This window comes from Triticum urartu, chromosome 2A (assembly GCF_056163025.1).
Source record: "Triticum urartu cultivar PI428250 chromosome 2A, HENAU_Tu73, whole genome shotgun sequence".
Taxonomy (NCBI): Eukaryota; Viridiplantae; Streptophyta; class Magnoliopsida; order Poales; family Poaceae; genus Triticum; species Triticum urartu.
In genome coordinates, this window is record NC_141874.1 from 145042101 (window position 1) to 145112637 (window position 70537).

The 70537-nt window shown below is 44.8% G+C and overlaps 6 protein-coding genes, 1 long non-coding RNA gene and 1 pseudogene across 8 annotated transcripts; 5 read left to right on the forward strand and 3 right to left on the reverse strand.

Moving 5' to 3' along the window:
• Positions 1–5601: 5601 nt before the first annotated feature.
• LOC125536416 (uncharacterized) lies at positions 5602–8423 on the reverse strand. Of its 2 annotated transcripts, XR_015615942.1 has the most exons (4): positions 7692–8423; positions 7513–7621; positions 6117–7182; positions 5602–6037 (listed from the first exon to the last, which is right to left on the reverse strand). It is a non-coding gene; the product is annotated as an uncharacterized LOC125536416 (long non-coding RNA). The 2 variants fall into 2 exon arrangements; XR_015615941.1 differs by having other exon boundaries at positions 5602–7182.
• Positions 8424–17923: 9500 nt separating this feature from the next.
• LOC125535443 (uncharacterized) lies at positions 17924–18418 on the forward strand. The gene has a single exon (XM_048698492.2). It carries the CDS (start codon positions 17924–17926, stop codon positions 18416–18418), a length of 495 nt encoding a protein of 164 aa, XP_048554449.2.
• A 1955-nt stretch (positions 18419–20373) lies between these two features.
• On the forward strand, positions 20374–22320 carry LOC147984315 (uncharacterized; annotated as a pseudogene).
• Positions 22321–22411: 91 nt separating this feature from the next.
• On the forward strand, positions 22412–23851 carry LOC147984316 (uncharacterized). The gene is made up of 3 exons (XM_087539736.1): positions 22412–23089; positions 23175–23258; positions 23343–23851. The coding sequence occupies exons 1-3, from the start codon at positions 22442–22444 to the stop codon at positions 23814–23816; spliced, it is 1206 nt and encodes a 401-aa protein (XP_087395862.1). The 5' UTR covers positions 22412–22441; the 3' UTR covers positions 23817–23851.
• A 10870-nt stretch (positions 23852–34721) lies between these two features.
• Positions 34722–37245, forward strand: LOC125536415 (Pentatricopeptide repeat (PPR) superfamily protein). The gene has a single exon (XM_048699632.2). It carries the CDS (start codon positions 35614–35616, stop codon positions 37171–37173), a length of 1560 nt encoding a protein of 519 aa, XP_048555589.1. The 5' UTR covers positions 34722–35613; the 3' UTR covers positions 37174–37245.
• Positions 37246–37573: 328 nt separating this feature from the next.
• LOC125536414 (disease resistance protein Pik-2) lies at positions 37574–42589 on the forward strand. The gene is made up of 2 exons (XM_048699631.2): positions 37574–39310; positions 39903–42589. Exons 1-2 carry the CDS (start codon positions 38895–38897, stop codon positions 42367–42369), a joined length of 2883 nt encoding a protein of 960 aa, XP_048555588.2. The 5' UTR covers positions 37574–38894; the 3' UTR covers positions 42370–42589.
• Positions 42590–47090: 4501 nt separating this feature from the next.
• On the reverse strand, positions 47091–51085 carry LOC125536412 (Tetratricopeptide repeat (TPR)-like superfamily protein). The gene is made up of 7 exons (XM_048699628.2): positions 50385–51085; positions 49537–49753; positions 48867–49346; positions 48125–48331; positions 47768–47908; positions 47511–47697; positions 47091–47402 (listed from the first exon to the last, which is right to left on the reverse strand). Exons 1-6 carry the CDS (start codon positions 51017–51019, stop codon positions 47515–47517), a joined length of 1863 nt encoding a protein of 620 aa, XP_048555585.1. The 5' UTR covers positions 51020–51085; the 3' UTR covers positions 47091–47402; positions 47511–47514.
• An 838-nt stretch (positions 51086–51923) lies between these two features.
• LOC125536413 (Cobalamin biosynthesis CobW-like protein) lies at positions 51924–55774 on the reverse strand. Its single transcript, XM_048699630.2, has 10 exons — positions 55531–55774; positions 54876–55093; positions 54215–54329; positions 53879–53968; positions 53549–53707; positions 53352–53471; positions 53055–53165; positions 52688–52769; positions 52518–52599; positions 51924–52287 (listed from the first exon to the last, which is right to left on the reverse strand). The coding sequence occupies exons 1-9, from the start codon at positions 55681–55683 to the stop codon at positions 52544–52546; spliced, it is 1104 nt and encodes a 367-aa protein (XP_048555587.1). The 5' UTR covers positions 55684–55774; the 3' UTR covers positions 51924–52287; positions 52518–52543.
• Positions 55775–70537: the final 14763 nt, after the last annotated feature.

The window sequence follows — 70537 nt, forward strand, 5'->3', positions numbered from 1 at the left end:
ACCAGTATCAAATACCCAGGTGCTACTGCGAGCTCTAGTAAGGTACACATCAATAACATGTATATCACATATACCTTTGTTCACCTTGCCATCCTTTTTATCCGCCAAATACTTGGGGCAGTTCCGCTTCCAGTGACCAGTCTGCTTGCAGTAGAAGTACTCAGTTTCAGGCTTAGGTCCAGACTTGGGTTTCTTCTCCTGAGCAGCAACTTGCTTGTTGTTCTTCTTGAAGTTCCCCTTCTTCTTCCCTTTGCCCTTTTTCTTGAAACTAGTGGTCTTGTTGACCATCAACACTTGATGCTCCTTCTTGATTTCTACCTCCGCAGCCTTTAGCATTGCGAAGAGCTCGGGAATTGTCTTATCCATCCCTTGCATATTATAGTTCATCATGAAGCTCTTGTAGCTTGGTGGAAGTGATTGGAGAATTCTGTCAATTACGCTATCATCCGGAAGATTAACTCCCAGTTGAATCAAGTGATTACAATACCCAGACATCTTGAGTATATGCTCACTGACAGAACTATTCTCCTCCATCTTGCAGCTATAGAATTTATTGGAGACTTCATATCTCTCAATCCGGGCATTCTGCTGGAATATTAACTTCAACTCCTGGAACATCTCATATGCCCCATGACGTTCAAAACGTCGTTGAAGTCCCGGTTCTAAGCCGTAAAGCATGGCACATTGAACTATCGAGTAGTCATCAGCTTTGCTCTGCCAGACATTCTTAACGTCGTCAGTTGCATCAGCAGCAGGCCTGGCACCCAGCGATGCTTCCAGGACATAACTCTTCTGTGCAGCAATGAGGATAATCCTCAAGTTACGGACCCAGTCCGTGTAATTGCTACCATCATCTTTCAATTTTGCTTTCTCAAGGAACGCATTAAAATTCAACGGAACAACAGCATGGGCCATCTATCTACAATCAACATAAACAAGCAAGATACTATCAGGGACTAAGTTCATGATAAATTTAAGTTCAATTAATCATATTATTTAAGAACTCCCACTTAGATAGACATCCCTCTAATCATCTAAGTGATCACGTGATCCAAATCAACTAAACCATAACCGATCATCACGTGAAATGGAGTAGTTTTCAATGGTGAACATCCCTATGTTGATCATATCTACTATATGATTCACGCTCGACCTTTCGGTCTCAGTGTTCCGAGGCCATATCTGCATATGCTAGGCTCGTCAAGTTTAACCTGAGTATTCTGCGTGTGCAAAACTGGCTTGCACCTGTTGTAGATGGATGTAGAGCTTATCACACCCGATCATCACGTGGTGTCTGGGCACGACGAACTTTGGCAACGGTGCATACTCAGGGAGAACACTTTTTATCTTGAAATTTAGTGAGAGATCATCTTATAATGCTACCGTCAATCAAAGCAAGATAAGATGCATAAAAGATAAACATCACATGCAATCAATATAAGTGATATGATATGGCCATCATCATCTTGTTCTTGTGATCTCCATCTCCGAAGCACCGTCATGATCACCATCGTCACCGGTGCGACACCTTGATCTCCATCGTAGCATCGTTGTCGTCTCGCCAATCTTATGCTTCTACGACTATCGCTATCGCTTAGTAAAGCATTACAGGGCGATTGCATTGCATACAATAAAGCGACAACCATATGGCTCCTGCCAGTTGCCGATAACTTGGTTACAAAACATGATCATCTCATACAATAAAATTTAGCATCATGCCTTGACCATATCACATCATAACATGCCCTGCAAAAACAAGTTAGACGTCCTCTACTTTGTTTGTTGCAAGTTTTACGTGGCTGCTACGGGCTTAAGCAAGAACCAATCTTACCTACGCATCAGAACCACAACGATAGTTTGTCAAGTTGGTGTTGTTTTAGCCTTCGCAAGGACCGGGCGTAGCCACACTCGGTTCAACTAAAGTTGGAGAAACTGACACCCACCAGCCACCTGTGTGCAAAGCACGGCGGTAGAACCAGTCTCGCGTAAGCGTATGCGTAATGTCGGTCCAGGCCGCTTCATCCAACAATACCGCCGAACCAAAGTATGACATGCTGGTAAGCAGTATGACTTATATCGCCCACAACTCACTTGTGTTCTACTCGTGCATATAACATCAAACCATAAAACCTAGGCTCGGATGCCACTGTTGGGGAACGTAGTAATTTCAAAAAAATTCCTACGCACACGCAAGATCATGGTGATGCATAGCAACGAGATGGGAGAGTGTTGTCTACATACCCTCGTAGACCGAAGCGGAAGCGTTGACGCAACATAGAGGAAGTAGTCGTACGTCTTCCCGGTCCAACCGATCCAAGCACCGTTACTCCGACACCTCCGAGTTCTTGGCACACGTTTAGCTCGATGATGCTCCCCGGGCTCCGATCCAGCAAAGCTTCGGGGAGGAGTTCCGTCAGCACGACGGCGTGGTGACAATCTTGATGTTCAACCGTCGCAGGGTTTCGCCTAAGCACCGCTACAATATGACCGAGGTGGAATATGGTGGAGGGGGCACCGCACACGGCTAAGGAACGATCACGAAGATCAACTTGTGTGTTCTAGGGTGCCCCCTGCCCCCATATATAAAGGAGCCAAGGGGAGGGGGCGGCCGGCCAAGGAGGGCGCGCCAAGGGGGAGTCCTACTCCCACCGGGAGTAGGACTCCCTTCTTTCCTAGTTGGAGAAGGAGAAGTGGGAAAGAGGAGGAAGAGGGAAAGGAAAGGGGGGCGCCGCCCCCCTCTCCTTGTCCTATTCGGACTAGGGAGGGGAGGGGCGCGCGGCCACCTCTTGCCTCCTTTCCTCTTCTCGCTTAGGGCCCATGTAGGCCCAATAACCCCCGGGGGGGTTCCGGTAACCCCCCGGTACTCCGGTAAAATCCCGATTTCACCCGGAACGATTCCGATATCCAAATATAGGCTTCCAATATATCGATCTTTATGTCTCGACCATTTCGAGACTCCTCGTCATGTCCATGATCACATCCGGGACTCCGAACAACCTTCAGTACATCAAAATACATAAACTCATAATGAAACTGTCATCGTAACATTAAGCATGCGGACCCTACGGTTCGAGAACAATGTAGACATGACCGAGACACGTCTCCGATCAATAACCAATAGCGGAACCTGGATGCTCATATTGGTTCCTACATATTCTACGAAGATCTTTATCGGTCAGACCGCATAACAACATAAGTTGTTCCCTTTGTCATCGGTATGTTACTTGCCCGAGATTTGATCGTTGGTATCTCAATACCTAGTTCAATCTCGTTACCAGCAAGTCTCTTTACTCGTTCCGTAATACATCATCTCACAACTAACTCATTAGTTGCAATGCTTGCAAGGCTTATGTGATGTGCATTACCGAGAGGGCCCAGAGATACCTCTCCGACAATCGGAGTGACAAATCCTAATCTCGAAATACGCCAACCCAACATGTACCTTTGGAGACACCTGTAGAGCACCTTTATAATCACCCAGTTACGTTGTGACGTTTGGTAGCACACAAAGTGTTCCTTCGGCAAACGGGAGTTGCATAATCTCATAGTCATAGGAACATGTATAAGTCATGAAGAAAGCAATAGCAACATACTAAACGATCGGGTGCTAAGCTAATGGAATGGGTCATGTCAATCAGATCATTCACCTAATGATGTGATCCCATTAATCAAATAACAACTCTTTGTCCATGGTTAGGAAACATAACCATCTTTGATTAACGAGCTAGTCAAGTAGAGGCATACTAGTGACACTCTGTTTGTCTATGTATTCACACATGTATTATGTTTCCGGTTAATACAATTCTAGCATGAATAATAAACATTTATCATGATATAAGGAAATAAATAATAACTTTATTATTGCCTCTAGGGTATATTTCCTTCACTTCGGGCATCTTGGGCACCTCCGGTACAATTGGGTGTGGTAGTTCGGGCATCTTTGGCACCTCTGGCGCGGTAGGGTGTGGCACCTCAGGTGTCTTTGGCACTTCGGGCATCTTCGGCACCTCTGATACAATTGGATGTGGCGGTTCGAGCATCTTCGGTACCTTCGGCATGGTAGGGTGTGGCACTTCAAGCGTCTTTGGCACCTCAGGAACAACGGTATGTGGGATTTCTAGCTTTGGTTGCTCCGGTGTGGTGGGTTGCAACGCCTCAGGCATCTTTGGCACCTCTGGCACGCCTGTGGGAAATTCAGGCTTTGGTAGCTCTGGAACGGTAGGGTGTGGCAGCTCTGGCATCTTTGGAATGATGGGGTGCGGCATTTTCTGGAACCTTGGGCACCTCGGACACAACTAGATGCGGCAATTCAGGCATCTTCAGCACCTCAGGCACGGTAGGACGCGGGAGGTGCTCCTCCTCTGGCCCCTTCTCTTCAAGGTACCGTGCGGCGCTGATCATGCCAGTGCATGAGAGCAGCAGCGCCACCACGAAGGCAAGCGTGGGCACGGTGGTCTTCTTAGAAGCCATGCTGAATTGTCTGCACTTGTGCTCGTGTATGTGTGTGTGTGTGAACTAGAACTAAGCTAGTTCTTTGTGTGAGATATCCATACGAGAGATGAGAAGGCTTGTATTTATAACACCTGCCCCAATAGTGAAATCAAGCTTCATGTTTATTTTTGTCAGTGGCAGCTCATCTGCATCTCGCGGTGGTTGCCCAGTCTGGTCGCCGCGTGTGATCCCCCGATCTGTGTCTGTGTGTGGTTTAATTAGTTGGGAATACTGAGACGTGGGTGACCTAATTGGTATCTATGCACAAGTATCATGAATACACGTGTCCATATAGCTGGGCAGCTGAAAAATATGGATTAAGATTGTTCAACAAAAAGGCGAGAGGCAGAGCAATTTTGGGAAACTATATTTATGAGACTGCAGGTTTGGTACGATGCATTTCAAAATTACTAAGCACTAGTAGAATTAGAATGTCCGTGCGTTACTACGGGCTACAATATATATATAGTTGAGTGACTAAACAACAATCGTCATGTAAACCTATATATATACTAGTACACATGCCCGTGCGTTGCACCGGGCGAAAAAGGGCAGAACCTGCCTCCGGTGCCATTATGCACCATTTTATATTCAATTGTAATAAACTTCAATGATAATGTTAAATGTTAAAATTTTCTTTTTTAAAATAGAAGGTAATGTTTACATAAGAATTGGAATATTTTTTTAAGAATAGTTAACATTTTTATGAAATGTGAACATATTTCTGAAAAAGATCATTTTTCGAACAGATGCTTTTCTTGCAAAGAGTCTTTTTTAGGGGTAATAATGTTTTGTTTTTTGAGGTGTAATAGCATTTTTCTGTATAATATTTTTTTTAATGTTTTGTTTTTTGAAAATATATTTTTCTGCAACTGTTTTTTGCACAACCCGCATCATGTGATATTTTTTAACAATGCGAAAAAATATTCTTAGTGGGATACTTAAGTGATGTGTTCGTAGTTGGACTGTAAGCCAGGGTTATGTGGGTGTCAGGTTTGACAAAGTAGTGTGTAAAAAAAAGTTTGGCAAAGTAGGGAGGTGATATATCCCAGTCTGGTATAACTGTCAGGAAAAATAAGAAACCAATGAAAAAAGAACTTAATATTAATAGACACATCAATATCAATAGATACATCAACCAGAGTTATGTATTCACATTTGCTATGATACATTTCCATAGAATTTACATATATACATGAATCAAAGGTCAACAAAAAAGAGGTGCAGCACTTAAAAATACAAGTGCTCGTCATTGTCGCCATGTGCTGCAACTAATAATAGTAAAAAAAACACCCCTGTGGTTCTCTAGGAAGTTGGAACAGCAACTTACTAATACCAATTCGGCAGCTACAGTGAGTTTATTCCTCTTGAAACATCCATGTGGTTGGCTCATGTTGCCCAGCCTTATTTTTAGAAAATGGTGCTATGTTCTGAAATTAGTACCACATTCGGAAATGACATCTTGTGGACTCTTGGAATACAATCCATTTCAAATCAAATTAATCCACAACAGCTTAGGCATTGAGTGACCAATAACAATATTTATCTGAACACAACAATGACAGTGGAACAGGTTCAGTTAAACAACTCTAAGAGATTTATTTTTCTGCAGGGAAACAACTCACCTTTCCAAGAAGCAACCATGTATTCCTTTCCTCCTTGAAGTCTTAGAACTGCAGCCTCCACTTTGGCTATCAAGAGCAGCAGCAGCAGCAGCGCGTCTCCAGGACTTTTTCCAGAAACTCGTCTCTAACATGATTTACATTTTCACTCATGCCCACACATAGATTGACATGCTCAACACTCGTTCTTGCTAATCTACAGTTTCTGGCAAACACGCGTTGAACCATTTTTCAGGACACTCGAAGAAAGCACCCAAATTTCCACGACTGAATCACAAATTCACAATCATCTAAGGAGCAGGTACATAAGTAAACCGATGCAATTTACAAAAACCATAATTAATCTTGGCTTGGCGCATCCTTTGCAGACTCGGTAGGACTGAAAATATCGTCCCTAGTCAATAATCTGAATAGTTGACTGCAAAACCTGTACAATCTGATGAGCATTGCAAATTTAAAGAGGTTCTAGAATAATTATTGAAGTGTTGAGAAGTGCCTAGTGCACATGAATAGAACCCCAATAGAACGCCAAAGGACCATCCCCAAAGCCAGAGAATCTCGTCTCCCGTCAATCCAAAGATTAGTCAAATAAGAGTTATTAACAGTTCTTCATGCACTCATGTAGTCATAAGTTCAGTTTTGGTTGCCTAATCTTAGAGCACACAACTGTCGGATGCAAGCTAAAACAAAGATGTGAAGAAAAAGACTGCTCCTTATAATGTCAGATTGTGTGATCCTTTTGCTTGCAAACTCAATCTATGGTGCTTCAGATAGACTGAGGATCTGAATCAAAGTTACAACAAGAGTGTTCTTTCCCATGTAAATAAGCGTTGGAGATTCTTTCCCTGTTCCTATCTAACTTTGGATGCAAGAATCTGAATGTGTCATTGTAGAACTGCAATAATTGACTGAATGCAAACTTACACTTGATTGAGCACTTGAATTGTTGTTTTTTTGCAGGCAACGCCCAAGTTGTTGTTGTCGCTGCAGCTCAAGATCCACGCCTTCCTGCTCTGGCTGTCCGTCGGCTTCCTGATGCATGTCCGCGTGCTGCTGATCAACTCCAAGACTGTAATCACATAATTAAGCAATGCACATCTCAACTTACCGGACAACATGAAGGATAAATATCAATATTTTAGCAGATAAATTTAAGACTTAGATGCTCTGAATTTCATCATTTGCGAGAAAAATGATATTGCAAGGCACATCATTTTATTGTACAATCAGCTCTCCAAAAGCACCTAAATTTCAGTGTACAATCAGAATTGCTAAGAACCATTTGCTACAGAACTTACGGTGTACCGAAAGATATTCATCAAGAGCTAGCTAAACCATTTCATATATGAAGCGAAAATCAAGAATTATTGGCATTAAGGTAAACCGTCAATGCACATACCCAAAAATTTGAAGCAGCCAATTTGACTACGTTGGTCTGATGATCCTTCCATTAGTCTTCGTAGGAGCCAATTTGTTAAAATGTAGTACAAGGCAATATAATTTGTTAACTGCAGCAGAAACGACCATTAGATTAGATTAGAAGATGATTCTGAAAACAATTTGGAGCCGGAACCAAACCTTGCTGAGCCCTCCACTGCCTCGCGTCCGCACATTCAAACGCATCATGCATGCAGCTCTCCTATGTCTGCTGAGTGTTGCCGGCGAGCTCCTGGGCGCCTCCAAGCGTGCGTGCTTGCTGGGGTGGAGAAGGGGAGCGAGGTTGGGTGATGTGGGCAACGATCGCTGGCTCGACTTGGTCTAAGGGCGAGCACGGGGCAGTCAGTGGGGGTGGCGACTCGGCGATGGGGTGGTCGGGCGGCCTCAGCGGCCGGGGCGGCGCCGCGCTGCAGCCCGTTGAAGTGACCACCACTCCCTTCTCTCTCCCTCTGGCCTCTCATCTCCTTCCCGTCCTCTCTTTTCTCTCCCACTCATCTCTCTCTTCTCTCGCCGGCGTGGGCCATGGCGCGTCCACCAGCCATTGTGCTCGAAGCTCCGGCCGTCTTCCTTCCAGATCCGCCGCTTGCGTGCAATTTCCCACCAGATCCGTCCAGATCCGACAGGTCCTCGCCGACTGCGCCATCGCAAGGCCGCCGTCAAGCTCGGCGTCGTGGGCGACGCCCCAGCCCTTCCCGCTCTCCCGCCTCTCCTCCATGCCTCTTCATTTTCTCCTCCTTCGTCTCCTCGCGTGGCTCCCGCCTCCCCCGCAGCTTGATCCGGCGCCGGAGCACAGTGTCGCCTCTCCGATTCGCCTCCCCTCCCCATGGCCGCCCCCTGCAAAAAAAGAAACATAAGGATCGCGCGTTGGATACTCTCAAAGGCAGGGGTGTTCCTGCAAATAAATGTTTTCTCATATACCCACTTAAAATAGGACTGCGGGTTAATTTCGCAGAAACTGAGGGACTTTTTTGCAAAAAGGCCGATGACGGACGTCCAGAATCAGTCGTTTCTTTATTATTAAAACTAATACCAGTAAAATGCCCGTGCGTCGCTACGGGCTACAATGCATATAAATAAATCAAATAAATAATTAAGGACGTCTTCACGGTCGAAGCTCATTTTCCCCTCGTACGTTCGGGCTTGTTCGGACATCAAATGGGCGCCGAATAGGCTCCCCAAAATTCAACTGTTTGGACAGTCCGAGCTCCCCAAATTAAGCCCATACGTGAGGGAGAAATGTGGTTGTCTGAACTATCCGTCGTGTTATCACCCACACACAGTCCCAATACAAAAACCCCACCCCATGACGCACCCTTCCGTTTTCCTGCGAAACCCTTCCCTTCCTGCTCGATTTCATGCCATAGTGGAACATTTCTACTGAAGTCTTCTCCTTTAAAACCGGATGACATCCACCTCACCTTGACCACGGCGCCTTGTCTCCTTGCACCATACTTCCTCACTGACCTAAAAGAGTGATAAGTATGTACATAAAACTCAAAGGAGTTGATAAAAAAAACTTAAATAAATGATGCTATCGGGCCGAAGCTCCGCGTCGGTCCCAGGTTGGTCGTTGGGTCTGACTTGATCCAATAGACCACGCGTCCTCCGCTGGTCCATGGGACATGGGACCCGCACACCGGTTATCCCCGTTCCTCCTTATCTTCTTCCTCGATGCAGATCCTCTTATATCCATTGTCTTTCTCATTATCATGGTTGAGGTCATCCCTTCAGCATCGATATCCTCAAATCCCCCATGACTCCCTCTCATGAATAGGCCGACGACCTCCCTCATCCTTTCTCTATCACTCGCTAATCCCATGGAGCCATCTCCTTTACCACGCCAGGGACCTCCCGCATGCATCTCTCGCAAATCCCCATGGCCCCCTCAGGTGGAGGACAGTCACCTGTGCTGCAAAAATCCATGGAAAAGTTGCGTCCGGCACCTTCGGAACCTGCGACCAGCACCCGCAGAAGCTGCAATGCGTGGAGGTGAGGTCCTGGCGAAACCGGTGAGATGTTGAAACCGATCGTCGACAAGATTCAACAGCTGTTAAGTTTTGCTGGAACATGTGCTCATGTTTGTTGTGTAGGTAGCCCACGTGACGTAGATGCTACAGCCGATGACGTTATTTGTTGGAACCATTGGCAAGTTTTGCTGGAACTGATGCTTGGCAGACCCCGCAACGTGAATGCTATAACCGGCAAAGCAATTTGCTAGAATCAGCGACAAAATTTGCTAGACAGGTAATTTGGGCAACTGCGACGACATGAGGGTCCTCGGCGAGCCGTCAGAGTCAAATGCCCCTCAGTGTGCCATGGTCAACATTTTTCTTCCTCGAACCAGCTCTGCGGCAGGAGCTGCACCCGGGGGTGATGGCAAGCTGCAACATGGTGACACCGTGCTACAAGCCAGGAGAGATCGACGGCGACCACCAGGGGCGGTTCAATGATGTCGACATGATGCTCCAAGGTAGCCGATGGTGTTGCAAGGGGAAAGAGCTATGGTGCGAGGTGTCGATTCCCGTCCCTCCACGAATCACCCATGGTGAGCTGCAATGAGCGAACCAGTGCTTCATGTAGGGGCGGAAGAAAAACTTAAATCGAATGGCTATTAGCGTCCAGATAAAACAGTAGTGCGTAAATCGGATGACCCAGCAACTGCAGCGCCGCGAATTTGGGCTAGTCGACCGACGCCTAGCTGCCACCAAACCTGAAGTTCGTAAATGTGTTGTCACATCTTGATTAAGCATTAACTAAGTTTCTGGTATAAAAAGGTGAAAGTTTGTTCATCATTTTAGCCAAATATAGTAGTATTTATATAGTATGGTAACCCATTTCTTGGGATCGATTGTAGTCAATGGCCCATCCTGCTGCTCTATGCCTCTACTGATGAAGCCTCAATAATACACTTGTTTCTCAAAGTTCTAGGGAGCAGAAGCATTTCCATGTTTGCTTCCCTTTAGTGAAGCTGAAGGTAATGGCCTGTCGTTCAATATTCAAACACCTGAAGTTTTTCATGCCCACAAATACCCGATGATATTCTTATTTTCATACAAAAGGATTTAAAATTTAAACCAAATTTACACCATTTTCTAATTGTTGTCACATTTGAGACAAACCAAACTAATACTGAAAACACATATGATATTATTCTTTTACACAACACATATGAAATTATGAACTGATTTAGACCATTTTTTATAAGCAAATGTAAAATAGAGCCATATGCTATCATATTCTTGAAAGAACACTTTCTGGAAATCAAAATGAAATGAAATAATCGTACATTAGTCTCCACGAGTCTCACATATATAGACCATCTCATATATCCCAATTTTGTGTCAAATAATGAGATCATCGTCAAGATACATCTTCCTGATTACAGTGCAAAGTAATGCTATATCACAAATGGTTGTAAATCAACAGTAATTATGTATAAGCATGCATGAGATCAATACTCAGGTTGTAGTAGAAATTAGTGATAAACCAATAAATAAAATATGTATACGCATGTAAGAAATTTAGAAGTGCATCTAAGCATAACATGTGCAGGTCACATACCAATAATATAGACATAGTTAGCGTCGGGGGAACCCACGAGATCTTTAACCAACAGAAAGAAAGCTACCCTCATCTTCTAGCCGGCTGTCATCCTATAACCAGCACTCCATCATGAATATCAATGCTTCCTTTCATATCCTTCCCAAACCTTACTCTTTCACATTTTATTGTAATGATTCCTCCGAACAAATATCTAACCACACATGCTTTTGCCAGTATTGCTCGCATCATGTTCTCCTGGAATCCATTTATGTAGGTCAAAATGTTCCATTACCAAAAAAACTGGACACTGAAGATTTGCAATACCAGTGTCATACTAATTACTGACATTCATGTGGGATTGGAAGAAAATTCAAATTGCCTTTATTTTTTAGACAAGGGTAATTCAAATTACCTAAATAGTCCCAGTAGACGCAGTGACCACAGTTCACGATGTAGCGTATATGTGTACTGGGCCTTTGGTGCACGACTGCGTCGGTTGGGGCCTCACATGCTGCCCAGCACAGTCCTGCACTAACGAACTTTTGATGTTTCCCTCCTCCAAGGTTGTGAACATGAGTCCAAGTTTTTTGTTCTTCGACCACCAATCAAGTTTAGAACTGGTCCAACAATTTCATGTTGAGATCTGAATAGAAAAAGACATGATGCCATATGAGAAATATCATGGCCACCAAAGTGTAGCGCTTATGAGTTCATGAAACCACTTTGGTGAAGGAAAAGAAGAAGAAGAATACTGCATATACATAAGAATAATGCTTATGAGTACATGAAGTAGCAAACATAATTCAAACAACTACAGTCATGCTTAGAATTAGGGAGCCAAGATGACTTCAAGAATAAAAGCAACCATTAACTCAACAGTGCTCACATTAGTGGTGTTGTCCTGCGTTATGGATGAGTTGCGGAAAGGGATAGGTGTTGCAAGCGTCAGCTAGAGGCGGACGTAAGTGAAGGGCACCATGGCAGCAAAACATGGGCTGAGAGGACGAGCGCATGTCACCGCCTCATCACTGATCTCAGGCATCCCTAATTTCTCCATTACACAACCAGGGATAAGTTATGTCAAATTACATATCACTTTGGCTGGGAGTTGATGTCACCATGGCTTGTCCAAATCAAGCGCTTAATTCTTTTGGATTGGAAAGACAACAAACTGAAGAATTAGTGCAGCATCACCCTGCAAATCAAACATGTTTCTTGTTTCTTCGTGCAACATCAGCTCTGCAAATCAAACATGTCAGCAGTAGATAATCTATCAGGATGGAGGCCCCTCGTCATTGGTGACATTGTCCCAGCCACAAAACTTCTCCAACAAAACAGCTCCATCTGACAGCAGCAATTGGGTTCACAAAACCAACATAAAAAATCAGTTCTGAATTGATAAACTAAATGATAGCTAAAATTTATACCGGGTCATAGGAGAATTCACACAGTTTGGCAAATATACAGGCTATAGTACATACACAAAATAACAGCTCTAGGCATAATAAACTTGCAACTTCTGTTGAACACCAAGAACAAGAAAGAAGCATACAATTGCATCCATTCACCATTGCATCAAGTTGTTCCCTTCAAACCTCCAAGAGTGATGGCGGCACCGGCATGACCACACCTGCACCAGTTCACCGAACCAATGAACCAAATCAATTGTTCACACTGTGTTATGATGAACAAATTCTAAGACATCACATCACTGTAGCAGTCCAAATAAATCGGTACATTAGCTTTGAACAAATACTGACATAGATCGAGTTTCTAGCTCAGGGTTGTACGTGCACAAGTCTTATTACTTATTGCCTCACGCAGCGGTCTGTATTGATCCCATTGATCGATTGACTGCTGCCATGAACTGCTGCTGATGAGTTTGATTTGGGCGACGGCTGGCCAGCAAGTCCCATGGAAGAGAGATATAAGGGAGAGACAAAGCTTATATGCATGAAATAGATTACTTCACATCGCGACGGTGGCGGACACCCGGCTGACGGCAAGTTGGTAAGGCAAATGAAAATTAAGGCGCTCTAGCCGGAACAGAGGAGTGGAGCGACCATTACCAGATGGAAGAAGATGCACACACAAGGGGAGAGGAAGAGCGGCATGGCAGAGTAACCCACCGACGGCCGTGCCTCCAGTCTGCCTCCCCCGCGCCCCTCAGTTCGTCTCCACCGCACTCGCTCGAGGGCGCGATCACGCAGCCGTGCCGCTGTCTTGCTTTGATGCCGCCGCACGTCATTCCTAGAGAGACCAAGATGGGAGAGATGAGCAGGCTCAGGTAGAGGGAAAAATCTGTACCTCACGCCCGTCTTCCACCATCATCCTAAGCCCGCCGCCGATGCTGCCCTGAGCGCCACTGTTTCATCTATCTAGACGCCACAGGAGAAAAACGTGATGGGAAGGGCTCATAGGGTTTGGCTGTCGTGGGTGAGAAGGATATGATCTGGGATTGATCGTCCGTGGCCATAAAAGGAAGATTAAAGTGTCTAAAAAAGGAAGATTACAAAAGCAGGAAGGTAGGGAATCGGTCTGCCAACAAAATTGATCGACCAGGTGGACTTCAAAGGGGAGAAAAAAACATGTGGGATCGATGGAAAGGGAGGTCGAACGAACGAACCAACGACGTACAGACTGCTACTTTAGGAATAGAGATTAGGGGAATATATATATATATATATATATATATATATATATATATATATATATATATATATGTATGTATATATAGGAGTAGGATTTCTACAAGTGCTTGCCACAGAACTAGTTAAGGGTTTTAATGGTGCAAAAGTTCTCAAAAATTCTGAAAAAAATACTGAACCAGCACACCTATAATATAACATGATCCAACCGAGGGATTAAAGAAATACGACTGTATGTGTTCTGGACAAAAAAAACAAATAGTTCAGTATATATTTATGTCGCGGTGAGCTGAAATGCTTATTATTTTTGGCTAGGACACATAAATGCATATTTTGACAATCCCTCCGTTGGATCATCTTATTACATTAGAGCGATGCTCCCATATTTATTTCATATTTTTTGATAACTTTTGAACCGTTAAAAGTTTAGGGACACTTAACTAGTTCTGTGGCAAGCTATGGTAGACACAGTTTTACCTATATATATATATATATATATATATATATTCATTTTTCCCGTCCTCCACTGACCCTTCCTCCCACTCTCTCCCTCTCTGCGACTCCCTCATAAAGATTATTTCCTAAATTTTGTTTAACTCAGCATTACCCTCTTTTTTGTTGCCCCTACCTCATCGAAGGGGGTCCGGTCCATCTGGCATCCAAACACGGTGGCGGATGGGAAACCGCTTCATTGGCGCGTTGAGATGGAGGTGAACGCATAGGCGTCGTTCGACGCAAGTATGGCTCGGCGTGCCCGTCATGCAAGACAGCATGCGCGAAGGCGGCCACGGCCCTCGCAGCAGACGTTGGCGAGGCGGAGTCGCACACTACGGTGCTGTGTATGGTGCACGGCCACCCCGGGTGCTGCAACCGGTTATGGTGGACGTAGCCGGCTCAATCCATCATCGATCCCACATCCACCGGAGACGTGCAGACGACAGGCTCTGACGAGGAAGAGTAACGCATGGGAGATGGCGGCAACTCGAGTCCTGTTAGCCGGTACGTGTCCCATGTCCTATTGAACCTCGCCAGCGACCGGAGCAACACTTTGAGGGGCGCAACCGGCCGCTAGACAAGGTTCCGGCGGAGATTAGGTTTGATGTTGCATGTAATATGGATTTGATGATTTGAATATGAAGTATCTGGTTGAGGAATCGATTGTTTGTGTGCTGGCCTGTAACTGTACGCAGACGCGTCCACTGGCGATTGGGGACCGGATCTTGGTACTTGCGTATTTTTAAGCAACCATATATTTCATTAGACAATCGATTTACAAAGATTACACATATGGTCACCATAGGAGACAAATATGCTTGTCAAGCAATTTTGCACAAAGAATTTCACAATAAGTAAAATTAATATTCCACCCTTGGAAAAACTTGTGCCTCGCCGAAACGTAGTCCACAAACATCCTCCGCCACCATCATGGCAACGCCAGAAAAAGAATAGCCGCCATACCAAGATCTGGGAGAGCACCATCGCATACAAAGATACTTTTCAAGCCGATGAAGCGGGTCGCCGCAAACTATGAAACCGAGTCTTTGTGGCATGTAGGCCAGGGATCTTCTCGGTGGTCACCAGATCTCGACGTCGTCAACTTCATCCAAAATAGTCGAAAAAGAGGAACGTCGCCGCCTAACGTCGTCCATGCACCCAACTGCAAGACAGTAAACACAACTATAGCAGCTGACACGAACGCCACCCGCGAGAGCGCCGGCAGCCGACCACCAGACACGAACCTCGCTGGACCCAAAGATCAGCGAGACGACCGAGCCACCTGCCCCCCGTTGCCACCAGTTGGAATGACGGCGAGATGGAGGAAGAGCAAAGGCAATTTATTCTGATGAGGTGCCGTCTCCTCCATGGAAGCAGCGCCCCAAGAAAACACTACGCCAACCCTAAACACAAGTCAGAGCCGAAGCACCAGGGTCCCCACCCCTCCCGTCGCCAAAGCGATGGATGGAGGAGGCAGGGACCGGCGGGCAGCGGATTGGAGGCCAGTGAAGTTGGGGGCAGAAGGATTGCCCGGGTCCTCTTTTCTCGGAGGGAAACAAGGTGGACTGGTACTTGCCGTTTGTAAATGCTCTGAAGCGAATATGAGAAAGGGAGCCATAGGTGGGACTGTTTTTTTTTCTTGTTTTTTGACATCAAATTTTAACATGGATGACGGGGAGGTGGGGTCGTTCGGTGGGAGGGAGGAGATCGACGAAGGTAACCTGGGGGTTTCCTTTTAATGTTAGAGATTTGCAAAATATAACATTTTATTTTTGTATTAGGAAAAACTGTAAATGTGATTCAATAGTAGAGTTAATAGTAATAGATAATAAATGATATATTGCATGGGATTAGCAATTTTTTAGTATTGAGGAATACTAAAAATCTTTTGGAACGTTATTTTAGTAATAGATTCAATAAATAATTTTATTTTGGAAGGTTATTGAGAAAAATCTTTTGTCTATGTTTTAGAAAAAGTGATAGCATATATATGGTGTGATTTTTGAATTTTTGATTACTAATATTTACATGATTTAATTGAATCAGCACCTACCATGAAAAAACAGAGTTGAGAGGTGAGGCAAAAATTAACCATGTAGCGTGCTCGGTTTTCGATAGGACTTGGTTTCCCTATTTGAATGTTACTGTTTATTTAAATGGAAGGTTATTGGGTGGATTAGGGGTGGACCCCCTGAAAATCAGGGGGTGGAGATATTAGGGCCTCCTTTGGTTCACATGATAGAAATGTTATAAAAATAGAAAAATCATAGAAAGTGAGATGACATGTATCTCAATTTCTATAAAGAAAGAGATGCCACTTGATGCATATAGGATATGAATTTTTCCATTGAGTTTTACAGTAGGAATTAGGTGGGTTGGAGTCTTGCATACACATCCCGTGCACACACATACCTTATGCATGTGGTGGGACCCGATCAGAGAAGCCTGTCGGGTGAGTGGTCAAGTTTTAATGAATTCGCTCGTTGGAGCGCGCGAGCTTGAAAGAGCTTTTCCGGGATTAGAGTCCTGCATGCACATCTTGTGCACACATATACCTTATTCACATGGTGGGACCTGATCAGAGAAGCTTGTCAGTTAAGCGGTCGAGCTTTGATGGATTCGCTCATTGAAGCGCACGGGCTTGAAAAAGCTTTTCCAGGATTAGAGTCCTGCATGCACATCCCGTGCACACACATACCATATTTATGCGGTGGGACCCGATCAGAGAAGCTTGTCGGTTGAGCGGTCGAACTTTGATGGATTCGCTCATTGGAGCGCGCATCTTGAAAGAGCTTTTCCGGGATTAGAGTCATGCATGCACATCCCGTGGACACGCATACCTTATTCACGTGGTGGGACCCGATTAGAGAAGCCTGTCGGTTGAGCGGTCGAGCTTTGATGAATTCGCTCGTTGAAGTGTGTGGGCTTGAAAGAGCTTTTCCGAGATTAAAGAGGGTGTTTGTTTTTAGGGACTTATTGGTTTAGGGACTTAAAAAAAGTCCTTATAAGTTCCATCTAAACCAAATAGGAGGGACTTATAGGGACTTATGAAATAAGACTATCAAGGAGGGACTTATAGGGACTTATAGTTGTAATATGGTCTTATAGAGACTTATAAGTCTCAGGAACCAAACAGATAGAGACTTTTTAAGGACTTGGAACTTATAAGTTAGGACTAAAAAAAGTCCTAGGACTTATGAATCAAACAGGGCCAAAGTCTTGCATGCACATCTCGTGCACACACATACCTTATTCACATGATGAGACCCGATCAGAGAAGCTTGTTAGTTAAGCGGTCAAATTTTGATGAATTCGCTCGTTGGAGCGTGCGGGTTTGAATGAGCTTTTCGAGGATTAGAAACACACAAGAAAAACATATACGATTACTTCCACACTTTCCGATTTATGATCAACAAATGGCAGTCATTAACGCGCGATCTAGTAACTGATTTCTCTCAATAAATACGAGATTTTATGTTGCGTCGTTAAAGACACTAAAGCGCTAGCCAGCTAGATCTGATTGATTTGGTAAAGACTGCAAAAGCAAAAAAAATTGATATATTTCTATTGATTTCATTCCATCTGTTCCTTACTTAATCCATTCTATTCGTTGCCTGCATGCATAAATACACGCCGCCGACTGGTGTGATACGATAGTCACGGTGAGGTGAGGACGACGACAGTCATATGTCGATGGATCCTCATGCTGTTCTACTTCTCACCCTCATCCTCCTCCTGGGTACCGGAGACGGCAGCCTCGCCGTCGGCACTCCGTCCGCGATCATCAGAACGACATGCGCGGCTGTCGGAGTGGGTTACGACTCCTGCGTGGGCGCGCTCTCGGCCGCCCCGGCCGCCGCGGCCGCCAAGGACGCGCGTGAGCTCGTCGTCGTCGCCACCAGCCTCATCGTGGCCAATGTCACGTCGACGGTGCTCGTCCTCGACGACCTTGTCAAGAACCTCGGGGAGTGCCTCCGCTCCTACAGGCACATGAACAAGAACCTAGAGGGCGCGCTCGGTGACCTAGCTGCTGGGCGCCTCAAAGCGGCGACCGACAAACTGCTGCATGCCTCCTTCGCGCCCAGCGACTACGACATCCTCTTGCTCGAGGGGAGAGCGGAGAAGAACCCGATGAGCGAGGAGAACAACGACGCCCGTTGGCTGTCCCGACTGGCGGAGTGAAATATATGGTTGGTCCATAAACTTAAATTAAAAGCACACTTTAGACCACAAACTCAAAATCTGCACAGATTAGGCCACAAACTAGATTATGAGCACACTTTAGACCAAAAAAACGTTTCGGAGGTCTGATCCTGCACACGTGGCTGCCACCTCGGCTATGACTAGACCGCTCTGCGAGTGTTATCTTTCCCAGGGTGTTAATTGCAAAATGGACGAAACTGAAATCCCGCGCCAATCACGGCTGGACCAAGCCCTTCCTTTCTCGTACTCTTCTCTGGACGGTTTCCGTGGAGCAGGACGATCGACGGCGACCTAAGGCGGCTCAACGCCGGCAAGCCGTGGATGGCTCGGCTGCGTGAGAAAACCGATCCTCCACCCTTATATGGTATGATCTTCCTCCTCTCCTCTTCTCTTTGCTTCTGTGTCCTCTTCCATGGAATAGGGCATATGTGATCATCGACAATTGGATCTTTTCTTTGTTGTTAATCATTTTCGATGGATTGATGCCAAATTTCTGTACTGAGGTCTAGTTTGTAAGCATGGCTGCCGTTTTGTTCCTATGTGTGGTGATATAAGGGGGAAAACCTGAACCTTTACACTCAGTTTAAACTGAATATATATGTGCAAAAAAACTGAACCCTTACACTTGTTCCTATGTGTGAAAATCTGCTCCGGACAGGTGGAAGAATAAATCGTATTCAGTACAAAAACTGAAGCTTTACACTTTGTTGTAACTGAATATATATATGGGAAAGAACTAAACCTTTACAAATTATTCCTATGTGTGAAATCTACACTATCTAGGTGAAAGAACAGATCATTTTCGGTGCTAAAACTGAACCTTTATACTCTGTTTTAACTGAAAAAATGAACATCTACTCATGTTCAGCGCAAAAACTGAACATATTCTCATATTTAGTGGAGAAACTGAATATATATGTGCCATATTCATTGCATGAACTGAATATAGGTGGTGATCTAAGGGGAATGATACGGCTCAAATAGCTTTGAGTCGATTTTATGGGGTGTCCCTGATCTTTCACCGGCGCATAGGGCTATCAGATTAGAATTGACCCGAAGCAGATGAATTAAAACAAACCAGATAAGATGTGTACGGGGCGGAAGTACTGGTATAGTTGCAGGAAGTAGTAGACGTGGTAGACGGATGGATTATGCTAATGATGATCAGCGGCGGCGGCGGCGTAATTAGCCAGATGGAGTTCACAAACTAGTAGTAGTAGATGAAAAAAAGAAAGGACTGGATCGCTCCTTGAAGAACAAGAACCGAACAAAGCTATGCCCTGGAGATCAAGTCGCCAAAACACATGCGATCACCGATCCAATTCATGGAACGCAGGAACACAGAGGGGCGCACATCATCAGATGCCTTTCTGAGTATTTTTCTTGACCAAAACTAAAACCTCCCTTTTACATGGCCATATGGCCTTTATTTATAGTCGCACGCAGGCAACCTGGGCTAAGCCCAAAACTCACGAGAACACAAAACGGACTTGACAAAACTAAATAAACTAGGACTCGGCTAGATTCAAACTAGTAGACTTTCCATGTAACTAGGAGACCTTCACGTGCATGGTTTCCTACTACCACCGCGAAGATGATTAATTCCAACGCGGGGGAGTCCGAAAGTTTGGCATGATATCTTGCTTTGGTGGTGTCACTGTTGATTGATATTTAACTGAACATTGTATCTTCTGTCGATTTGCACGCGGCACAGGTCCAAGTATACCTGCGCCTCTTCTCCACATGCCAGCTGCTTCTCCACGTTGTGCTGGTATGACATATTTTCTAGAACCGGACTCCCACACCTCCTTCTCAGGCGTGACCTTTTTCGACGATGCAATAATATTGGGTACATAACTAGGCATGATTACATCAGGGAAAAAACAGAACCTTGCACTCTGTTTGAACTGAATATATGTGCACAAAAGTAATGCATGTTTTTTGTTGAAGTGCAAAGATTGAACCTTTACTTTGTGTTAGTGTGCATTGTAGGTCTCAATGATCCAGTGTTCACTATTGAGGTTCATCATGGTGGATTTTTCTGTGGTTTGGGAAGCAACAAAACATATATTGATGATAAAATTGACTTCTTTGACTTTTGTGTTGTTGAGGAATGGTCAGTACTTTATATTGTGGATTTGTTGGAGAAATTGGGCTACCCCGACAGTACCAAGTACAAGGTGTACTGGTTGCTGCCTGGCCACACAATTGTTGATGGTTTTTTCTTTGTGTGCAATGATGATAACCTTCAGAAGCTCATTTCTTCAGTGCCCAGGGACAACAATATAGTTCTTTATTTGGATCAGATGTATTTGATTGACAATAGCATATGGGATGGTGTGTTGATAGAAGCAAATGCTTCAGAACAGCCTAGTATCATTGTGAATCAATGCAAGCCTACAGAGCAGTTTTCAGGGCAGCCAGAGGGAGATATCACTTGCCAGATGGATGAGAAGCTGGAGAGATTGCAGAAATTTAAGAGCTTGAAGGAAGATGGTAGTGACAGTGACAGGCTTGATTCAGATGCAGACTTTTTTGACAGTGACAATGATCCATTTGATGGAGATGATGATTTGTTTGCCGCCTTTGTGGATCAAGATGTGAAAGATTCAATGATCCCTGACAAAGGTAGACAACAAGTTCAAGACAATGAGGTGAAGGACAAGGATAAGAAGGATAAAAGGAAGATGGAAGATTCTGATGGTGAGCTTGAATTACCAGATTCTGAAGATGAGAACTTCAAGTTCAAGTTCAAGTCATTCACATCAGTGGACATGAAGGAACCCGAGTTTAAAGTTGGAATGTTCTTTTCAACTGTTGAGCAGTTGCGAGAAGTAATAGATGAATATAGCATAAAAAACAGAGTGCCTGTGAAGAAGATCAGAAATACTAGAACCAGGGTTGAGGTGATATGTGTTGAAGATTGTCCCTAGTGCTTGTATGTAAGTCATGACACCAGGTCCAAGAGTTTGCTTGTCAAAAGATATATCAATGAGCACACCTGCAGCAAAGAGTGGGCTATCAAGGCAATGACAGCTCCATATATTGCCAAAAAATATCTTGAAGATATCAGAGATAATGAGACGATTGATGCACAATCATTGGGGAAAAAAGTGCAGAAGGACTTCAACTTGGCTGCTGGAAGAATGAAACTATAAAGGGCAAAAAAGAAAGCAATGACTGTTATTAGAGGTGATGAGGAGAAGCAATACAATTTGCTTTGGGATTATGCTCAGGAGATAAGGAGATCAAACCCAGGGAGCAGTGTCTTCCTAAACTTGGATGTTCATGGTTTGTTCCAGACTATGTACTTCTCCCTTGATGCTTGTAAGAGGGGGTTCTTAGAGGGCTGTAGGCCTCTACTTTTCTTTGATGGTTGCCACTTGAAAACTAGGCATGGTGGTGTGCTGTTGACAGCAATAGGGATTGACCCTAATGATTGTGTTTTTCCAATTGCAATGGCTGTGGTGGATGGGGAGAACAAGAATAGCTGGAAGTGGTTCATGTACACTTTGAAGCGAGACTTGAACATCAGCAACACTGCGGCATATACCATCATGTCAGATAAGCAGAAAGGTTTGATACTTGCAGTAGAACAAGAATTTTCAGATTGTCCACATAGGTTTTGTGTAAGACATTTGTACCAAAACTTCAACACGATTCACAAGGGGGAAGTTCTCAAGGATCAACTTTGGGCTTGCGCTAGATCTAGCAACACAGAACAGTTGGAAAGAAACATGGAGAAACTCAAGTTGTTGAGTCCAGAAGCACATGCATGGCCTGATGGGCACCCACCAGACCAATGGTGTAGAGCCTTCTTTGATTGTTTCTGCAAGAGTGACACACTAATGAATAATCATTGTGAAGTGTTCAACAAGTAAGATACTAAACATATATGTGTTCATGTTCTTTGTGCCATTCATGTTCTTTATAGTGATCTTGTTCTTCATTACATGTGCACACAGATACATACTTGATGCTAGAGAGCTTCCTATCCTTAGTATGTGGGAGAAGATAAGGATGCAGCTTATGCACAGAATGGTTGAGTATGCAAGGATTTGTGAGAACAAATGGACTGGCAACATATGCCCCAAAATCATGGACAAACTGCAGAAGAATGTGAAATATGCAAACAATTGTTTTCCTCACAGATCTGGGCATGGAGTATACGAAGTCAAGAGCAAATCCTTCAGCTATGAGGTCAACATGCTGCAAAACAGTTGTGACTGCCGGAGATGGCAACTAACAGGCATTCCATGTTCTCATGCAGCTACTTGCATGAGAGAGGAGAGAATAAAGCCCGAAACACGGATAGCAGCTTGTTATACAAGGGACAAGTATATGAAAACTTATGGACACACTATCTGGCCAGTTAGGGACAAAAGTTTTTGGGAAAAGACAAATGGAAGGGAAGTGGGAGCACCATTGTATAAGAAGAAAGCCGGAAGGAAAGCAAATAAAAGGAGAGAGCACCCATCAGAGAAAGAACAAGGTACAAGGCTCAGCAAGCATAGTGTGAAGATGCACTGTAGCCATTGCAGAGACCCTAACCACAAGAGGCCAGGTTGCCCTATCCTACATCCAGAACTGAAACTTCAACCACAAAGAAGAAACAATGAAGAAGATATTGATGATCCTTCTATTTTAGAGGTTAAAAAGAGCAATCGTTTTTATTCCTTAGAGCTAAATGAATTGTTATATTTAATGCAGCTAATCTTTGCTTCATTATTTTCAGCATATTGTTCCTGAAGAGGGCATTCCTGAGTTAATTCCAACACAATGCAGTGAAACTCTAGTTGACGAACTGCTAGTAGAAGAAGTACATATAATCATTTGAACAAATTGTTTAATACTCTATTTCAGTTACTACTTCCCACTAATCCTTGCTTTATTATTTTTGCAGATCACTGAGTTGGAGAATTTTCACAGTCGAAGGAAAGGTCCACTGCCTAGCAATGCTTTCGTTGAAGAGCACATAAATAATATTCCTGCTCCAAGGGCAACAATAGCAACAAGGGGAGGGATGGCCATAGCAAGGGGAAGAGGAAAGGGGAGAGGAAGGGAAAGAGGAAGAGCAACTAGCTCTACTACAAGTACTTCTATACTTGATGATGTTGTGCCAACTACCAGAGGGAGAGCAAGAGCGAGAGGCACTACAAGGAGAGCAAGTACAAGCAGGGTCACAGGAAGTATTTCTGTAGTTAATGATGCTATAGGAGCAAGTGGTGCTGCTTCAAACATGGTAGATGATGTCCCAAGAGCAAGCACAAGAAGACCAAGAAGTGGAGGAAGAGGAGATGGTGCAGCCAGAGAGAGAGAGAGAGAAGTATCAAACACGGAAGATTGTACCACTTGCTCTTTGGGTCTCATTAGTTAATTTCCTGGTTTCTGTCATGCTTATGAAAATTGGAGATTTGGTTGTGATACTTTCTGGAACTATGAAGTTGTGATGTGAACTTGGAACCTTTCACTTTTTTTAGGGAATGGAACCTTTACTTTTGGAACTACGTAGCCGTGTCATATTTATTTCATCAAGCAAGCTTATGAGCATAATCATGTGCACTATGATGTTATATTTCACATGAATCTGCATGTTATTGTTGGAAATATGCCCTAGAGGCAATAATAAATTGGTTATTATTATATTTCCTTGTTCATGATAATCGTTTATTATCCATGCTATAATTGTATTGATAGGAAACTCAGATACATGTGTGGATACACTAGCTCGTTGATCAATAGATGGTTACAGTTTCCTAACCATGGACATTGGATGTCGTTGATAACGGGATCACATCATTAGGAGAATGATGTGATGGACAAGACCCAATCCTAAGCATAGCACTAGATCGTGTAGTTCGTATGCTAAAGCTTTTCCTATGTCAAGTATCATTTCCTTAGACCATGAGATTCTGCAACTCCCGGATACCGTAGGAGTGCTTTGGGTGTACCAAACGTCACAACGAACTGGGTGGCTATAAAGGTACACTACGGGTATCTCCGAAAGTGTCTGTTGGGTTGGCACGAATCGAGACTGGGATTTGTCACTCCGTGTGACGGAGAGGTATCTCTGGGCCCACTCGGTAGGACATCATCATAATGTGCACAATGTGATCAAGGAGTTGATCATGGGATGATGTGTTATGGAACGAGTAAAGAGACTTGCCGGTAACGAGATTGAACAAGGTATCGGGATACCGACGATCGAATCTCGGGCAAGTATCGTACCACTAGACAAAGGGAATTGTATACGGGATTGATTAAGTCCTTGACATCGTGGTTCATCCGATGAGATCATCGTGGAACATGTGGGAGCCAACATGGGTATCCAGATCCCGCTGTTGTTTATTGACCGGAGAACGTCTCGGTCATGTCTGCATGTCTCCCGAACCCGTAGGGTCTACACACTTAAGGTTCGATGACGCTAGGGTTATAAAGGAAGTTTGTATATGGTTACCGAATGTTGTTCGGAGTCCCGGATGAGATCCCGGACGTCACGACGAGTTCCGGAATGGTCCGGAGGTAAAGATTTATATATGGGAAGTCCTGTTTTGGTCACCGGAAAGGTTTCGGGGTTTATCGGTAATGTACCGGGACCACCGGGAGGGTCCCGGGGGTCCACCAAGTGGGGCCACCAACCCCGGAGGCTTGTATGGGCTAAGTGTGGGAGGGGACCAGCCCCAGGTGGGCTGGTGCACCCCCCCCCCCACAAGGGCCCAAGGCGCCTAAGAGGTGGAAAGGGGGCAAACCCTAAAGGGGTATGGGCCTTAGGGCCCATCCTGGTGCACCTCCCTCTCCCCCTCCCCTCTTGGCCGCCTCCCCTTTCCCATCTAGGGCTGCCGCCCCCCCTAGGGGTGGGAACCCTAGAGGGGGCGCACCCTCCTCCCTCTCCCCTATATATAGTGAGGCCTAGGGGCTGCCCATAACACGCGATTTGATCTCTCTCGTTGGTGCAGCCCTCCCTCTCTTTCTCCTCATATCCCGTGGTGCTTGGCGAAGCCCTGCAGGATTGCCACACTCCTCCACCACCACCACGCTGTTGTGCTGCTGCTGGATGGAGTCTTCCTCAACCTCTCCCTCTCTCCTTGCTGGATCAAGGCGTGGGAGACATCGTCGGGCTGTACGTGTGTTGAACGCGGAGGTGCCGTCCGTTCGGCACTAGGATCATCGGTGATTTGGATCACGACGAGTACGACTCCATCAAGCCCGTTCTCTTGAACGCTTCCGCTTAGCAATCTACAAGGGTATGTAGATGCACTCTCCTTCCCCTCGTTGCTGGTCTCTCCATAGATAGATCTTGGTGACACGTAGGAAAATTTTGAATTTATGCTACGTTCCCCAACAGTGGCATCATGAGCTAGGTCTATGCGTAGTTACTATGCACGAGTAGAACACAAAGTAGCTGTGGGCGTTGATTTTGTTCAATATGCTTGCCGTTACTAGTCTTATCTTGATTCGGCGGCATCGTGGGATGAAGCGGCCCGGACCAACCTTACACGTATGCTTACGTGAGACCGGTTCCACCGACTGACATGCACTAGTTGCATTAGGTGGCTGGCGGGTGTCTGTCTCTCCCACTTTAGTCGGATCGGATTCGATGAAAAGGGTCCTTATGAAGGGTAAATAGCAATTGGCATATCACGTTGTGGTTTTTGCGTAGGTAAGAAACGTTCTTGCTAGAAACCCATAGCAGCCACGTAAAACATGCAAACAACAATTAGAGGACGTCTAACTTGTTTTTGCAGGGTATGCTATGTGATGTGATATGGCCAAAGGATGTGATGAATGATATATGTGATGTATGAGATTGATCATGTTCTTGTAATAGGAATCACGACTTGCATGTCGATGAGTATGACAACCGGCAGGAGCCATAGGAGTTGTCTTTATTTATTTATGACCTGCGTGTCAACTTAAACGTCATGAAATTACTTTACTTTATTGCTAAAGCGTTAGCCATAGTAGTAGAAGTAATAGATGACGAGACAACTTCAAGAAGACACGATGATGGAGATCATGGTGTCATGCCGGTGACAAGATGATCATGGAGCCCCAAGATGGAGATCAAAGGAGCTATATGATATTGGCCATATCATGTCACTATTATTTGATTGCATGTGATGTTTATCATGTTTATGCATCTTGTTTACTTAGAACGACGGTAGTAAATAAGATGATCCCTCATAATAATTTCAAGAAAGTGTCCCCCCTAATTGTGCACCGTTGTGACAGTTCGTTGTTTCGAAGCACCACGTGATGATCGGGTGTTAGATTCTAACGTTCACATACAACGGGTGTAAGACAGATTTACACACGTGAAACACTTAGGTTGACTTGACGAGCCTAGCATGTGTACAGACATGGCCTCGGAACACAGAAGACCGAAAGGTCGAGCATGAGTCGTATGGTAGATACGATCAACATGAAGATGTTCACCGATGATGACTAGTCCGTCTCACGTGATGATCGGACACGGCCTAGTTGACTCGGATCATGTAATCACTTAGATGACTAGAGGGATGTCTATCTGAGTGGGAGTTCATAAGATGAACTTAATTATCCTGAACATAGTCAAAAGATCTTTGCAAATTATGTCGTAGCTCGCGCTTCAGTTCTACTGTTTAATTATGTTCCTAGAGAAAATTTAGTTGAAAGTTGATAGTAGCAATTATGCGGACTAGGTCCATAAACCGAGGATTGTCCTCATTGCTTCATAGAAGGCTTATGTCCTTAATGCACCGCTCAGTGTGCTGAACCTCGAACGTCGTCTGTGGATGTTGCGAACATCTGACATACACGTTTTGATAACTACGTGATAGTTCAGTTAAACGGTTTAGAGTTGAGGCACCGAAGACGGTTTTTTGAAACGTCGCGAAACATATGAGATGTTTCGAGGGCTGAAATTGGAATTTCAGGCTCGTGCCCACGTCAAGAGGTATAAGACCTCCGACGATTTTCTTAGCCTGCAAACTAAGGGAGAAAAGCTCAATTGTTGAGCTTGTGCTCAGATTGTCTGAGTACATCAATCATTTGAATCGAGTGGGAGTTGATCTTCCAGATGAGACAGTGATGTTTCTCCAAAGTCATTGCCACCAAGCTGCTAGAGCTTCGTGATGAACTATAATATATCAGGGACATATATGATGATCCTTGAGATATTCGCGATGTTTGACACCAAAGTAGAAATCAAGAAGGAGCATCAATTGTTGATGGTTGGTGAAACCACTAGTTTCAAGAAGGGCAAGGGCAAGAAGGGATACTTCATGAAACGGCAATTCAGCTGCTGCTCTGGTGAAGAAACCCAAGGTTGAACCCAAACCCGAGACTAAGTGCTTCTGTAATAAGGGGAACAGCCACTGGAGCAGAATTACCCTAGATACTTGGTAGATTAGAAGGCTGGCAAGGTCGATAGAAGTATATTGGATATACATTGTGTTGATGTGTACTTTACTAGTACTCCTAGTAGCACCAGGGTATTAGATACCGGTTCGGTTGCTAAGTGTTAGTAACTCGAAATAAAAGCTACGGAATAAACGGAGACTAGCTAAAGGTGAGCTGACAATATGTGTTGGAAGTGTTTCCAATGTTGATATGATCAAGCATCGCACGCTCCCTCTACCATCGAGATTGGTGTTAAACCTAAATAATGGTTATTAGGTGTTTGCGTTGAGCATAGACATGATTGGATTATGCCTATCGCAATACGGTTATTCATTTAAGGAGAATAATCGTTGCTCTGTTTATTTGAATAATACCTTCAATGGTCTTACGCCTAAAATGAATGGTTTATTGAATCTCAATCGTAGTGATACACATGTTCATGCCAAAAGATATAAGATAGTAATGATAGTACCACCTACTTGTGGCACTGCCACGTAAGTCATATCGGTATAAAACGCATGAAGAAGCTCCATGTTGATGGATCTTTGGGCTCACTCGTTTTTGAAAAGTTTGAGACATGCGAACCATGTCTATTGGTGTATATGCATGAAGAAACTCCATACAAATGGACCGTTTGAACTCACTTGGTCTTGAATCACTTGAGACATGCAAATCATACCACATGGGCAAGATGACTGAAATCCTCGGTTTCAGTAAAATGGAACTAGAAAGCAACTTGTTGGAAGTAATACATTTTGATGTGTGCAATCCAATGAGTGCTGAGGCATGTAGTGGATATCGTTATGTTCTTACTTCACAGATGATTTGAGTAGATGTTGAGTATATTTACTTGATGAATCACGAGTCTGAATTATTGAAAGGTTCAAGTAATTTCAGGGTGAAGTTGAAAGATCATCATGACAAGAGGATAAAATATCTATGATATGATCATAGAGATGAATATCTGAATTACGAGTTTGGCACACAATTAAGACATTGTGGAAATTGTTTCACGACTAATACCGCCTGGAACACCATAGTGTGATGGTGTGTCTGAACATCATAGTTGCACCCTATTGGATATGGTGCATACCATGATGTCTCTTATCGAATTACCACTATCGTCTATGGGTTAGGCATTAGAGACAACCGCATTCACTTTAATAGGGCACCACGTAACTCCGTTGAGATGACACCGTATGAACTATGGTTTAGAGAAACCTAAGCTGTCATTTCTTAGAAGTTTGGGGCTGCGACGCTTATGTGGAAAAGTTTCAGGCTGATAAGCTCGAACCTAAAGCGGATAAATGCATCTTCATAGGACACCCAAAACAGTTGGGTATACCTCCTGTCTCAGATCCGAAAACAATAAGGGATTGTTTCTAGAATCGGGTCCTTTCTCGAGGAAAAGTTTCTCTCGAAAGAATTGAGTGGGAGGATGGTGGAGACTTGATGAGGTTATTGAACCGTCTCTTCAACTAGTGTGTGGCAGGGCACAGGAAGTTGTTCCTGTGGCACCTACACCAATTGAAGTGGAAGCTTATGATAGTGATCATGAGACTTCAGATCAAGTCACTACCAAACCTCGTGGGATGACAAGGATGCGTACTACTTCAGACTGGTACGTAATCCTGTCTTGGAAGTCATGTTGCTAGACAACAATGAACCTACGAGCCATGGAGAAGCGATGGTGGGCCCGGATTACGATAAATGGCTCGAGGCCATAAAATCCGAGAGAGGATCCATATATGAAAACAAAGTGTAGACTTTGGCAGAACAGCTCGATGGTCGTAAGGCTATTGAGTGCAGATGGATTTTTAAAAGGAAGACGGACAATGATGGTAAATGTCACCATTAAGAAAGCTCGACTTGTAGTTAAGAAGTTTCCCGACAAGTTCAAGGAGTTGACTGCGGTGAGACTTTCTCACTCGTAGCGATGCTAAGAGTCTGTTGGAATTATATTAGCAATTACTGCATTATTTGTGAAATCTTGCAGATAGGATGTCAAAACATTGTTTTCTCGGCGATTTTCTTGAGGAAAGGTCGTATGTGATACAACCGGAAAGTTTTTGTCAATCCTGAAAGATGCTAATAAGTATGCAAAGCTCCAGCAATCCTTCTAAGGACTGGAGTAAGCATCTCGGAGTTGGAATATACGCTTTGATGAGATGATCAAAGATTTTGGGTGTATACAAAGTTTATGAGAAACTTGTATTTCCAAAGAAGTGAGTGGGAGCACTATAGAATTTCTGATAAATATATGTTGACATATTGTTGATCAGAAATGACGTAGAATTTCTGGAAAGCATATAGGGTTATTTGGAAAGTGTTTTTCAATGGAAAGCCTGGATTAAGCTACTTGAACATTGAGCATCAAGATCTATAAGGATAGATCAAAACGCTTAATAGTACTTTCAAATGAGCACATACCTTGACATGATCTTGAAGGTGTTCAAGATGGATCAGTCAAAGAAGGAGTTCGTGCCTGAGTTGTAAGGTATGAAGTTAAGACTTAAAGCTCGACCACGGCAGAAGAAAGAGGAAGGGCGAAGGTCGTCCCCTATGCTTTTATCATAGGCTCTCTACAATATGCTATGCTGTGTACCGCACCTGAAGTGTGCCTTGCCATGAGTCAGTCAAGGGGGTACAAGAGTGATCCAAGAATGGATCACAGGACAGCGGTCAAAGTTATCCTTAGTAACTAGTGGACTAAGGAATTTTTCTCGATTATGGAGGTGGTAAAAGAGTTCGTCGTAAAGGGTTACGTCGATGCAAGCTTAACACCTATCCGGATAGCTCTGAGTAGAGATACCAGATATGTATAATGGAGCAACAATTTAGAATAGCTCCAAGTATAACAGTTATTTGGAATGGCTCCAAATGTAGCGTAGTAGTCGCATCTACAAGATGACATAGAAATTTGCGAAGTACATACGGATCTGAATATTGCAGACCCGTTTACTAAAACCTCTCTCACAAGCAACATGATCAAACCCAGAACTCATTGAGTCTTAATCACATGATGATGTGAACTAGTTTAGTGACACTAGTAAACTCTTTGGATGTTGGTCACATGGCGATGTGACCTGTGAGTGTTAATCACATGACGATGTGAACTAGATTATTGACTCTAGTGCAAGTGGGAGACTGTTGGAAATATGCCCTAGAGGCAATAATAAATTGGTTATTATTATATTTCCTTGTTCATGATAATCGTTTATTATCCATGCTATAATTGTATTGATAGGAAACTCAGATACATGTGTGGATACATAGACAACACCATGTCCCTAGTAAGCCTCTAGTTGACTAGCTCGTTGATCAATAGATGGTTACGGTTTCCTGACCATGGACATTGGATGTCATTGATAACGGGATCACATCATTAGGAGAATGATGTGATGGACAAGACCCAATCCTAAGCATAGCACTAGATCGTGTAGTTCGTATGCTAAAGCTTTTCCTATGTCAAGTATCATTTCCTTAGACCATGAGATTCTGCAACTCCCGGATACCGTAGGAGTGCTTTGGGTGTACCAAACGTCACAACGTAACTGGGTGGCTATAAAGGTACACTACGGGTATCTCCGAAAGTGTCTGTTGGGTTGGCACGAATCGAGACTGGGATTTGTCACTCCGTGTGACGGAGAGGTATCTCTGGGCCCACTCGGTAGGACATCATCATAATGTGCACAATGTGATCAAGGAGTTGATCATGGGATGATGTGTTATGGAACGAGTAAAGAGACTTGCCGGTAACGAGATTGAACAAGGTATCGGGATACCGACGATCGAATCTCGGGCAAGTATCGTACCGCTAGACAAAGGGAATTGTATACGGGATTGATTAAGTCCTTGACATCGTGGTTCATCCGATGAGATCATCGTGGAACATGTGGGAGCCAACATGGGTATCCAGATCCCGCTGTTGTTTATTGACCGGAGAACATCTCGGTCATGTCTGCATGTCTCCCGAACCCATAGGGTCTACACACTTAAGGTTCGATGACGCTAGGGTTATAAAGGAAGTTTGTATATGTTACCGAATGTTGTTCGGAGTCCCGGATGAGATCCCGGACGTCACGACGAGTTCCGGAATGGTCCGTAGGTAAAGATTTATATATGGGAAGTCCTGTTTTGGTCACTGGAAAGGTTTCGGGGTTTATCGGTAATGTACCGGGACCACCGGGAGGGTCCCGGGGGTCCACCAAGTGGGGCCACCAACCCCGGAGGCTTGTATGGGCTAAGTGTGGGAGGGGACCAGCCCCAGGTGGGCTGGTGCACCCCCCCCCCCCCACAAGGGCCCAAGGCGCCTAAGAGGTGGAAAGGGGGCAAACCCTAAAGGGGTATGGGCCTTAGGGCCCATCCTGGTGCGCCTCCCTCTCCCCCTCCCCTCTTGGCCGCCTCCCCTTTCCCATCTAGGGCTGCCGCCCCCCCTAGGGGTGGGAACCCTAGAGGGGGCGCACCCTCCTCCCTCTCCCCTATATATAGTGAGGCCTAGGGGCTGCCCATAACACGCGATTTGATCTCTCTCGTTGGTGCAGTCCTCCCTCTCTTTCTCCTCATATCCCGTGGTGCTTGGCGAAGCCCTGCAGGATTGCCACACTCCACCACCACCACGCCGTTGTGCTGCTGCTGGATGGAGTCTTCCTCAACCTCTCCCTCTCTCCTTGCTGGATCAATGCGTGGGAGACATCGTCGGGCTGTACGTGTGTTGAACGCGGAGGTGCCGTCTGTTCGGCACTAGGATCATCGGTGATTTGGATCACGACGAGTACGACTCCATCAACCCCGTTCTCTTGAACGCTTCCGCTTAGCGATCTACAAGGGTATGTAGATGCACTCTCCTTCCCCTCGTTGCTGGTCTCTTCATAGATAGATCTTGGTGACACGTAGGAAAATTTTGAATTTATGCTACGTTCCCCAACAGTTATGTGCACTGCCATGTTTATTTCCTGAAGAATGAGGACTTTTTGAAGATTAGTTGTGATTTTCATCTCCTGAATATTGTATGACTGTGATTTTCATACCCCTAAAGATTGTACAACTGTTATTATCATTTCCTGAAACTAATATAGTTAAAGTGTACACCAATGCAGAATATAATTCAAATGAAATAGTCACTGTTGTCCAACTTTATCCTTCATTAATGTACCAGTTTACAGATACATCACACGGAGGTGCATAGAAATTGGGCATAACATCTCACTGTCCATACACCCTCTTCTTCGCATAAGAAAAAGAACAGAAAACACAAAATTAAGATGATCCTAATGTTCTTCAGGGCACTGACTAGCTGCACTAGCATCTTCATCAAAAGCACCATTCTTCACAAGAGCGGCACCTTCAGTTTCTCTATGACATGAGCACTAGTAGTCTGCCCTTTGACATCAGTACAATAACTCTGCTCATGATTGAAAGGGACAACTTCTCTAGGATAGACATCCTTGACATCCTTGATGGCCAGACCAATTTTACCAACACAATCCTTGTACTCCTGTTCCCATTTCCAGAAATTGCAAGGATTTTGCCAACCTAAACAACAAATATATAACGAAAGGTTCAGAATTTTGTGTAACCAAAAGAAAAAATGGATCAACACCGGCGCCAGCGAGCTCTGTCGGCAGCTTGTGCGCTCATGGCACCCTTGCGGGCCAGCGACCGGCGCTGCGGAAAGGCAACGGCGAGGGTGCGAGGCTTCCTCTGCCTGAGCAGGCTGCCCACGCGCCCAATCCGTCCATCGCCATGGCTTCCGGAGCCGCGGCCGCCGCCCACCATCTTCAGCATATGGGCCACCGGTCCTGCCGCCATCAGCACATGGGACGCCGGTCCCGCCGACTAAAGCACATGCGCCAGTGCCGCCACCCCAATAGCCACTTCTCTTCCTTCTCCGGGGCCGACGCGCTCGACGGCGGTGACGGCTGCAGCGTGAAGAATATGTCGGGGAATTGGGAAAAATGAGTTCGTGAGAGATTTTGCAGCTACGTCCATTTTGCGGAAAGCCTCCTTGGAAATCTGAATCTCGCAGGTGCGTTACAGACTGAGCCGAGGTGGCGGCCACGTGTGCATGACTGGGCCTTGCGAAGCGTTTTCAGCCTAAAGTGTGCTCATAATCCAATTTATAGCCTAATCTGTGCAAATTTTGAGTTGATGGCCTAAAGTGTGCTTTTAATTTGAATTTATGGACCAACCATGCATTTCACTCCGACTGGCGTATGAGATTGCTAGCTTGTAGGCGCCGATCCTCGGCACCGACGTCTAAGTTTAATTCTTGCCTCACGCGGCTTATTAATCTAGCTACGTAGCTAGCTGGTGGTTGATTTCCATTTGCTCGATCGATAGCATAAGATGGAATTGCCATTTGTTGTCCAACGTGTGCGTTGTCATTTCCACTAGTAGAGCAAATGTTTATATGTATAAGTTGCATCCTGATTTTAATAAATTTAGGCTCACTTATAAATCACTTGTCGATGATTATTCTGGAGAATTTACTATTTAAGGTATGTTATATTGTTCACTATAAAAATATGTTACACTTCTCTAGGAGCAAATAGTTGATTTCCCTTTATATAAAAAACAACCGGCTTTTCTAAAATAAACAGGTCACCCTCTTCACTCCCTCGCTGCACGGACACAAGCCCTTACTCACATCTCACTCAACCCGCACAAGTCGACACCGCCATGTCTCCTCGTTACGGTGTCGCCACCGCCATATCTCCTCATGATGTCGTCGTCGCCATCTCTCTCCCCGTTGTGGCTTGGATCTGCTGCCACCCCTCCACGCTCACTGCCGCCTCCTATCCCCTCCACCGCGATGTCACTCGTCCCCTCCACTCCCCGCCATGGTTTACAGTTTTGGCCGGATCCGGTTAACAGCCGTTAGCACATCTGGCGCAGTGAGCAGCCAGGTCCGTCGTCAGCCGGGAGGTGCAGAAGGGTCGCCCTACCACTTATCGCTAGGCCCCTTGCGGCTCCAAGTTGTGCTCGTGCTGTCCGCGCTCCGTTCCCCTGAGCGCCCTAGTGTCTTTGTAAATTATGTAAATTATATTCTCTTAACAAAATATATCGCTGAAAAAATACATAACACATTTTTTTGGATCAATGCACGTTTTTTGTCACGTAACGACTACTTCCCAATGTAGCACGACACCGATGCCGCACAATGCTCTCGTTCCTCTCACTCTCTCCGCATCATTCTCTCATTCCCCTCCACCGAATCCCTAGCTCTCCTCCGACGATGTGCGCTGCCGCCTCCCTCTCGCCCGCGTCGCCGCCTCCCTCAGACGGACGCGCGTCGCCACTTTCTCTCCCTCTCGCACGTGTCGCTTGCTCCAAAGTTTTCTTTACCGAGGTTGAGGAGGAGCAGGTGGGGCACGCGCAGGGCGGACTTCTCCTACTCGACAACAGTTGCGACGAACGCCGGCGCTCCTTGTCGCCCTCGACCTGCAAGAAGGAGCGCCCGTACTGAACAAAATCGATGGGGCTGGGATCGACCCGTGGTGGAGGCATTGTTCGATGGAGAGGGTGACGTGAGGACTCTTCCATTAGGAATAGATGTTTGATGAGTGAGGCACCATGAACGAATTTAACGTGCACTCTGTGTAAAAAATGCATTTCACCTAAGTTCAGTAAAAAAATCTTTACTGACCATGAACAAATCGGCACATGAAAAGCTGCCAAAACAAACCGGCCCATGATGAAGATCTTGCGATTCTCTCCGAGCAGCATTCGCGCCGACGCGCGCCCTCTTCAGTACTCCGCCTTTTCAGCCACCGCGACCCGCGACCACCTCCATGCCTCCGCGCCTCCTGTTCCGCCGCCTCCTCTCCACCGCCGTCGCAGCGCCCGCTCCGGAGGCCGCCGCCGCCTCCGCCGCCGCGCCGAGGCCCACCGACCCGGCGCTGCTCGTCCGCCTCTGCACGATCATCTACCAGCAGCAGAACGCCCCGGACGCCGCCCTGCAGCGCCGCCTCTCCGCGCTCCCCCTCCCCTCCGCCCCCGCCGACCTCCGCGAGCTCTTCCTCCAGGCGTCCGCGCGGTTCCCGCTCTCCTGGCGCCCCGTGCAGCGCCTCCTCGCGCACCTCACCGCCCGCCACGGCTTCGCGCACTCCCCCGCCACCGCCGCGCGCTTCCTCGACGTCCTCGCCAAGTCCAGCAACGTCGACCTGCTCCACTCCACGCTGCTCGCCCTCCCGCCCGGCCTCCTCTCCGACGCGGCCCTCCGCGCCGCCGTTCGCGGCCTCGCCCCCGCCCGCGAGGTCGGCAAGGTCTCCGCCCTCCTCACCCTCTTCCCCGAGGCGCAGCGCCCCCGCGCGCTCGCCTTCATCGTCGACGTCGTCTGCTCCGTCTGCAAGCTGCCCGACGTGGCAGAGAAGGTCGTCAAGCAAGCCGAGCACCGGTACGGCCTCGCGCGCTGCGGCAGGTGCTGCGAGCTGCTGGTCGTCGCGTACTGCCGCGCGGGGATGTTTTCCGACGCGTGCAGTGTGTGGAACGGGATGGAGAAGCGCGGGATTGAGCCCGGCGCGGCGGCATATCAAGAGATCGTGGTGACGCTGTTCAAGAACAACCGTATCCCTGACGCCATGAAGGTGTTCGACGGAATGCGGAGGAGGGGATTGTCTGCCGGCGGTGGTGGCGCGTGCTACCACGCTGTGGTTTCGTGGCTGTGCAAGGAAGGAAGGACCTGTTCAGCGTTCATGGTGCTGGCCGAAATGGTTAAGAGAGGGGTGGAGGTGGACGGAGAGGTGCTTGGGGATTTGGTGTATGGGCTCTTGGCGAGGCGGAGGGTGAGGGAAGGGTACAGTGTTTTCTATGGTGTCAAGGAGAAGGATATTGCACTGTACCATGGGTTGATGAAGGGTTTGGTGAGGATCAAGCGAGCTGGGGAGGCGACTGAGGTGTTTAGGGAGATGGTTGCCAGTGGGTGTGAGCCAAACATGCACACATACATCATGATGCTTCAGGGGCACTTGGGGAAGAGGGGCAGGAAGGGCAGGGATCCATTGGTGAATTTTGAGAGCATCTTCGTCGGCGGATTGGTGAAGGCGGGGAGGACACTGGAGGCCACTAAGTTTGTGGAGAGGACAATGTGGGGTGGAGTGGATGTGCCGAGGTTTGACTATAATAAGTTCTTGCACTACTTCTCGAATGAGGAGGGAGTAGCGATGTTTGAGGAGGTTGGAAGGAGGTTGAGGGAAACAGGTCATGTTGATCTTGGGGACATCTTTCTAACCTATGGCGAGAGGATGGCCACAAGGGACAGGAGGAGGAGAGCGATGAATGGGCGTTTGACAACAGTTGAAGATTATAGCTGCTTACCATCATCTCAGGAGTCAGAAGCTAGGAGCGTGTGATGTGTATTACGTATCATAGAAGTGTCAAATACAGTACAGTTTTGAGGAACAAACAAATATTTTGTGCTTGCATTCTTGCCTCTTGCTTCCATTCTCTTTGCACTTCTGGTAGTATGTGTCTTTTTTCCGAGTGTCTTGGTAAGTTCTTTTAGGAATTAGGAGGATACACGGTTCACTTCCAGCCCTCTCTTAACCATTTCATTTAAACATCCGAATGACGCATGTAAGTTCAAATGACTTTTATATCTTAGCATTTTTTGTGATTTTATTTAGTTCTGACTTTTAGATGCTTCTTCAAAAGAGAATCTTTTAATGAGCAGTTTTTCTTGAAATAAGAATGTTGCAAGTTAAATTTCTGCACATACATACATTCTTTGTGGTAAATAATCACCTATAAATTGTTGAAATAACCACTCAAAAGATTTTCCTAACCTAACAATAACATTCATAGTTGAAACAACCACACCAAAGGCCTAAACAAAATTTTAGACATAAAAAAGGCATCCATGAGTAGCATTTAAAGTTGACATGAATGACGCTTGGATTCAAATATAAGTTGCATAACACCTTGATTTATGTTATTTAGCTGAATTTTTTTTATACTGATGGTTTGTTCTTATCAATTTCGAGATAAGGTAATGTATCTAATTAGGAAAATTACACACGATGAACCACACCATCAAAGTCTGACAATGTGAATCCAACATATCCTGAAAGGCTCCTTCAGCTGCTGCTCCATTTGAATTATGGGGCAGCAAGACAACGACATATCATTGAAAAGTCATAAGATTCTTTGTTGGCAGCAATGGCTGATTCAATGGTCATTGGTTCCATGACTCAAATGACCTGTTGTTATCATCATGATGTACGATTGGATAAATAATTGAGGGGCAAGATTGAGCGAGCCAGCTGCCTCCATGTGGTGAAATCTCATAGCCTACAAGTGAAACCATCGCTTGGTTATCAAGTAATCAACCAAAAGCACACTGGTAAGAAGTCTCATTCATTCATTAAGGTGGCATGCGTATCCATCTAAATGACTTCATGGTTCATATCTTAGCATTTTTTTGTGTGATTCTCTCTGGTTCAGATTTTCAGATCCTTCTTCAAAACAGAACATCTGAATGAACAGTCTTTTTTTTAATAAGAATGTTGCACGTTAATTTCTGCAACTACATAAATTACTTTTGGTAAATAATCACCTACAAGTTGTTGAAATAACCACTTGAAAGATAAACAACCACCCCTAAAGGTCTAAACAAGTTTTTAGGCATGACGTAAACAAAGGCTTCAGTGAGTATCATTTAAAGTTGATGTGAATGGCACTTGGATTCAAACATAACCGCCTTGATTTATGCTATTTAACTGACATTTTTTATACCAGTGGTCTGTTCTTATCAATTTTGATTTGAGATGATGTACCTAATTTTGAGGTAAGATGGTGTATACCATTCAAGTCAGACAACGTGAATCCAACATTTCCTGGAAGGTGTCCTTCAGCTGCTCTCCCCTTTGAACCATTGGGCAGTAATATGACAACGACATATCATTGAAAAGTCATAAGATGCTTGTGTGGACTATATCAGTATACATGTGTGGCCTGGACTCTTCGCTTGGAGGATGGTGAGGACCATTTCCTGTGCCCCCCACACATATTGCCCAGTCCCATTCAAACAGACAACAGCAGAAACTCTTATCCCCCTTTGGTACTTGATAGAGAGATGGAGCATCCTGTTGTTAGCGCTGGTGGGGGTGCCATTAACATACTATTATGTAAGCTGGGTGCGGTGCTCATCCAAGAAGCACAGCTCCTTGGAGGCATCCGAGGCGAGCTGGAGTACATGAAGGATGAGCTTGAGAGCATGACAGCATTCCTCCAGGACCTTGCTGAGGAGGGAAACCGCAGGAAGCAGGTTAAGGTTTGGATGAAACAGGTGCGAGAGGTCGCGTATGATGTTGAGGATTGCGTTGATGAGTTTACATATCACCTTGGCAGCACCACAAGTGGTTCTGGCCTTGCCGGGCTCTTCCACAGATGCATCCGTTTCATGCAAACTGTCAGGGTGCGGCGTCAGATTGCGAAACAAATCCAACAACTGAAAGCGCGCGCTACAAGTATCAGCGACCGAAACTCAAGGTAATTGCCTTCCTTATATAAAATTCTTATGCGTCTTGGCATTTACCTTATGATTTCCCTCTAAATGAAACATGGTAAATGTGGTAGCTCTGTAGCAGGAGGACTGGAGGAGGTATAAATTATGTGTTCTGGTGTTGTGATAAAAATTGAAAAGATTCATTCCACTGTTGCAACTATTGGATAAAATTTTGTAAATACTACCTGTGTCCCAAAATAGATGACATTGTTAAGCATGTCGTCAAACTTTCTCTATCTTTGACAACTGACTAAGAAAAAAATGTTTAGATTAGTTGAGTAAAATTGTACTACCACTGGATTTGTCATGAAAAACAATCACAATATAAATTTTAATTGTCATTTACTTACATATTTATAGAGAACAAAATGGCCAAAGTTGCTCCTTAGAGATTGTGCAAAGTCACAAACATTATCTATTTTGTATGTGAGAGAGTGAACTTTAGATGAGAGTAATTCAGCCTTCGAAACTTTATAGCTACAATGTGTTTTTGCTGTAAAAAAACATGGAAGTTCTTTCCTCTTTCCCGTCTACTATGTATGAGCTGTAGCAATAACTTACAAACTCTTCTCGTAGGTATGGTGGTAATCATCTCATTTCTGGAGCAGAAGGAAACACACTTGCTGCACAACCAGCACCATCTTATATTACTTCTCTGGATATTCGTACCCCCGCACTCTTCCCAGAGATAACGGAACTTGTGGGCATTGAAGCGCGTCAGAGTAATCTTGTGAATTGGTTGGTGGATGAAAACGTACAACAATTACTGGTGCTATCTATATTCGGTTTTGGTGGTTTGGGAAAGACAACTCTTGCTATGACGACATATCAGACAGCTAGTGCAAGTTTCCAGTGCCGAGCTTTTGTAACTGTATCCCAGAAATTTGATGTGAAGGGTCTCATAAGGGACATTCTTCGTCAGATTATTCGACCAGTAAATCAAAATGGTCCAGCACCAGCAGTAGACCCACTCAAAGGCATGGAAGAATGGAACGTGGGACAGCTTGCAGATATGCTAAGGCAGCATCTAGAAGATAAGAGGTATCTTATTGTTCTCGATGATATTTGGAGCATGTCAGCATGGGAAGGTATTCGATTTTGTTTGCCTAACTCACATACTGGAAGCAGAATAATTGTTACCACAAGAATGAAAACTGTAGCACAAGCCTGCTGCCTCCATGAGTATGACAGAAATTACGAAATTGAACAACTCAATGGTAGTGAATCTAGCGAGTTATTTTTCAAGAGAATATTTGGTAACAGGGAAAATTGCCCAGCTGCCTTCATAAACATTTCAGAGAGGATCCTGGGAAAGTGTGGTGGTATACCCTTGGCCATAGTCAGCATTGCAGGTCTTTTGGCTAGCACACCCTTGTACAGTTATGATCGCTGGGAGAAGATCTACAACTCTCTTGGCTTGGAGCTGGAAACCAGTCCCTGGCTTGAAAAACTGAAGAAAATTCTTGAGCTTAGTTATGATGACCTTCCATATCATTTGAAAACTTGTTTCTTATATTTAAGCACCTACCCTGAGGATTATAAGATCAGAAGGAAAAGTTTATTGAGAAGATGGATAGCAGAACGCTTTGTGACAGAGAAGCGTGGATTAAGTGCCTTGGAGGTGTCTGAGAAATATTTCAATGAATTACTCAACAGGAGTATGGTTCTTCCAATTGAAATGAGCTTTGATGGGAAGGTCAAGACCTTTCGAGTTCATGATATAATGCTAGAGATCATTGTTTCAAAATCAATTGAAGAGAATTTCGTCACTTTGGTAGGTCAACAGTCTACTTTAGCTCCTCAAGAGAAGATTCGGCGGCTATCCATTCATGGAGGAAGTAACAAAAATATTGCCACAAGCAAATTGTTAAGCCATGTCCGATCATTGAGTATATTTGCTGATGGAGAAATGTTACAGTTTGCTTGGATAAAACTTCTTAGAATATTAGACTTAGAAGGTTCTGGGTTTGCCAGGAATGGAGATATCAGAAATATTTGTAAACTGTTTCAGTTGGAATATCTCAGTCTCCGGAGTACATATGTCACTGAACTCCCTGTGCAAATAGGAAACCTCAAAAAGTTGGAGACACTTGATGTCAGGGACACAGCCATAAAGCATTTGCCTCCACACATTACCAATCTGCCAAATTTGTCAAACCTACTTGGAGGGAGAAGAGTTTATAACTACAGTGGTTTGTTTCCCATTTCCAATTTTTGGGGAATGCACATCCCTAACAAGCTTGGCAATTTAGAAATGCTTACAACACTTGCAGAAATAGAGATCACAGACTCTACTTCCTGTTACATATCTGAATTAGGGAAGCTTTCACAGTTGAGGAAGCTAGGGGTAATGATGTTTGTTGACGACGACATGAACTGGATGTCCTTGATCACCGCCATTGCAAAACTGAGCAGCTGCCTTCAGTCACTGCTGATTTGGCGACCGGACGGAGTAATGAATTTCAGGATTCTTGATACACTATCCAGGCCACCAATGTTTCTAAAAAGCATAAACTTCCGAGGTAAGTTGGGACGGCTACCAGAATGGATTGGTTTGCTGGATAATCTAACTGAGTTGACCCTTCGCGCCACTGAATTGGAATCTGAGGAGCACCTGAAAGTTACCTCTCAGTTACCAAGCCTGCTCTACCTTAGGTTGCATCACAGTGCATACACCGGAAGAGCACTCACCTTCTCTGCGTCAGAGTTCCCAAGTCTCAAACTGCTCACCATTCATCTCGCCGTATACCAGGCATTGAACCTGAGGTTTGAGGAAGGCACTGCACCTAAGCTCCATAGGCTGGAGCTATCTTTCTTCGAAAATGCTTCCATCCGGCAGCCTTCAGGTATCAATTTTCTTGCAAATCTTCAGGAGGTCTTGGTCCACGCTGATCCATGCCATAACTCGGAAGCTATGGTGCACTATTTGAGGAATGAAGCTAGGAGGAATCCCAACCAACCTACTGTCACTTTCAAGGCGAAACAATGGAAGTCAGCACGGACAGGTCCAGCAATAGATTACAGAGGAAACATCTGGTTTTGATAATACGGGCACCGCTGAACATGCGTGAGCTGTACTCTTGACAGGATTCAGAATTTCCGACACGTCAATATTTGGTTAATCAGGTCTCAAGTGCCAATAGCCAAATCTTTTTTTTTTGTTTCTGGTGATCTGTACAGATATGTGGACATTAAGGATGAGTTGTTGAGACGGTTTACCGTCTGTCTTTTCTTCTCCAATGGATAAGAAATTTGCAGTGTTACTGAACATTCTTTGAGGGGGACTTACTGTCCTGTAGAGTCGATATTTGGATGGCTTCGGTCTCTGCTACCTGGTCGTGAATACATAGTAGAGTATGTTTTTGGATTAGCATCACTCTGGAAATCTTGCAACATCGTTGTACTTTACCAGAAAAGAAACATCACACTTTGGTTGCCAATTTGTAACGTTATCTTTTTACAGCAGCAAACTTGTAATGTTGCTATTGGTTGTGTGTACGTTCTTTACAATGCTTCAGTTGCCCTGTCTGCATTGTAGAGAAGCCACCGCTGCTTGCAATGCTTCAGTTGCCCTGTCTGCAATGTAGAGAAGCCACCACTGCTGGTTTTTCACTGCTGTGGTAGTGTGGTGTCGAGTGTTGGTCGATCAGCCGATGGCTGTGTTAAAATCCCTTCTGCGTGCTCTGTGCGTCGCCGAGTTCAGTATAGAAGCTCTGTAAGCTGTTGCATTCCGTTCCGCAGTTCCTCAGTGAAGAAGTCATATAGAGAAGTTTGTGAAGAGAACAATGTGGGGTGGAGTGGATGTTCCGAGGTTTGATTACAAAAAGTTCTTGCACTACTTCTGTAATGAGGAGGGGGTGGCGATGTTTGAGGAAGTTGGAAGATGACCGGGGGAAACAAGGCTTGTTGATCTTGGTGACATCTTTCTAACCTACGGCGAGAGGATGGCCACAAGGGATAAGAGGGGAGTGATGAATGGACATTTGACAGCTGTTCATGATTACAGTTGCTTATCATCGTCTCATGGTCATAAGCTGGGAGCTTGTGAAGTGTGATATCATAGAAGTTGTGGATGATGTAGTTTGGAGTAATAGAGAAATACTTATTGTTCTTTAGTCTTGGTATAAGCCGGAGAAGGACACCCGAGAGGCACCAGATGGGATCTCGGGGGCGCGGGGACGCGGGGCGGATCTGCCGCTCCTGGCCGTGGCCATGGACGCCCCCAGCAGCTCCCTCCCCTCCCCGGTGACGTGACCCAGCCCTGCTGGTTCTGCTGCTGGCCGTGGGCGGGGCGTTGGATCTATGTCTGGAGGCGGCGGCGTTCGTGGCCTGCCTTCCGTGCAGGCAGCCCCCTCGTCTCTGGTGGCCCTCCCCTGCCTCGAGCCATGGTGAAAGCTCTCGCGTGGAGGCAGCGATGCTTCTGTGGTGTGGCAGACACGTGGCTCCTCGTGGTGGATTATTGCAGGTGCTGTTCCGGCCCCGGTAGCCTCGGGCCCGTGTCCCTCCAGTGTCCCGCGCTGCCGGCGTCCTGCCGGGCTGCCCCGGTCTCGACGACTGTGTATCTGCGTCCCTCCAGATTACTTGGCTCGTCGACGTCCCGACGGCTAAGGCCACGGTAGCACGGATCTGCGTCCCTCCAATCCTTGCTTGCCGGTGTTGTTGGCCGCCGCCGCCCCTGACCCACTCGCGTGTTCGCTTTGTCGCCTGCCCCGCCCCGTATGACTCAAAGCCACCCCTTTTGCCAGATCCTGTGCTCGTTGGTTCAAGGGCAGTGTCACCCTCCGATGACAAGTGCAACCCCGCCAACCCTTGCCTGACATGGTAGTTCCGATCAACTTTGGTTTCCTCATCTTTGATTTCAGACTCGGCGGCTATGGGATTGCTCAGCTTCAGGCCAGGGAGAGATCCCTGCTCGGCTTGTCGATGCTGGCAACGGCGGCGCTCGTGGGTGTCGTTTTCTTCTTGGAGATGTTGCCAAGGCCTTAAGCGGTGCCCCTCTTCGAGCTCAGGGGAAACCTGAGGTCCGACTCTCCCAGACCGGATAGCGGCGGCGTCCCGGCGTCGTCCTCCTTGAAGGCGCTATCTTGCGAGCTCGTGGTGTCCCCGATTTTGGCTCGAACGATGTTGGAATTCTTGTTGGCTCGGCATTGCCGTTCTTGGTTCGGTTTTGGTAGGTCTAGCTGTGATGTTTCCTTTGTTCGGGCTGAGCATCCACTTCTCTCTGCTCTGGGCATCATGTTCACGCCTGTGTGCGTCCGTGTCATGTGTTGTACCCCTATTGTACTCTTTCAACTCACTAGTAGAAAAAGGGTCATTAGTCCCGGTTCATAAGGGCCTTTAGTCCCGGTTTTCGAACCGGGACTAAAAGGTCGTTACTAAAGCCCCCCCCCCCCTTTAGTCCCGGTTCTTACACGAACCGGGACTAAAGGCCCTCCACGTGGCCGCTGGCTAGAGCTCCACATTTAGTCCCGGTTGGTAACATCAACCGGGACTAAAGGTTTTTTTTTTGAAATTTTTTCTCGATTTTCAAATTTCTGAATTATTTTATAATATAATCTCTAATCACCCACCCCTCATCACTGCTCAATTTAACCTCTAATCTCTAATCACCCCTCATTATTCCAAATTATCTAACTTTCCGAACGGTCACCCATCCCTCTCACTACTCCAGCTCGAGCACGCTTAACTTTCGGGTTCTATTCTTCTTCGTTTAAGTCTGCACTTGTTGTTTTCCTAACAATAATAAGATGTCAATCCTATTAACCCTCGGGAGTTTAGCTTGAGCATGAAGTCACACATTTTACTGTTTGAGTTTGAAACTATTATTGTACAAAACAATAATTATTTAGTAACACTAATATTTCTTGAATAAATAGTTTGACCTTAGTTTGACCACAGTTTAACCAGATTTGACCAAAATTCAAAAAAACCAAAATAATTATTTAGTAACACTAATATTTCTTGAATAAGTAATTTGACCATAGTTAGACCACAATTTGACCAGATTTGACAAAAATTCAAAAAAACTGAAATAATTATTTAGTAACACTAATATTATTGAATAATTATTTAATAACACTAATACTTCTTGAATAAGTAGTTTGACCAGATTTAACGAAAATACAAAAAAACTGAAATTTGAGCATAACTTTTTTTCCTTTTAGAATTTGAGGATTCTAAAAATTTGCAAACAAGCCATAGGCTGTCAAAATCAGAAGCGAATTTTCGTTCTGAACATTTTGATATATTATATGTTTTTTTCCGGCATCGTATGCAAAAGTTATAGCCGTTTTACATTTTCCCTACATTTTTTGCAAAACATGTCCAAATTTAAGTTTTTAAATTTTCCTAATTAGTAGATGTAGTAATATAACTACCTCTCGAAGGATTTTATTTTTTTGAAGTTTTTATCATTTTCTTTTGATTTTTTCAAAACAAAAAAGACGATCCATGGGGGGGGGGGGGGTGTGGGGGTTGTAGAGTTTGAAAATGGGACCTTTAGTCCCAGTTTGAGACACAAACCGGGACTAAAGGGCATCGCACCCTTTAGTCCCGGTTCGTGTCTCCAATCGGGACTAAAGGTCTCAGGCAGTAGCGGTCCCAGGTTAAAGTGACGCCCCAGGCAAACTATGCATGTACAGTGTCAAACAGTAAAAATTACTGTAGCTATACCTATAGCCAAAGAAGTGCTAGCCAGCCACGCCCCAGGCCGAGGCCCTGGCTGCCTGGGGCCTGAATCCGCCACTGGTCTCAGGTGAACCGGGACTAATGCCTTAGCCGCACGAACCGGTACCAATGCTTACATTAGTCCCGGTTCGTGACTTAACCGGGACTAATGTGAATATTGCCCTGTGACTAAAACCCTGTTTTCTACTACTGACTCCTTCTATCAATGAAATGATACGCAACAATGCGTATTCACCAAAAAAGATTAGTCTTGGTATAAGTGTTTTTTTTAGGCATGGTTTGAGGACTTGTTCTAGTTAATCATAGGTTCTGGATATTGATGGGATAATTCTATTTTTGTTCAAAAATTTGGAAGAACTACCTCTTTGTTTCTTGTGCAATGAATCAAGATGTTTGCAGTATTATTGGGTATCCTTTGTGGGCTACCAACTGGCCTGTATAATCTGTATATCTGGGTAGCTCGGTCTCTGCTATCTTGTGAAAAGATGCAGACGTTTGGGTGGATCATCTCGAAATTTCGCAACAGCGTTGTATCAAACCAGAAAAGAAACACCACACCTCCTTTGCAAATTTGTATTGTTAGCTGTTATGTGTACGTTGTTGCACTTTGTGCACAGCGAATCCTACATGGTGATACTCCCCCTTGTTGTTTTCAGGGGGTGGACGCGTTCGAAGCTCTCTTTTGCCTGCTGTGGTCGCCGTGTACCTCCGTTAAGCTTGCCGGCCTCTGCTCTGTAGGTTTTCAGTGAAAATTGTGGTTGGGATCACTCTTTTGGACTGTTCAATTTAACACGAGTAGCCCCTTAGTCATTTTCCCAAAATTTCTCATAATCTGGTTCGGTCCGCTCGGTAGCAGAGGCAATATACGCTTACATGCCAAGGTAATGCTCTTGAGCCATCGGGAATGACTCCATTGCGTTCATCAATCAAAAGTTTGATGATCAACGGTAATCTTGATAATCAGAGCATCTAGAAAAGCAGTATTGCGCTGATAATCCTACAGCAAACAAACCATAAGTACGTCGTGCACTGCACATTACGTAAATCTAGAGTCAAGCAGAATTGACACGACCTGTGTGATCAAAACAATACAAGAGCCATGCAGAAGGATAACATTATGATGAACTAACGTTACATCCATCCTCTGACTGTGGAAGATAGCGCGTTGAGCAAAGAAACAAATGTATTAGGACCTTATTCTGAAATCCTAACAAATAAAATCTCATCCTGTCTCTCCAGCGAAAAAAGAAAGCCTGGGATACTGAAGAATGATTAGGAAAACTGTTACAAAGTATAATTTACAGACTACAGCCTCTGTGCTCTTCGAGTACCGGCAAACACTACATGTGCCTACTTGATTGAAAGAACACCGGCATCATCAAAATCAAACTGGAAGAAACAAAATCAGCAAACAAGGCATAATCAGTAAAAATGACTGCGGCTGAGGTACTGATAACAGGTAGATGTTGAAATCAGGGAAGGTTGCCCAGTACTCACTGCTTCAGTACTCGGCACTGTATTCGATGTTATACAGCAACTCCCTACGGGCCTCACCGCCCATCCGCAAGTTCAACCGTTTACACAGGGACTGCAGCTTCTCGTCGCTGTCGAAGTCTGATTCACGGGAGCAGCGTCTTCGGACCTTCTTAAGAGTCTCCTTTGAAGGAGTGAAGCCCACATCAACCTGAACAAAATGTTGGTTTGAGGGAACCGTACATAAGGAATGTATAAAGGGCGGGTTCAGTTCAACTGACCATTTCGTCAAGAACAGCAAGAGCAGCTTTTGGATCTCGGTTGACAAGATGCGCATCAACAAGCAGGGAGTATGTTGTTGCATTTGGCTTAACATCCTCAAGGCTTACTAAATGCTGGAATACATTACTAGCTTCCTCTGTCTGTGAAACACAAAGGGGAACACATTAAAAGGGATTTTGTTATCTACTCCCTCCGTTCCAAATTACTTGTCGCAGAAATGGATGTATCTAGAACTAAAATACATCTAGATACATCCATACCTGCGACAAGTAATTCGGAACGGAGGGAGTAGCTGCCAAACAGGTACTTTGAAGAGACATAAGAAACAAAGGAAATATGGCCAACAATAATGATACCTTTTTTAGCTTCCCGAATGCATGCAACAGGGCATTGTACGAATGTATGTCAGGCGTAAGCCCAAACTTTTCTTTCATTGCCTCAAAAGTTTCGTATGCTCGCTCAATGTCCCAAATATTTGCACAGCCTAGTATAACACAGTTAAGAGCAGCAACAGATTTGTATGGTGGATCCGCGGAACTCAGATTCTCTAATTGAACATAAACCTGCAAATGGTAGCCTATAGGTTAGAGCATTCAATCATACTTCAAAAACAAAAAGACATAGCAGGCCAATAAAATGCTTATTCCAGATTATGAAGTCCAATTGACAAAGATCATGCAGTTGTAAGCATGTCATGAACAAATGAAGTCTGGCTAACCATGTAGACGTTGTACAACAAGTATCTTCCAAGTCTAAGTAAGCAAGTGAGTCGCAGTTATGTACGAATGCAAGCCAAGTCATTCAAGAAATAATGTAATGCTAGCAGAATGGAATTAAGGTACAGAAAGCCATGAGAGATTATTGCCAGTGGAGAGCCAACGCACAATTTCCCACAAATATTACAGTAGTAATGCTGACCAAGTGAAAATAACAGTAGAGAAGAAACTGGCATAATTTTTTTATAAAAAAGGGAGCATTCAAGCGATGTCACAGCATATAGAATGGATGCAATCATGTCGCCGACGGAATTATATGGTAGATGCTTTTTCTTGAAAGAAGACTCATTGCATCATGAATAGCAAGTGTAAGCGGATCTACCGAGTCCAATGTGGTGAAGCCATCCTTGCAGCAAGCAACAACAAGTGGTTGCAATGAAGTAAATGGTGAGAAGAGCTCTTTATCGATACCCTCAAAGTTCCTATAGGCATTTTCAAATTCACGAAGAGTGCCAAAAGCTCGTTGGAGTTGACCAATTGATGAATGAGCATAAATCTTCGCAAGATAAGTCTCTGGCATGGGTGCCCTTTTCTGGCGCAAGGACTTGCGTAATATTGACCAAGCAGCGTTCAAGAGGTCACTGCTGCAGGTTCTACCAGCAGCACTGAAAGCTGAGAGTACTAAACCTTCATCGACTGAACGGTGAATAGGGGGTTTAGAACCCTCGCCATGTGCAATCCATCTCGCAAGAAATTCCAAACCAAACATGGCTAGCTTGCTATTGTTAGCTTCAAAAGCAGCTTCTGCTATGTCAATGCACCAGGCCCATTGTGGACACAAGAGTTTGTTCTTCTCTGTTGCCTGAAATAAACCAAATTGCACGGTCATAAATATGGCAGACAAATGATTTTTACTTGACAAGCATGCCAAAAGTATGAATGTCAGAGGCCATCAGTGTAACTCACAAACATCTAAGGAATGAGGTCAACTGTAATATCAAATTCCTAAATAGCATACAAGCAATGAATGAACTGTTGTTTAGAATAAGTACCTTGCACTTCTCTATGATCGATGCCAATGTGTCCAAACTCCCAGATTTAACACATACCCGGACATACTCAGCAAATACAAGTGAAGATACCGCGTAGCCTGATTTAAGCATCAATTCCAAATATTTGAAGGCTGAGTCAGCACGGTTGTGTCTAAGAAGCAGATCTACAACCAAATTGTAGGATTCATCATCTGGCACAATTCCTGTTTGCAGCATCCTGATTTCAACAGATAGAGTGATAGACGATCATTCTGAAAGCCGACTTTATTGCAGCAGCGAGTCACAAAAATTTATGATGGCCTCGAAATAACACATTTGGTACAAATGAGAGCATAAGCTACTGCCATGCTAACCATGTAGGGAAAACCCAAAGATAAGCTATCTCGACCGGAAAAATCAAAGCTAAGCAGTTAACCAGAATTGTATTAACAGTAACCCTCTGCAGGAAAACTCGATAGTCTACATATTTTGATGACAAAAGTAGTTACAAATCTAGTCTGTCGGTGAAGCAAATCTCAAACGTACCATGGATCAAAGTTGTATGTCAGCACATCCATAGAAAAAGGAAAATGAGAATGGGCTTGCGCTTGAGCACAACGAATATATGACCTTTGCGACTAGCATCAGATCACCCTACCATGCTAATACCAGACAGAAGATGATTTGTTTGTAGATTGGGTTGAGGTTCCACAATAGTACAATTTTAAAACAAACGTATTCTTGTGTAACAAGAGATAACTAAGCAATCCATATGTTGACAATAACTTAGGATATGCTATGAGTTTGTTAACTACCTAGAGTACACTAGAGCAGTTGAGTCGCAGACAGGCAGAAAGAGGAGAACTCACCGTTCGACGATTTTCTCGGCCCCTTCGACCTCGCGGGCCTTGACCATGGTCTTGAGGACGAGGTTGTAGGAGGCGGTGTTGGGCGCGAGGTCGAACTCGCGCATCTGGTCGGCGAGGTCGAGCATCTCGTGCGGCAGGGCGCCGGACATGAGGTTGGCGCGGAGGTAGTGGTTGAAGAGGTCGACGTCGGGGCGGTTGGGCTTGCCGGTGGCGGCGTCGAGGGAGCGGACCCAGAGCTCGAAGAGCTGCTTCATGTCCTCCCAGTGCTGCTCCGTCATCCAGGCGGCGAAGGTCTGCTTGAGGTCGGCGGCGCTGCGGGCGGCGGAGAAGGCGGCCGCGCGGTGGCGGTCGGGGAAGGCGACGACGGCGGGGAGGAGCGAGGCCGGGCCAGAGGCGGCCGGGTTGCGCCAGTTGTCGCCGTAGAAGGGGATGCCGGCGGTGGGGTTCGGGGGGAGCGGGGAGGGGGGGTCGGCCTGGGCGTGGGCCGGGGGTGGGGGCGGGAGCGGGGAGAGCTCGGGCTGCTGAGGCAGCGCGCGGGTGGAGGAGATCGCGGCGCGGAGGAGGAGGGGCAGGGGCGCCGGGCCCCTGCGGTGGCGGCGGAGGAGGAGGGAGGTGGCGGCCGCCGCCGCTGCCATTGCGGCGGGCTAGGGTTTTAGTGGGGGCGCGGGGAGTGGCGGGGTGGGGGACGGCGGCTGAGATCGGGTGGGCGGGGGAGTAGGCGGAATGGGAAACAGAAGAGGAAGCCCGAGCTCTTGTGCGCTGTGGACCTTCCGAAGGGCTGTTTCGTCACTGCCCTTCTTCTTCCTTTTTTCAGGAAAAAAGATTCCTCTCCGTCTGGGACACTAGTGATCCTGGGATGAAATCGTGAAGTTGTAGATGCGCCGAAGCCCCATAGATTATTTCTGTAAACTAGTAGGGTTATGGGACGGAGGGAGTACATTTGATACGGAAGTACTCTTTCTGTTCCTAAATATAAGTCTTTATAGAGATTTCACTATGAACCACATGTGCGGGAGTAATAAATATGAGTTTCAGAAATGGCTTGCTTTGAGTTAAGATGGATTAAATATGAAAATGGTCTGCTTTGAGTTAAGATGGATTTTCGAGGATATTTGTAGTAGTATAGTTGTGTCATATAATTTCTATGGTTTTATAAAAAAATGAACTCTCCGTACTCACATGGTGTTCACCGTATAGTATTCTACGACCCAAATACTAATACTAACACTAAGATAGTGTTGTATTCTTTGTCCAAAAAAGATAGTGTTGTATTCAATTTATAAGCCTGGGATTATCATCCTATCTCGGTTCACCTACGCGTCATGCAGCATGTTAGTGTAAGCTCGAAGTTGCTCGGAATTGACGTAATTAGTCTCAGAATTAAGCTCGAAATAGCAATTACTAAATGACAGCAGCACAAGAGGCGACGAATCATGGAAGCAAGCTACGGCTCAGGTAAGGTCTACAGGATGCCCCTGTCTGCATCAACCGATGCACGCAACCATCAGCTTGGATAGAACCAAAATCACCCCAAAAAAATAACCAAAAAGTTCCAGAGGCATCTTCCGTTCATTTCAATTTAGGTCTTTCTGCACCATGTTCAGATCACATCCTCTTACGATTGGATAATTTTCCCTCTGCAAAACCCTAACACGGTTGCATTCGCTATACTGAACATTTACAAATGCTCAGCACAATGCCTTTCTAGTGTATCAGGGAGGTGCTCCCATGGCACATAGCCTCACAGCAGCAATTGAAGTCGTCTCTTGGTCTCGGCACTGCAAACTGCTTCGCCTCTACTGAAGATCGTTCAACAGAATGTAACTTCGGGAACCATACGAGAACACCCTAATCCCAGTCCAGGCTGTGTGAGCGTCCATGAAGTATTCAGTGACAGAGGTGCCTGCGAGCACAGAGGACACAGTTAAAATGCTAAACGCCGATAGGGCAGAATTACGGGATTATGTGAACGAAGTACAAACACCATGCCTGTTTGCAAGCAGCAACTCATGATGATAAGCAGCGCAAAAGCCTCAAACAGCAAAACCATACATACCCGCTTACAAGGTGTTCCCCAAAACAGAAAACGTGAACAAGAATCGTCAAAACGGAGGACATAGGTGAATGACTTACAAGGTGACATGCAAATCATTAGAGAATTAGTGCTTGCAGCGACTAAATGAATCTTGGAGGATACTGATATCCAAATCACGGCCTGTAGCAAAATAGGCATGGAAAGATTCAGGACTGGACTTGTAACTTGAAAGTAATGGATGATCAACTATCATATTTTAAGATTATACCTATGAAAACTATCTTGTTCATGCGAGATTGTGTCTCCGACCATTCTCGAGCCGGCACAACCTCATAGACTTCCCTCACTGCCTGCATAAGGGCAAAAACAGACTTCAGTAATGACAATCTATTCAACAAAGAAGGCATACTTTGGTAACTTTGTATTGCAGAGGACTGGGTAGAAAATTTCGTCAACAGTTCTAGCTTATCATGTACAACCTCTGTCCCAAATTAGTTGACTTAGATTAGTCTAGATACGGATGTATCAAACACTAAAACGTGTCTAGATACATCCGTATCTAGACAAATCTGAGTCATCTAATTCGGGACGGAGAGAGTAGTTCTTTCAGATGCCTTGTAATATGTCATAAAAACCTGTAATGTATGAAGTTGGTTTGAATCATGGATATTCAAAATCCCTTTGCAACGATATATATCCATGTTGGATTTCTTCTCCCAAAGAAGATCTTCAAGCCATGATTCCACCTGTAAAGCAAAATGCATAAGGCAAATATGTAAAACAGATGTCCTTCCGGACTCCAATTCTAAGTGCACGGATGAATGAATTAAATACTCTATTCAGTTGTTTATAACTGCTTGCAATAATGTGTTATAAAGCTACCCTAAGAACATAGACATCACTGACACATCTCATTCAAGGAAATAAAGTACCTTAGCCAAGCAAACTGGATCCTGTTCATAAATGCACAAAGTGGAAATACTGTTATCATGGCGACTATTAGGTGGTGCTGATTTACTGTACTCCAGAAGCTCCTGTAGTTGTGATGAATTCTAGGGGAGGAAAAACAAAGTAAGTCGGAGAAGCACCAAAAGGTAGTGACCAAATCAGACTTCAGTAGTTTATTTACCTTCACACCATATGCCTGTCGATCAAATATTGTATTTAAGTCAACCTGGCACCGCACAGACCGCACCACTGTAACAAGCGCATTGACATCATGAATTTGCCTTTCCAAATCCTCGAGATCGTCTTTTACTAAATCAATTTTGTTTAATATCACAACATCCTGTTACACAAGAATTGACACTCTGTTATATTCGTTTGGATAATTATCACGAACAAGAGAAATTTTAACTGCATCAGCCCATAGGGATCAATACAAGAATCTTGGATTCAAGAAGCAAGACCCCAAAAAGAATGTGTGAATGAGAGATTGGTGCCAAAAACAGCAAATTACCGCAAACGCGATTTGGTGAAATGCTTCAGGAAATGAGGAAGAGTTCATGTGTTCATCAATTTGCCGCCTGAAGTTTTTTGCATCAATAACCTGAGCATATACAGTAACATGTTGAGCAGGAAACAGTGAAATGTGATCTCATGTTATAAATTCTGGTCCGAAGAGCAATTGCCAGAGAAATAAGCATTTATCTGAACTTGTAAGATATTAGCAGAATGACAAGCTTAAATGAGAAACTGCACTGCAGCATGTGTTTTCTTCCTATTACAAACTAATTATAGGAAACTGTGGCAACAAAAAGACATCACATAACAATAGAAAGCGAACTAAACTAACCGTAATGATAGAATCTAGTCTGATTGATGACTCCAATTGATCGTCCAGCCAGAGAATGGAGACAAGTGGTGCAGGATCAGCCAAACCAGTTGTCTCCAATAATATATGATCCATTCTGCAGCAGATGTAGTGAGTCTGACAGGTTAGGGGAGTGCATTACTATCAAATCCAACATTGAATGGAAGTCAATGGAAGAGCATGAGCTCTGAAACATTTCTAAATATAAATATACAGCGGAACAGACCAGTGCATTGAATTAAAGAAGCGTTGAACTTATTTTTAGAATAAGAAGCACTAAACTAATTCTAGCACTTCATGTAGAACTAGAATAGGAAAGCAGACAAATTTAGCAACAGAAAAAAATGGCCCCTTTGAAGGAATAAGCAGGATACACATAATTTGACTTGAGGTAAAAACAGAGCTTCAACACCGAGTCTGGAAATTGCCCCCTCCCCCCAACATAACTTTCTGAGGTAAAAACAGAATGTCAACACGAAGTCAGCATATATAGGTAGACAATTTTGGTGACTCGAAACATCACAAGCAACAAATAACCATAGAACAATCGAGTAATGATAGTATTGTACATATCTACAGTCGAGTCCTATGTTGTATGTTAAGTACCCATTCAAGATACTAGATAGGAAAATGTGTCTCTTACCTCTCCTTAGTCTGCACAAGTTGCTCAAGTGCTTGAACCAGGCTGTGTTTTACAGTGCAACAAACGCATCCATTTGCTAGCTCCACCCACTCCTCAACAACGGCACCACCTTGCCCCTCATTGATCATTGCTCTTTCTACTCCAATTTCCTCTCCGAACTCATTCAGTATTACCGCTATTCTTTTCCCATGTTGTCCACTCAAAATGTAGTTGACTAACTGAAATTTTTAAGCACGGCGAGTGACTGTTAACCCATGGGGTCCCAACTAGCTCAACTAATAAAATGACTAGGAAATTATAGAGCACAATTGTGAAGAAAGGGGGAAAAAAGGTGATATACAGCCTAAAGTATCAACATGATGACATTAATTGGAGATGACACTTGAGTGCTGACAGAAAACACAAAGAACAGTGCTACAGTTCGTGCCAGTGATTCCTCATAGTCATAGGACACAAATACAGGCTTAAACTACGATTCAATTTTGGTAAAATTAGAGGCATCCTTGTCAGTAAGGAGTCGGTAGTAGCTGGCGATTTGTCTTTGGTCGTATATGCAGCACCAGGATATCTCGCGCCTACTTTATACAGAAACAGTGGATGGATGGTGCAGCGGACGGGGAGGGAAGCGGGGTTAAGGCACGCAGAGGAATCTCACCGTGGACTTGCCGGCGCCGAGGTAGCCGGTGATGACGGTGACGCCGACCGGCGCGGAGGCGGAGGCGGAGGAGGAAGCGGGAAACGGAGGAGAGGCCGTCTGCGGCGGGAGCTCGACAGCGAGGGGAGGGCAGTCGTCGTCGCCGACCTCCATGGCCGCCGAGAGCTCGAGAGCTTCGCCGTTAGGTTGCTAGGTTTGGGTTCGTGTGCGTGAGAAATAAGGAAACGAATAATCATCTTGAAACCTCTATTTTTCTTTCTTCTCTTCTCTAAGAGCATCTAAATGTAAATGTAGTCTATAAATAGTACTAGTATCTAAGAGCATCTCCAATAAAAGATGCAAATTTAAAGATGTAAAACAAGATATGTAAAAATTTACATCTTCAAAAAGTGCCTTTGCATCTCCAAAAAAGTGTCAACTTTATATAAAAGAGCAACTCCAACAGATGATGCAAACTAGAGATGTAAAACCAGCCGCCGCTCACGCGACTGTGTACAAGTAGTCGGCATGAGCGTCGGTGGCCGAGCGCCGAGAGAAGGGAGAAGCGTCGGTGGGTCGAGCGGCGGTAGCAGGTGCGCCGGCGGCCGAGCGGCGAGAGTCGGGAGGTCGAATGCGGCGGGCGAAGCTTGAATGGTGGGCGGTGTGGCTGTGTATCGAGCGGCGGATTGGTCGTGGAGGGGCGACGGGGAGACGGTCGTGCGGCGCAAGAAGGTTGAGTCTGGCAGCAGAAAAGCGGCGGCGACGTGGAGGCAAGTGTGCGGCTTGAATCCGGCGGGAGAGAGGGGCGAGCTCAAATCATGCGGCGGCGATTCGGCGAAGAAGCGACAATTCGGTCGATTTGGAGGAGGGCGGCGACAGAGTAGCAGCGGAACCGGCAGCGGGGGTGGTGGAGAGGCCAGATTTGGCACTGGGGCGGCGGTGGCGTGGTGCAATGGGCAAGTGTCGCGGCGGCGGAAGTGCGGTGGGATGGGCTCCAATCGGTGGCTCCTCGGCGACTACGGCGGCGCGGCGGCGTGGGCAGACCAATGGCGGGGTCGTCGGAGTTGGCCGTGGCCCGGGCAGTGGTCGGCTGGCAGCGACTGGTCGCGTGGAAGTGAAATAAACGACAGTTGGGCAATTGGCGTGTAGTTGTGTTTTTTACAACTCCTGCAGGTGGAGATGCAAAAAAAAGCACCACGGGGTGTTATAGTTTACATTTCTAGGAGGTGGAGATGTGATTTTTTACATCTACATCATCATCTGTTGGAGAAGAGTTTTGGGACTTTGGAGGTGCAAAAGTTAGTTATTTTTACATCTATATCATCTATTGAAGACTAATATTTTGCTAATCCTACCGGAGACCATTGCCCCAAATCAGAGCTAATCACAGATAATATTTTGCTCGCTTATGAAGTCACACACTTTATGCAGAATAAAAGGTTAGGGGCTGTTGGGTATACTGATAAAAATATGGATATGAGCAAGGCCTATGACAAGGCTGAGTGGCATTTTCTCGAAGCAATGATGAAGAAGTTGGGGTTTACGAGTCTTGGATAAGTTTAATCATGAAGTATTATACAATAGCAAAATTCCGGTTCAGATTCATTGATACTTTGACAAAGGAGATTGTTCCAAGGAGAAGTTTGAGGCAAGGAGATCCTATATTACCGTATTTGTTTCTATTTTTGTGCAGAAACTTTTTCGAGCCTGCTGAATAGCGCTAAACAAGGAGGTGTGCTGGAGGGAGTAAAAGTGTGTTGTGATGCACCGAGCTTTAATCATCTATTCTTTGTTAATGACTCGTTAATTCTTCTGGATCTTAGAAGATAGTGCACTTCATCTGCAAGATATTCTTAATTTGTATGAGGAATGCCCAGCGCAAACTATCAGTGTGGAAAAGTCAATGATTATGTTTAGTAAAAACACCAAAGGAGTGAACAAAAGACGCGTGATGGACCGACTAGGGCTGATAAGGGAGACTTGGAATAAACGATATCTGGGGCTGCCCGTGTATGTTGGGAAGTCCCGAATGAAAGTATTCGCGTATTTGAAAGATCGAATATGGCAACACATTCAAGGGTGGAAACAAAAGATTCTCACGAAGGTGGGAAAGGAATTATTGATAAAAGCATGCGCCCAGGCAATTCCCACCTTCGCAATGTCTGTTTTTATCTCACCAAAGGTTCGATCGATTCACTTTGGTGGCTAGAGCCACACCATTCTACTCTCATTCTCCTTCGTGAGGCAATCCAACCACAAGCAGGAGTAGGTTTTTACACTGTAAGGTGGCCCGAACCTGGATAACTTCAGTGTCCATTGTTCTTCTTTCCTAGCTTGTGCTCGCTGCAGCGTCGCCGTGGGGTTGAGAGGGTAGAGCAGGGCGGTTGGAACAAGTGCACCCTAGAGTTCGAACCTCTTGGGTCCCCGGAGCCCCGATTCTGACAGGTAAAGCTTATTTGAAATAACTGTTTGTTTCAGATTTCAGATTCAGCTTCGCTGACAAAGCTAAATTTGGTTCCTGAAGCTCAAACAAACAGGACCTAAGTCTAACATATTGTCTATGCATAGGTATTTTATAAGCAAACAAATTAATAACATAACGAGAGGTAATTTAGTAACATGAAAAATTCTACAACAATATTTTCCTCTCTCATAATAATTACTTGTAGGATCATAATCAAATTCAACAATATAGCTATCATATAAAATTTTCTCTTCATGATCCACATGCATAAAAGTTTTATCATCATCCAAAATAGTGGGATTAACATCAACTAAAGTCATGACCTCTCCAAACTCACTTTATCAGAAAATTCACAAGATTAATAATTCTCCAAAGTAGTGGGATCATTATTACCTAAAATTTACGCTCTTCCAAACCCATTTTTAATAGTATTGCAAATTTTATCTCAATAACAGATTCATTACAAGGCTCGGAATTCTCAAGATCTCAAGAAACATCATAATTATCACGCCAATCATGATCATTAGCACAATTGACATTAATAGGATTTACACTAACGGAATTGAAATCATGCTTTTCATTCAATAGATGTATCCCAATAATATTTTCTTTTATCACTTCTTCATTTTTAGCTATTGGTTTGCAACATGTAGCAAGTTTGAAAAGATTAGCAAGTGAATGAGGATCCATATGTCTTTACTTTTACTTTCTGTTTTGGTGTGATGACATGACTAGGCAAATAAAAAGTAGAGCAAGTAAATGATAATTTGTATGTAGGAACTTTACAAGAATTTGATGATGTCTCCCCGGCAACGGCGCCAGAAATTCTTCCTACTACTTGTGAGTTGCGTTGGGATTTTCCCCGAAGAGGAGAGCAGATGCAGTACAGTAGAGATAAGTGTCTCTCTCAATGAGAACCAAGGTTTATCGAACCAATAGGAGAATCATGCAAAGCCTCGTGAACAACACATACACATACAAAAGCAAATACTTGCACCCAACGTGGATAACATGGTTGCCAATCCCCTTGAACTGTTACTTGCAAGACTTAAATCTTTTATAGATAGATAGATATTGCAAAATAAAATAAAGTTAAATAAATTGCAGCAAAGGAATTTTGGTTTTTATAATATGATAAAAGTAGACCCGGGGGCCATAGTTTTCACTAGAGGCTTCTCTCTCGAACACAGAACATAAGGTGGGTGAACAAATTACTGTTGGGCAATTGATAGAAAAGCACATAATTAGGATGTATTCACAGCAATGATCATGTATATAGGCATCACGTTCGAGACAAGTAGACCGACTCTTGCCTGCATCTACTACTATTACTCCACCAATCGGCCGCTATCCAACATGCATCTATAGTATTAAGTTCATAAAAAATGGAGTAACGCCTTAAGCAAGATGACATGATGTAGACAAAGTAAACCCAATCAATATGAATAAACCTCGTTGTTTTACCCTTAATGGAAAAAAATACAAATACGTGTCTTGTCCCCTTGTGTCACTAGGATGTAGAGCACTGCAAGATTGAACCCATTACAAAACACCTCTCCCACTGAAGATAAATCAATCTAGTTGGCCAAACCAAGCGGATAGATTGTAGTGAAATACAAAGCTGTGACAATCATGCATAATAAAGTTCAGAAAAGACGCAATTACTTTTAATGAATAATTTGATCATAAACTCATAAGTCATCGGATCCCAACAAACACACCGCAAAAAAGAACAAGATTACATCGGATAAAACTCCAAGAAGATTGAGTAGAACATTGTATTGAAGATCAAAGAGAAAGAAGAAGCCATCTAGCTACTAGCTATGGACCCGTAGGTCTGTGGTGAACTACTCACGCATCATCGAAAGGTGGCAAGGATGATGTAGAAGCCCTCCGTGACTGATTCCACCTCTGGCAGAGTACCGAAAAAGACCTCTAGATGGGATTGCAGAAGAACAGAAGCTTGAAGTAGCGGAAAAAGTATTTCGGGTGGCTCCCTGGGGGTTTCTCAATATTTGAGAATTATAGAAGGGGAATTAGGTCAGACGAAGCCTCGAGGGCCCACAAGGCAATAGCGCACCCCCTGGGTGCGCCCTGTTGCCTTGTCGTCTCCTCGTTCGTTCTCTGGTCTCCTCCCGAACCTTCTAGGGTCTCTTATGTTCAGAAAAAATTGTCAAAAAATCGTAGCGTTTGGACTCCATTTGTTACTGATTTTCTGGAAAACAAAAAACAAGTAGAAAATAGCAACTGACATTATGCACTGGATTAATATGTTAGTGAAGGAAATATGCCCTAGAGGCAATAATAAAGTTATTTTTTATTTCCTTATATCATGATAAATGTTTATTATTCATGCTAGAATTGTATTAACCAGAAACATAATACATGTGTGAATACGTAGACAAACAGTATGTCACTAGTATGCATCTACTTGACTAGCTCGTTGAATCAAAGATGGTTAAGTTTCCTAGCCATAGACATGAGTTGTCATTTGATTAACGGGATCACATCATTAGAGAATGATGTGATTGACATGACCCATTCCGTTAGCATAGCACTTGATCGTTTAGTTTGTTGCTATTGCTTTCTTCATAACTTATATATGTTCCTATGACTATGAGATTATGCAACTCCCGTTTATCGGAGGAACATTTTGTGTGGTACCAAACGTCACAACGTAACTGGGTGATTGTAAAGGTGCTCTACAGGTGTCTCCGGAGGTATTTGTTGGGTTGGCGTATTTCGGGATTAGGATTTGTCACTCCGATTGTCGGAGAGGTATCTCTGGGCCCTCTCGGTAATGCACATCACTCAAGCCTTGCAAGCATTGCAACTAATAAGTTAGTTGCGGGATGATGTATTACGGAACGAGTAAAGAGACTTGCCGGTAACGAGATTGAACTAGGTATTGAGATACCGACGATCGAATCTCTGGCAAGTAACATACCGATGACAAAGGGAACAACGTATATTGTTATGCGGTCTGACCGATAAAGATCTTCGTAGAATATGTAGGAGCCAATATGAGCATCCAGGTTCCGCTATTGGTTATTGACCGGAGATGTGTCTTGGTCATGTATACATAGTTCTCGAACCCGTAGGGTCCGCACGCTTAAAGTTCGGTGACGATCTAGGGTTTTTGTGTTTTGATGTACCGAAGGTTGTTCGGTGTCCCAGATGTGATCACGGACATGACGAGGTGAAAGGATCGAGAAGAGGTGTCTAGAGGGGGGGGGGGGGTGATTAGACACTAAGTGTCAAAAGTTGCAGTTTTTAATATTCTTAAGTTTAAGTGGAGTTTAAGCACAAGTTTAACAAACACAATACATATCAAGCAAGCATGCAATGAGTATATGAGCAGCGGAAAGTAAAGCATGCAACTTTCAAAATGTAAAGAGAAGGGTTTGGAGTATTCAAACGCAATTGGAGACACGGATGTTTTTGTCGTGGTTCCGATAGGTGGTGCTATCGTACATCCATGTTGATGGAGACTTCAACCCACGGAGGGTAACGATTGCGCGAGTCCACGGAGGGCTCCACCCACGAAGGGTCCACGAAGAAGCAACCTTGTCTATTCCATCACGGTCGTCGCCCACGAAGGACTTGCCTCACTAGCGGTAGATCTTCACGAAGTAGGCGATCTCCTTGCCCTTACAAACTCCTTCGTTCAACTCCACAATCTTGTTGGAGGCTCCCAAGTGACACCTAGCCAATCTAGGAGACACCACTCTCCAAGAAGTAACAAATGGTGTGTTGATGATGAACTCCTTGCTCTTGTGCTTCAAATGATAGTCTCCCCAACACTCAACTCTCTCTCACAGGATTTGGATTTGGTGGAAAGAAGATTTGAGTGGAAAGCAACTTGGGAAAGGCTAGAGATCAAGATTCATATGGTTGGAATGGAATATCTTGACCTCAACACAAGTGTAGGTGGTTCTCTCTCAGAAAATGTGTATTGGAAGTGTAGGTATGTTCTGATGGCTCTCTCCACGAATGAAGAGTGGGTGGAGGGGTATATATAGCCTCCACACAAAATCTAACCATTACACACAATTTGCCAAACTCGGTGGGACCGAATGGTTAAACTCGGTCGGACCGATTCAGCAAACCTAGTGACCATTAGGATTTTCGGTGGGACTGAGATGCAACTCGGTAGGACCGATATGGTTAGGGTTAGGGCATAACGTAATCTCGGTGTGACCGATTACACAAACTCGGTAGGACCGATTTTGGTAATAAGCTAACCAGAGAGTTGGTCAGGTAAACTCGGTGGGACCGATTCGCTCATCTCGGTGAGACCGAAGTGTTACAAAAGGGAAACAGAGAGTTTACATTGCAATCTCGATGGGACCGATCGCTCATCTCGGTAAGACCGAAACGTTACGAAGGGAAACAGAGAGATTACAATCCCATCTCGGTGAGACCGAGATCCCTATCGGTGAGACCGAATTTCCTAGGGTTTGTGGCAGTGGCTATGGCATTTGAAACTCGGTGGCGCCGGATAGAAAGAATCGATGGGGCCAAGTTTGACTTTTGGTTTAGGTCATATGTGGATGTGGGAAGGTAGTTGAGGGTTTTGGAGCATATCACTAAGCACTTTGAGCAAGCAAGCCATTAAGAAACACCTCATCCCCTCTTGATAGTATTGGCTTTTCCTATAGACTCAATGTGATCTTGGATCACTAAAATATAAAATGTAGAGTCTTGGTCTTGAAGCTTGAGCCAATCCTTTGTCCTTAGCATCTTGAAAGGGTTCCACATCCTCTAGTCCATGCCACTCCATTGTTGAACTTATCTAAAACATACTAGGTAAAAGTGTTAGTCCAACAAGAGATATGTTGACATTAATTACCAAAACCACCCATGGAGCACTTGTGCTTTCAATCTCCCCCTTTTTGGTAATTGATGACAACATACATCAAAGCTTTAGATAAAGATATAGAGAATAGCAAGTAAAGCTTTGGAAAGACATGTAACATGCATAGGCTCCCCCTACATGTATGCAATCATGTGAATATTGAATATAGGAGCATGTGAATGCGTAAACATGACAGAGTAAGCAATGTGTTACATGTATCTTGGCTATATGCATCAGAGCAAATGATGTGAATGTGAGAAATGTACCTTCATGCTCATGAGTCCTTCTTGCAAACAATATGTACATCAGCAAGAATTTCTCATTCACATGACTGTGATGCATATACTTACCTTGTGGTCTTGAGTTGGCTTAGGATGGGATGAACCTGCGCAAACAAGGTTAAATAACACAGATACACCTACTGACCAGAGCAAGCAAGAGAAACCACAAGAGAACCAAGACTGGGATGACATGTAGAGTGAGTACCAAGTACCATATTGGATATAGACATGTCCCCAAAGGTAAAGATATGCAATAAAATCAGAGATTTCCTTTCCTTAGATGTCTTGCTCCCCCTGAATCTGCATGGGATATTGGGAGAAGATAGGGAACAGAAAATCAGAGCAACAAAAAAGAAAACAACAGAGCTTGAGCTAAAGCAAGCAACCAAACATGTCTTTCCCCTCTTAAAGACATGTGACATCTCTCCTCTTGAACACCAATCATCTAGGGTCTTTGATGATATTACTTTCTCCTAGTTGAGAAACTCTCTCCCCCTGAGTATTCTCTCTTTCTCCCCCTATAGGAAGGATTAAGCTTTGATGTGATCTCTCTCTCCCCCTTTGACATCAATTTACAAGAAGGGATCTTCTGGACATGTGATACAAATGGGTTGGTCCTCGAGTCACAGAGCAAAGCAGCATGTCTAATATGATGCTGGTAGAGGACAAGAATCATTGAGTGGAGCTGGAGCAAACAGAAATCAAGAATAAGTGGCAAGTTAGTTTCTTGTGGTGGAATCGGTGACTCTGAGTTGTGTGCTTCGGTTGCACCGAAAGATTTCGGTTGGGCCGAAGAGAACAAACTGGTGTGACCGAGTTCATTAGAGTGAAACCACTCGTCACCTCAGCTCACTAGACAAGTAAAATCTCACAAGGATATGCAAGGAATTTACTGAAAGATTTGCAATGAATTGGATGCAGAAAATGCAGAACAAAAAGGAAAGAAAAGAAACTAAAAGTTCTAGATGAAGTTTTTTTAAAGGGGAACAAATATGCAAGAGACAAAAGCACGGAGAGACACACGAGAACTTCATCTAGAGATGGTCGGCGACAAAGTCACCTATGTTAGAGTATATTGACTTAGGAGTCAAGTGAGAGCACTTGATCATAGGTCATACTTATCGTTTAAGTTCAAAATGGGGTTACCATTTTTCGTTTAAGCCTTTTGATGTATTCACGTCTTGTCAAGTTGCTTTGACTCATGACTTTGAGTAAAGCTTCTCTAAGATGGGATAACATACCTTGGGTGGTGGTGTTGATCTTGCTCATGTGGTTGAACTTGTGCGGGTTGCTCAAGGTTGATGTAGTTCATCAAGGGTTGGGAGCACCACTTGGAGTTTGAGTTCATCTACCTGCATTGGTTAGCTTTGCAAGGAAGAGCACTTGTGTATCCAAAATGACAATCATGAGACTCAACATAGAATTTGCCAAAGGATATGTTTGAATGGTTTCGTGCTTCCTTGTCTTCAACCACCATTGTGTAGAGACTTGGTGATGTAGAGATTGCTCAAGATGTGAGTGAGTTGCAATCTCATAGATTTAGATTCAACCAAGTACCTACACGGGTTAGATAACATGCAAGGTACAAATATATCCAAGACATATGAATAGCATCATAAGAGAAATATCGAGGATTAGTCATAGGCTCATGCCCCGCATGTATCAAATGGAGTTCCTACTCCAAGTTTGAAGCGTCAATGATGTTCAATTCACCTCTCAACCTGCAAAACACTTTCTCATTAAGTGGTTTAGTGAATATATCCGCCAATTGCTTATCGGTGCGAACATGCTTAAGGTTAATGTCCCCTTTTGCAACATGATCTCGAATGAAATGATGACGAACTTCAATATGCTTAGTTCGAGAATGTTGCACGGGATTGTGAGCAATCTTAATAGCACTTTCATTGTCACATAGCAATGGAACATGTTTCACATATATCCCTATCACGACCGGTTTTCCAATAAAAATATTTATTGAGAAACCAATCTTTTGAGTCCAGTATGAGAAAAATTCTCCTTACCGATAGACAAATTCTTGATACAATAAGCCAGTAGCATGAAATATATTACAGGGTTGAGCCACGGCAGCTCAACCAAATTATTACAAGCACGCCAATAATTATACATAATGGCGGACATGACACAGTGGTGTGGAGGCATACTACTGACTCGAGGATAGGGTGGTGGTGGAAAAAACACAGCGGGGAGTGAGATACATGACTCTAAAACTGGCATCTCATCGAGCGTCGAGGTGAGGCTCGATGAATTTATTTGGTAGCGGAAGCGGATATAATATAGTGACCAAATCCAGGGTCGCACGAGACTGACTGGGATTCCTCTAGGCGTCGGACTCGCTATCGAACTCTTCATCCATGAGATCGCCTTCGTCAGCATCTGGCCAAATCAACAAGCCAGTGAGTACTTTGAAAGTACTCGCAAGACAGTTCGGACGTAAGATATAACAAATGCATGCATGAATGCGTCATGATTTATTCACCAATGTACATTCAAAAATTAGCATAACGAAGTAAGTAAAAGGGAAACGGCGGTAGTCCGCCTGAAATCCCAACAAAACATAAATGAAAACCGATCGGGTGTCTGAAGCGACGCCTCGAAGGGTGGACAAATAAATATAAGAAAAGGATGCCACAGTCGGGCGTCTTAGCGACACCACATAAAGGGCTTTAAAAGAAATGCCACAGTCGGACGTCTAAGCGACATCACAGAAAGGGCTTTAAAAGAAATGCCACAGTCGGACGTCTAAGCGACATCACAGAAAGGGCTTTAAAAGAAATGCCACAGTCGGACGTCTAAGCGACATCACAGAAAGGGCTTTAAAAGAAATGCCACAGTCGGACGTCTAAACGACATCACAGAAAGGGCTTTAAAAGAAATGCCACAGTCGGACGTCTAAGCGACATCACAGAAAGGGCTTTTATCGAAAGTAAAATATAACAATGCCACAGTCGGACGTCTAAACGACATCACAGAAAGGGCTTTAAAAGAAATGCCACAGTCGGACGTCTAAGCGACATCACAGAAAGGGCTTTTATCGAAAGTAAAATATAACAATGCCACAGTCGGACGCCTAAGCGACATCGCAGAAAGGGCTTTTATTCACAAGTAAATAATACTCATAATCAACATTCAATTCATGAAAATAAACGGGTTAGTCCATCCACAGGAATAATCATTTAACCGGAATTAGCACTCATACGATTCACCGGAGTCTCTGTCATCAAAACTGGCACTTGTCAGGATAAGATAATACTGAACTTGGACATGGAATAGATGATTCAAGGAATATATGACTCTGCAGAGGTTGTACAAAAATTTTCCCACAGCCAACGGATTTCCGTAGTCACGAACGACTAGTTCCGTTTACAGTATTCGGAAGAAAACACAGCTAACCAGTACACACCCATCCTACCTCTCGATGCTAGGAATCACCCTAGACATCGTCCAAGAAAAACTTTTGAGACGGGGAGATCACAATCTCGAATAGCATGGGATCAAATTTATATACGCGCGCTCTAAGGGGTGCCCTCCTCTCGGTCCCAACCGGAAACACCCATGCCCCCTGACCGGATGACTGGCTTTAATCCAGGGCCATGGAACCATCATCACGGCCTCTCCTTTTGGTGTGTACCAGGGAAGCGGTTTGCAACTTACTAAGCCATATTCCTTGCGGAAAACATGTGGTAGTACAGGGAAGGAAAAAGGAGGAATTGGATCGATACGGTTTGACACTGTAGTCAAATAGTCTGGCATAAGACTGGCATGCTACAACACTGCCATCTTACCCATCCTCATGCCAACACATGGCCATTCATACTCACATCCATCCACTTATGGATCATCGAACTCACTTACCTCAACAATACATGGAAATAACGTTCATCGGTATGCTCATCAACATGCCATGAGACTAACTAAATGCAAAACATGCCAAGACACTCATCATATCAAAAGTTCAAACATGCTTGCCTGGTTCGGAGTAGTCGGAGCCTAGCTCGGTGAAGTTTGCGGTCCCGTCACCTCCTTCGGTATCTACGGTATAAAGAAAATATATGTGCTATCGTAAATACCACGAGGTGCACAAAAAGTATTCCAAATTTTTTTCAAATAAATATGATAAAAAACTAGACAAAAATCTGAAGAGAACAGAAAAAGAATCAATAAAAAATATTATTCTGTTTAAAAGTTATAAAGGTTTTTGTCCAGGGACTCATCTGTAATGAAACAGAAAGTTTCCAGGGGCTAGCTCATAAAAACAGAAAACGTTCCCGTATAGAATACGCCAGCCCAGAGGGGAAAGCGCATTTTGCCCGAAGGCGCTTCCAGAAAACGATTCAATAGAGAGGGCAGAGAGGCTGACGGTGGGGTCCCACTCGTCAGGTTTAAACTTTCAAATGGGGGGGGGACGAAGCTCATCGGCGCCCGAGAGCCGCGGTGGTCGCCGGCGGCGATCCACGGTGAGGCAGGGGGATCGGAGGGTACCTCCGTGTTCAGGGCACCCTTCCGCGTCGGTTGGTGGTGGTGGTGGTCGCCGGCGAGTACCACGTCGGCGGCGAGCCTTGCTCCGGCGGACGGCGGCTCGGGTGATCGAGGGGCTCGTCGAAGAGAGCTGCAGTGATCAAATTGAGGAGGGGGTTAGGCTTCTGGTAGCTAGAGGGAGTAACCGACGGGGTTTGGGCGCCGGAGACGGCCTCACCGGAGCGAATCGAGGTGGAGGCCGAGGCGGATCGGGGCGGCCGGAGCTAGGGGAGGAGACCTCCTCGAGGTCCTCCTGGTGGCCTGGCGGGGCGTTGGTGAGGTGTAGTGATGATGCGTGCATGAGGGTGAGCTCGGGGGCCCTTTATATAGGCGGTCCGAGGCGGTGGCCGTGAACGGGGGTCTCCGGTGAAGATTACGGCGGCGCAGAGCTTGGTCGGGGGTGCTTAGGGAGTTGGGCGCCATCACGGAGGTCCACTGGCTCCATTTAGGTGCTAACCCGGCTGGGATTTGATGCTTAGGGCGAGCTCGACAGAACGGGGCGGCGCGGGCCCGTCGGCGGCAGGGAGCACGTCCCGTGCTTGCCGGGCCACGGTGACGGTGCCACGGGCGTGCGCTGGCATGCATGGGCCACGCGTAGAGTCAGGGAGCAAAGGGCGGCGCGAAACGGCGTTGAGCCGCCGTTCTTGTTCCCTGTCGGCTGTAACGGGGTTTCGGCCGCCGCAAGACACGCTGGCACTGGCGGCCAGGGGCGCCACCGACGCCGGGAAGACGCCAAGCGCGCGTGCGGGATGCTCCAGACAGGAGGAAGAGGCGGCGAGGAACGTGCCAAGGGCACTGTGGGCATGTGACTGAACCTCTGTCGAAGATCGACACTGAACTCTGAATCTTTCTGAATTTTGAACAGCAACAGTGCATGCAAGGTGTTCGACAGAATGAATTTGGCCTCTGGTGATTTTTCCCTGAGCTGATTTTTGGTGGAGTGGCTACTCATTGCTCCAGTAGGCTGCCTGAATTTTGGTGGAATTTTTGGAGAAGTGTAGATATGAATTTCACCAAATTTGGCAAATCTGGTCCAAACTTGCAGAGACTGAATTTTGAAAATTTTGAAAAGGGGAGGAGTGGATCAAGATGGTTCTGGGTTGTGGGTTCAAAGAACTATCCAGGAGAGTTGGTTTGAGGTAAAAACTCAAAAGCAAAAGGGTACTTGCTTTGAAAATCACTCAGGCTCCAAATAATTTTCAGAAATGATTTGAGGGGAAAAATAATTAGAATAAAATCCAAAAACTTGCTTGGATGAGTTGGGACAGAGATCTTAGGTTGATTACAAGGAGGAGGGGAGGTTTTGGAGGGGTTTTAGCACATGGGCAAAAAAATACCAAGTCATGGGTGGTTTCCAAAATATGAAAATCCCAAATTTTCACAGAGTTTCTTTAAAAGAAAAAGATTAAACTCACAAAATAATTTGAGAGGAAACCAACAGAGAAGAAGTTTCAAAAAATCAAACACCATAGTTTTGAAAAAATAAAATCCTTGCCAAAGAAAAGGAAGTTTTTGAGAGGAAGGTTTTCTGGAAAAGAAATTTTAAATGCCTTCTTTTAATAAAAATTTAACAAAGCTTTTGATGAAAACCAATTAAAATTTTTGGAGTGTCACAACACCTACCCCCTTAGGAAAAATCTCGTCCCCCGGATTTCAGCTGATCCTTAAATAAGTATGGATGTTCTGTCCGAAGAAAATCCTCTCTTTCCCAAGTTGCTTCACTTTCGGTGTGATTGCTCCACTGAATTCTGAAAAACTTGATGGTCTTCTGTCGGGTTCTCCTTTCAGACTCCTCTAATATTTTTACTGGGCGTTCCCGATAAGTGAGGTCTGGCTGCACGTCAATGTTCTCATGGGATACTTGCTTCTCTGGTTTGCTTATGCACTTCCTTAATTGAGAGACGTGGAACACGTCGTGGATGTCGGACAAGTCTTCGGGTAAGTCTAGCTGGTAGGCTACAGTGCCTCTTCGTGCCACTATGCAGAATGGTCCAATGAATCTTGGTGCTAACTTCCCTTTAATCTTGAACCGTTGTAGTCCCCTCATAGGTGATACTCGTAGGTACACAAATTCACCGGGTTCAAAATTGACCCCACGATGTTTCTGATCGTAATAGCTCTTCTGTCGGCTTTGAGCGGTCTTGAGTCGGTCCCTGATTAGCTTGACTTTTTCCTCGGCTTCTTTGAGCATGTCTGGGCCGAAGATACGGCTGTCTCCGGTCTCTGACCAATTTAGCGGGGTACGACACCTCCGTCCGTATAGGGCTTCAAAAGGTGCCATCCGCAGGCTGGCCTGGTAGCTGTTGTTATATGCGAACTCGGCATATGGCAGACTTTCCTCCCAACTGGTTCCATAGGTGAGGACACATGCTCTCAGCATGTCTTCTAAAATTTGGTTTACGCGTTCAGTCTGTCCATCAGTCTGGGGATGGTAGGCTGTACTGAAGGCCAATTGAGTTCCCAAAGCCTGTTGTAAATGATCCCAGAATCTCGAGACAAATTGAGTGCCTCTGTCGGATATTATAGTCTTCGGGACTCCATGCAGACAAATTATACGGGAGAGATAAATCCTGGCAAGCTTCTGAGTGTTGTAGGTTGTCTTCACTAGAATAAAATGTGCCACTTTGGTTAATCTATCGGTGATGACCCATATGGCATCATTCCCGTGTGGTGACCGAGGTAGTCCGACAATAAAATCCATCCCTATTTCATCCCATTTCCACTCAGGTATTTTGTTTGGTTGCAGTAGTCCGGCTGGTTTTTGATGCTCAACTTTTATGCGTTGACAAGAATCGCAACACGCAACGAATGTGGCTATGTCCCTCTTCATACCGTGCCACCAAAATCTTTCCTGAATATCCTTATACATTTTGGTTCCTCCAGGGTGGA

What these genes read in the sequence shown, in the direction of transcription:
- LOC125535443 (XM_048698492.2), top strand. Translation starts at nt 17,924, where the DNA reads ATGTCGATGGATCCTCATGCTGTTCTACTTCTCACCCTCATCCTCCTC.
- LOC147984316 (XM_087539736.1), top strand. Translation starts at nt 22,442, where the DNA reads ATGTGGGAGAAGATAAGGATGCAGCTTATGCACAGAATGGTTGAGTAT. An exon ending in ATGATCCTTCTATTTTAGAG is followed by an intron (nt 23,090 to 23,174) that starts GTTAAAAAGAGC and finishes CATTATTTTCAG; the next exon opens with CATATTGTTCCTGAAGAGGG. An exon ending in ACGAACTGCTAGTAGAAGAA is followed by an intron (nt 23,259 to 23,342) that starts GTACATATAATC and finishes TTATTTTTGCAG; the next exon opens with ATCACTGAGTTGGAGAATTT.
- LOC125536415 (XM_048699632.2), top strand. Translation starts at nt 35,614, where the DNA reads ATGCCTCCGCGCCTCCTGTTCCGCCGCCTCCTCTCCACCGCCGTCGCA.
- LOC125536414 (XM_048699631.2), top strand. Translation starts at nt 38,895, where the DNA reads ATGGAGCATCCTGTTGTTAGCGCTGGTGGGGGTGCCATTAACATACTA. An exon ending in ATCAGCGACCGAAACTCAAG is followed by an intron (nt 39,311 to 39,902) that starts GTAATTGCCTTC and finishes CTCTTCTCGTAG; the next exon opens with GTATGGTGGTAATCATCTCA.
- LOC125536412 (XM_048699628.2), bottom strand. Translation starts at nt 51,019, where the DNA reads ATGGCAGCGGCGGCGGCCGCCACCTCCCTCCTCCTCCGCCGCCACCGC. An exon ending in GCTTCACCACATTGGACTCG is followed by an intron (nt 48,332 to 48,866) that starts GTAGATCCGCTT and finishes TACCATTTGCAG; the next exon opens with GTTTATGTTCAATTAGAGAA. An exon ending in CATTCGGGAAGCTAAAAAAG is followed by an intron (nt 47,909 to 48,124) that starts GTATCATTATTG and finishes TGTGTTTCACAG; the next exon opens with ACAGAGGAAGCTAGTAATGT.
- LOC125536413 (XM_048699630.2), bottom strand. Translation starts at nt 55,683, where the DNA reads ATGGAGGTCGGCGACGACGACTGCCCTCCCCTCGCTGTCGAGCTCCCG. An exon ending in CTTGTGCAGACTAAGGAGAG is followed by an intron (nt 54,330 to 54,875) that starts GTAAGAGACACA and finishes CATCTGCTGCAG; the next exon opens with AATGGATCATATATTATTGG. An exon ending in TTCACCAAATCGCGTTTGCG is followed by an intron (nt 53,708 to 53,878) that starts GTAATTTGCTGT and finishes CTTGTGTAACAG; the next exon opens with GATGTTGTGATATTAAACAA.